The sequence below is a fragment of the Mixophyes fleayi genome, chromosome 2 (genome assembly GCF_038048845.1).
Source record: "Mixophyes fleayi isolate aMixFle1 chromosome 2, aMixFle1.hap1, whole genome shotgun sequence".
NCBI lineage: Eukaryota > Metazoa > Chordata > Amphibia > Anura > Limnodynastidae > Mixophyes > Mixophyes fleayi.
In genome coordinates this window covers 29,622,876-29,694,964 of record NC_134403.1, presented here as the reverse complement: position 1 = coordinate 29,694,964, position 72,089 = coordinate 29,622,876, and the positions used below count along the sequence as shown (strand labels likewise).

The 72,089-nt window shown below is 41.4% G+C and overlaps 1 protein-coding gene across 2 annotated transcripts; it reads right to left on the bottom strand.

The window, feature by feature from the left end:
* Positions 1-19,507: 19,507 nt before the first annotated feature.
* Positions 19,508-60,075, bottom strand: PANX1 (pannexin 1). 2 transcript variants are annotated; one of them, XR_012688571.1, is made up of 6 exons: positions 59,780-60,075; positions 29,074-29,213; positions 26,853-27,070; positions 24,019-24,677; positions 21,361-21,758; positions 19,508-20,298 (listed from the first exon to the last, which is right to left on the bottom strand). XR_012688571.1 is itself a non-coding variant. In XM_075198740.1 (5 exons), the coding sequence occupies exons 1-5, from the start codon at positions 59,958-59,960 to the stop codon at positions 21,679-21,681; spliced, it is 1,278 nt and encodes a 425-aa protein (XP_075054841.1). In that variant the 5' UTR covers positions 59,961-60,075; the 3' UTR covers positions 21,059-21,678. The 2 variants fall into 2 exon arrangements, 1 of the variants encoding a protein (XP_075054841.1); XM_075198740.1 differs by lacking the exon at positions 19,508-20,298 and having other exon boundaries at positions 21,059-21,758.
* Positions 60,076-72,089: the final 12,014 nt, after the last annotated feature.

The following is a 72,089-nucleotide window of genomic DNA, read 5'->3' as shown; positions in this document are numbered from 1 at the left end:
ATATAGAACTTTTGGATTAAGAGGAAACGGTGATTGCGGGAGATTAATCATGATTTCAGGGATCCCAGAGGTGTAAAATGCATGCATACTTCATGTTATTTAAATTATTGATTCATTATATACTGAAATAGCATTTATATTAGTTTAATATAATGTGACATACAACATTGTACACTAGTGTGGTTTTCGGATCACTCCGGAATCTTGGTAATGGCTAGGATTAGGTTCCGGCTGTGTCACCTTTAGAAGTTCTCTGTCAATCACATGGGAGGTAATGATGAGAAATTGCTGAGAATCTGCTTGTTGTGAAATTCATTTCTTGCGGCCTAAATTACATAATTTATAATTTACTATAATTGTAGGGATAACTTTCTGCAAAATTTCTCAGTATATTGATGGTAAACTTCTAACACGTTTACATGTAGTTGATGTCTTAGCATCCTTTGCAGGGAATACGTAACATTCAACTAATTATGTGGTGTTGAACAAGCAATCAGTGGGTGCCATAGACATATCTAGATGAGCAGTGCTGCATTCTCTCTCTCTCTCTCTGAAGACTCCCGTTATTTAGAAGACTGATAATACCACTTTCATACTGCCGCCCAGGCAATATCCCAGGTATATGAACCTGGACCGAGGCACTCCTGGAGTCAAAATCCCGTGTAGACCGCGTTCATACTGAACATGGGTCTGCCCGGGGTCTCCATGGCAACATCACAAGAGGAGCTCTGATTGGCTCCTCTTGTGATGTTTTGTTTTACTTTAACATTGTGTCTGTTGAGACCCGGGTTAAAAAACTCGGTCCACACCATTCATAGTGCAGGCTTCCCGGGGCAGACCCGGGAATTACCCCACCAAAAGACCCGGGTCTAATTTCCAGGTCTGATGACACGGGAATTAGATCTGGGACCATTTATACTGCACCTCTGTCAGGCATCGTCTCCGCTTCCTCCCTGCAGTGCAGGGACGGCCGCCTGATAGACTCGACCGGGGGCGTCCTGTTGCCAAGCAAAAGGCCTGCCGGGCGCTCAGGCACGCTTCCTGACGGCGGTCAGTGTGCTCTGACCGCCACCCTGTGCGCACCTATCGCCTCCTCCCTGCTCCTATTTAAAACTTGCTCTGGCTCAATTAGACTGCCAGAGTATCAGGTTTCGTGCCTCCAGCTTACCATTAGATTTACTTACCTGTTGTGACCCGGCTTGCTGACCATTCTCCTGCTGTTGTCCCATTTTGTTCCCGCGATTTTGGCCCACCTGACTACTCTTTTTGGCTGTTTACTCCTGATGGGCTTCTGACCCTGACCGTTTGACCTCTCTACTGCTACACCGGCAACTGGCTAGTGAGACAGCGACCTGTGTGCCCTGTGCAGCTAAGTCCAAACCTCCTTGTTGAATACCAGGGGCACGTTAGACACCGCACCCGCTAGTTCAGTGGCACTAATACCTGTTAGTGGATCCTGTGCTTCTGCACTTCACCCGTGCCTGACAACCTCGACCCGGGTCGTTTGGACTTGCCCTGGCAAAAACCCTGTTTTTTGGTGTAGTATGAATGTGGTATAACACAGAGTATATAATAAGTCTGCTGCCTTTTCAGATCAACTTCAAACCTCAGACCAGATATGCAGTTCCTTTTATCCTTGTTTTATGTATTATTGAGTGCAATGCTGTGTATACAGAGACTAGCTATTGGGTATCAGGGTTTACCAGCCATTGGGGTCTGATCTTGGATGTATATATTGACAGAGACCAGACACCAAGCAAAAGGATGTAGTGCTGGGCTCCCCCCCTAGGTGGATCCGGCTTTACCACCCTTTACTAGGTTGTACCACAGCTTAAAAGCACGTTTTTTTGTTTTTTCTTTTAAAATAGGCTTTTATAACTAAATATATAGCAGTATATATAATAGATAAGAGAAATTATATCTACACCATCCACCACAGTAAACTTGCACTTAAAAAAATTATTTTACTCCTCCATAAAAAACATAATTATTATCACAAGTGACATTGAGATTATTGAGAGGTCACCCCATTAGTACACAGGAATACCTCCCAAATGTCAGGATTGTGGCGGGACAGTCCCAAATCGCGGACCTCAAAAGGGGTGGGGCTCCTGCAGAAACGGGTGGATTTTTACCTAAAAGTGGACCTTTATGGAGATATGGGCAGGGTTTAGACAAATCGGCCATGGGGCTTATTGCGTCCTGATATTCAATATGTCAGTGTCACACTTCTGGTATCCTATTGTCAGGTAGTTCTAAAGTAAACAGGATTTATTTTAATATACAAATCTAAAATATCCAACAAGTCAAAGCAATAGTCCCAAGGCAGATAAAGTTCCGGTGGAAGTATCAAACAGTTGCAACCCAAATCACAAGAGGGAGCAAGGTTTTGTGGAAACATCTAGTTCACATTAAAACACAATACACAAGCAAAGGCTTCAAAACAGGACAGGCCCAAACAGGATATGAGATCCAAGATGGAATCTTCATGAGAGAGTCCCGGCCATCTTGGATGAGGGCTATTCTAAGGGCAAGTTCATAACACTCAGTGTTGAGAGGTATGTATAGGGAAAAATAATCCAGCATAATTTTTTGTGTGTCCACACGTCTAGAGTACCCAGCAGTATTAACTAGCTTTTGGCCTCATCCAGAGCGATTCAAAAGTCTTTCATTTAGTGGTTAATTTGTTTGTTAAGATGCAAAACACCCACTACAATTAGATTAATGAAATAGTAACAAGCTATCCATATTGAGCATTATCAAATTAATTAACCACTTAATTAAAAACTTCTGAATCACTATTGATGTGGGGTGACAACAACGTTACAGAGGCGCTCCGGGTATATGGAAACACAAAAAAATGCAGGATGATTTGGAATACATTTCATTCCTACTCATACATGGTATCCATATCCAGAATTTTCCAAAATGTTTTTTGCTACTAATAGAAAACTCTTTAGACTGAGCAGTTACCATTCATTCCAATGCGTCCATTCATTTTAACAGGGATAATATTGCAGATGTGGAAACAGCGCAGCTGTTTTGCACTTACCTTGATTGTTTTAAACCAATTAGAATATTTTCAAGATCGATTTACCTAATCAATATTTCACAGATTCACATGTCCTATTCTCATTACTAAGAAATCAGTGATTGTTGCAATGTCTGCCAATTTTTCTTTTTATATTTTTATTTCCGTTATGAAAACTTGTGATTTATAGCTTGATTGGCCGTTAATAGATTTGGTGGTTAGAAATTGCCAATTCAATTAATAAAACAATAGCATTATAATATATATACTAACCAGCCACAACACAACTGACCCCTGTCCACTGTTGAAAGTGCCTACAATGGGCATGTGAGCACCAGAACTGAACCATGGAGCAATGGAAGAAGGTGGCCTGGACAAATGAATCATATTCTCTTTTACATCATGGGGACGGCCGGGGGCATGTGCATCGTTTACCTGAGGAAGAGATGGCTCCAGGATGCACTATGGGAAGGCAATCCGATGGAGGAAGTATAAATCTCTTCTGCTGGGAAACCTTTGGTCCTGCCATTCATAAGGATGTTACTTAGACACGTACCACCTACATAAACATTGTTGCAGACCAAGTACATCCCTTCATGGCAATGGTATTCACTGATGGCAGTGGCCTCTTTCAGCAGGATAATGCGCTCTGACACACTGCAAAACATGTTCATTAATGGTTTGAGGAACATGACAAAGAGTTCAAGGTGTTGACTTGGTCTCCAACCTCCCCGGACCCCAATCCAATTGAGCATCTGTGGCACGTGGTGGAAAAACAAGTCCAAGCCATTGAGGCCCCACCTCGCAACCTACAGGACTTAAAGGTTCTACTGCTAACACCTTCAGAAGTCTTGTGGAGTCCATGCCTTAATGGGTCAGAGCTGTTCTGGTGGCACGAGTGGGACCTACACAATATTAGGCAGGTGGTTTTAATGATGTGACTGATCAGTGTATAATAACAGCATAATATTATTCTACAACTATAGAATAGTTCATCTTAAGCAATCCACAAATATTCAGCCTTATCGAGTGATAACAAGGTCACTTCACTCAAGAAAAAGCACTCAGGCATCATAGGATTGTTACTATCAAACTCTTCTTCTGCACAGTAGCTTTAAGGTAACTAATAGTCATTTTTATCTGCAATTACTTTTATCATTTTTATTTACTCCTGGTTCATACTGATGAATAAGGCAACCAAATTCCTTTATTGCTAATACATACTCTTAGCATTAGTGTACTCCCACGCTCTCAGATTTCCACTCTCTTAACTCAAATACAATTAAGATACTAGGGCCTGATTCATTGAAGATCTTAAATGAAGAGGATCCTTATTTCAGTCTCCTGGACAAAACCATGTTACATTGCAAGGGGTGCAAATGAGTGTTCTGTTTTTCACATAAGTTAAATATTGACTGTTTTTTCATGTAACACACACATATCAACTTTAAATTTCAGTGTACAAATAAGCTATCAAGCATTTGTGTGTTACATGAAATAACAGTCAGTATTTAACATATGTGCAAAACAGAATACTAATTTGCACCCCTTGTATTGTAACATGGTTTTGTCCAGGAGACTGAAATAAGAATCCTCTTCATTTAAGATACTTAATGAATCAGGCCCCTGGTAATTACAGCCTCTGCGTCACTTGAGAACTTTAATGCTCATTCAGAATCCTAAGGTCAACTTACTCTGCTAAACTGGACTAGTCTCTCTGCATCTATGTCTCAAACTCTGGAACCGCACTCGTTCCCTATCTCTCTCTATACTTCTCTCTTGCACTTTCATATTTTTTAGTTTGTAGCCTCCCTCACATAACTCAGAACATCAGAACATCATGCCCCCAATATCTGTCCCTTGGCATCACACCCCCTACTCACTAGTCAGCCTCATATCTCTTGACTCCCACATTGAAGGCCACACATTCTCAAGCCTCTTGGGCATAGCACTGCAGATATAAATGTTGTGTTGCAGTTGTTTAATTTTTTTCAGCAGAAACCTCTTGAGATATGTTTACCTTAACTGGAGAGCAAAATTGAGAAGTCCTAGTGCACAATCCTCTTTGGTAAAGACACATTCTTGATTTGTGCTTGGTATTCTGCCAAAGTACCTGGGCTTGCAGGGCAAGATGTTGGTGTTCGCAGAGATGAAAAGTTTTACGCAGCCAAAGGAAGAAATAAACCAAGCCCAAAGGTCTTATTTTATTATTAAAATAAGGGTAAGGATTGTAGAGGCATCATATTCTTTGCTAAAGGCGCACAGCATTTTCCATTCGTCAGAAATACTTGAATTTTGCTCCAGCTCATAGCTGAGCCAGATCGGGTTTCATCTATCCTTACAGTGGGACACATTCCTGCGGAGAACATTTCTAGGCACAGTTTGCCCAATGTAATAAAACGCTTTCAGCACCCAATTATCACATGTAATAAAGACAATCCTGATATCCCCTCAAGCGTGATTATTGCAAACCATAAATGGGTCTAAACCAAGTAGCATTTTTGCAAAAGAGAAAAATGATATTCAACATAACATTTAGTTTAATAGTAGAAGTTTGGAGTTTGATGTGGACTTTTATGGACCTGTCATTTGTAGTTGGTATTGCGACAGATCCTCACAGCACCATGCTCCCCGCTGGTCACAGGGGAAGGCCACTTGTTCCCCAGCGGAGGCAGCAGCTACCTGTCTTCCAAAGGAGGAACACCTATGGCAACAGTTGACAGTATTGAGAGTAGAACTCCCTGAGCCCGATTCATTAAGGCATGCAAGAGAAAAATAATGTGCATTTAAAAAAATAAAATAAAAATGCACATGAAATGGGTATACACAAGTCTGTATTCAATAAGGTTCTGATATGAAGGTACGTGCGGTGATAAATACAGGTCTAGGTCTGCTCTACGCTAATAAACAGGACTACGTCCAATGCATACGTGGAATATAGACTTACAGAAAAAGCTACTAAATTAATGTCACCTGTACATGAAAAACATTTGTACAGTTGCTCCTGATTGAACACACATATAATAGCATGCTCTTCTTATGTTTTTTTTGAAATTTTCTTTAAAAATATCACCTTTGCTATAATTGAATGTTTCTATCAAATCACCATTGTCCCTTCTCTCTCCAAGCTGTACGGGCTCAGCTCTTCCAGTCTTCCCAATAAGATGATATTATACAGCTCCCGCACAACCTTAGCAGCCCTTCTGATTTTTTTGTATGTGTTATTGCGGTCTCTTTGGAGATAGGGCCTCCAGAACTGTATGCAAAGTGAGGTCCTACCGGTAACCCATAAAGTGGAAATATTACTTTCTTCTTCCTGCTATGAATACCTCTTCCTAGAGAAGCAAATAAACTACTGTCTTTTTCCATTGCTTACCTATGTATCATCTGAAACTATATCTCCAAGGTCCCTTCCCTCTATTGCTTTTTACATTAGACCCCCATCCATTCTGTATTGTGATTTTGGATTTTTGTGTCCCACACTATAGCCCATTCCTCTATTTTTTTTCTAAATCGCTGTTTGCTTTACACCTCCTGGGTTATCAACGCAGTTACAAATCTTTGTATCATTTGCAAGAAAACATACCTTTGTAGACCATAAGCAGTAAAATTAATGACTACAATAAACTAAATAGGACCCAGGTCTGATCTTTGAGGTATTCCACTGGTTACTGCCGTGGTATCCAAATTGTGCGCCGCGGCTCCCTGGGGTGCCGCAGTGATCTCACAGGGGTGCCACGGCCAGGGCCGGTGGTAAGCAAGGTGGTGAACTACTAAGTGATTATTTTGAAAACACACAGCGCAGTAAAAACACACAGAATTTTTCCCAGGCGCAAAAGAAATGTATACAGAGAATTGAATGAAAGAGGTATTTAATATATACATATATCTTTCATTCAATTCTCTGTATACATTTATTTTTCGCCTGGGAAAAATTCTGTGTGTTTTTACTGCGCTGAGGTAGGGTAGGGGTTCAGCCTCTTTTTATATTTCCCTGTATTGGCTACATTTTACATCTATAGGGAAGCGCAGTATTTTCTCTTTTTCTTTTGAAGTAATTATTTTGGTTTAGGGGTGACTTGAAAAAATTATGGAGACCCGAAGAGTGCCTCGAACTGAGAAAGTTTGGGATCCATTGGGTTAATGACATTGGGCCTGATTCATTAAGGATCTTAACTTGAGAAACTTCTTATTTCAGTCTCCTGGACAAAACCATGTTACAATGCAAGGGGTGCAAATTAGTATTCTGTTTTGCACATAAGTTAAATACTGACTGTTTTTTCATGTAACACACAAATACTTGATAGCTTATTTGTACACTGAAATTTAAAGTTGATATTCGTGTGCTACATGAAATAACAGTCAGTATTTAACTTATGTGCAAAACAGAATACTAATTTGCACCCTTTGCATTGTAACATGGTTTTGTCCAGGAGACTGAAATAAGAAGTTTCTCAAGTTAAGATCCTTAATGAATCAGGGCCATTGACTACAACACTATATCCCCTTGACCTTTAGCTAATCCTTTATACATCTCACTATCTTTAAATCAAATCCAAGGATTTTCAGTTTCTGAATTAATCCATTTTGGGAAACCTAATCTAAAAATGTAATAAGCTATATACACTGTGTTCCTTTTCAAATAGACAAACCCATGCTGCCTTGGGACTTGTCATTTGACTCTAGTTAGTCAACATTTTTCTAAGCAATTCCATTAACGTCCCTATTTTTTATGTGAGACTTTATCCATAGTTCTATAGTTAACATATTCTTCTGTACTGTTTTTTTTGTAATGGAACTACATTTAACAATTACCTGGAATTATACCCATCAGCTGCGACTGACTAAAAAATTTGGTTAATGGCGCTGCTCCTTTGAATTTTCAACAGTAAATACTGAGCCGAGATAGTTTATATGTAGTCTGCAATTTCTTTGTCTTGAACATATCCACCTCCTTAAATTCTTTGGCCTTATTAATCCACAAATTAATCTAAATAATGTTTAATCACCATTTTTTTACGGACAATCTTTCCTTCTGTTTGTACTGTTTGAACTCATTGTCTTTCCTCCGTCCAGACTCCCATCTCACCATGACCTCTCTATTGTCGTCAACAACACCACCATCTCCTCTGTCACCCAACTCCGCTGCCTGGGTGTCACCCTTGACTCCTCTCTCTCTTTTGCCCCCCATATTCACTCCCTTGCCCAAGCCTGTCGCTTCCAACTACGCAACATCGCCCGCATCCATCCCTTTCTCTCTCAGGATGCTACCAAGACTATCATCCATGCACTCATTATCTCCCGCCTGGACTACTGCAACCTCCTCCTCACCGGCCTCCCCCACTCCCATCTCTCCCCCCTCCGTTCTGTACTCAATGCGGCCGCAAGACTCATCTTCCTCTCACGCCGCTCCTCCTCTGCCTCCCCTCTCTGCCTTGCCTTACACTGGCTTCCGTTCCCCTACAGAATCCTTTTCAAACTCCTCACCACCACTTACAAGGCTCTCTCCAACTCTACTGCCCCCTACATCTCTAACCTCCTCTCCATTCACACTCCCGCCCGCTCCCTGCGCTCAGCCAATGACCGACGCCTCTCCTCCACTCTTATCACCTCTTCCCACTCCAGAATCCAAGACTTTTCCCGTGCTGCCCCCCTTCACTGGAATAACCTCCCTCGTTCCATCCGTCTCTCTCCTACTCTGTGCTCCTTCAAACGTGCGCTGAAAACCCACCTCTTCCTCAAAGCCTACCAATCATCCACATAACCCCTTTCTCTATACTCCACTCGCTCTCCCCTTGCCTTATCTGGCTCCCCCGTGCTTTATCTGGCTCCCCCTGTGCCAGTATGTTTTCCCTCCCTTAGGATGTAAGCTCACATGAGCAGGGCCCTCTTCCCTCCTGTCACCTTAACGTTCTTCTGCTCCTTGTTTACTACATCGGCCAGCCTGGAGTTTCTGAAGCATTGGTATTTTTGTTTATTGGTTTGTACTGTTTTACCCTGTTTAGTCTACTGTTTGTACTGTGTATGGCGCTGCGGAAACCTTGTGGCGCCTAACAAATAAAGGATAATAATAATAATAATAATAATAATACTGTTTTATTGCGCGTTTAGTCTCTTTTTGACTAGCTTTAGATGTATTTTTTGTTATCCTCCTCTGACAAAGTACTGCAGGAGGCACTGCAACCATCTGTGAATACGTCCAGAGATAGGTGTTGATTAAACTTATATGGGTAATCTACAAATGAAGCTAACCAACAAGCAGCAAAGGTTAAACTTCTACCTGGAACGCTGATGCCACCAAGCTGAGATTAGTTGCATAGGTTTAACCCTTTACTGAATAATAGGACCACTCAAAAATCTCTTTTTTCTCCATTCCATTTACGTGTTTATTTATTTTTTAAAGCTTATTTTTCATCTTTGATTTAACTCAGCCTGAAAAAAGCTACTAATAGGACAATAGTCTGCACTCAGATGCCTAACACATGTAAGCAGAATGCATCTCAAGCTGCTCCAGATTATGGACACAAGCTCTAATCATATCCTATGTACTTCATCTGAGCGAGCATCCCTAATGTACTAACTCAGGAGTTACATGGACTCCTTAGAATGACGCAGTGTTGGGGTTCACAGCCTCTGCACCACTAGCTAGGAAGATCAGCCCCTTGTTAATAAGTCATACCCTTCCTTCCATGGCTTACCACCTACATCTCCTTACCGTCCTGTAGAGATAAATATGAAACTACACTGCATTGCAACAGACAGGAAATGTTAGAATCAGAGCTCTTATCAGTAATGATTACCGCCAGAAAGGCGGGATTATTATTATATTATCTTTTATTTATAAGGTGCCACAAGGCTTCCACAGCGCCGTAAATAGGGGGATATACAACAAAATAACAGAAACACATACAGATAAGCAGAATAATACATGCAGGGCTGCAATTAACACGACAAGTCACATGGCATACAAACACAATTCCACCAGTGACAGAGAGGATGAAGAGTGGGCAGACATAAGACATGGAGCACAGCACTGCAAGGTACTGAGGCCATGACGCAGAGAAGCCTAGGCTGGACCATGATGGTGCAGGGTCCTAGGTGGTACAGAGTCTTGAAGGGTCCAGATAGTACACTGGCCTATTTGAGCAATGTCCAGGATGGTGCAGGGGCCTGGAAGGTGTAGGGGCCATTATGTTGTCTGGGCCTATGTATTGTAGAAGCCCGGATGATAGCAAAGGAGATAACACAGTGTAGTCAAGGTGGTAAAACAACAAAAAAGCAATATTTTGGCAAGGCACTGTCATGGTAGAGCATTACAACGGCATAGACAATGCAGTGTAATAATGGTAGAGTTAAGTTCATTAAATACAAGGGCCAGGTGAAAGTAGTAGTTGTGGGGATTAGTAGCAGGAGAGAAGTGAAGAGCCCACAGGCAGGAGTGGAGTGGTGACAAAGTAGAGGTGAGAGTTTGTGGAAAGCAGACGTAGTTAGTGAATGTGGTAGAGGTAAGTGTGAGAGCAGAGATCGGGCAGCTGGATGGTGAGAGTGAGGTAGCTGACTCAAACGCTTTTTTTTTAATACAAGGTGAAAAATCAAAGTCTAAGCCAGTTTCAAAGCAAGCGCAAAAAATCCCACGGGCGATTACAAAGGTTTCAAAGAACAAGCCAAATTGACTTTACCAAAATAACTGTCCAATTGGTAGGTGTAAAATTAGGCTCTATTCAGCTCAGATGTGTCCAAGTCTAAAGTCACAGACCACCTTTGTGTTGTAAGCACAGTCATTCTGCTCCATTATAATCTACACCGCTACGTGGCACGCTAGTTATTCTGTTCTTAAATAAAAGAGAGTTTTAAAGGGCTGGGTTTAAAAAGGACAATATGGAAACGTATTTAGGTTATACAAGATTAGCGAAGACGAGTTGACAGAAGAGGTTTATTAGTTTGTAGCTGTAAATAACATATCCGTTAAAATCATTCCAGTTTATACATGATTAAGAAGAAATACAGCATAAGGGTGTAAAATATTTACAGCATAGGAATATTTACATACAATTGGTCAAGGTTATTCTAAAAACACAGACATGTACAGTATTTCACAAATAATGATGGCTGCAAGATGTTTAAAGTGAGCTGTCACCTATATACAGTGGAGGCAGCCATTTTGTTGTCTGAGCGAATAAATAAATATTCAGGGTACCAATTTACTAAAAACTAGCGACATCATTTAAGTAATTAAGTGCATCAATTTGTTAGGAACTAGTACCATTATTGCAGTATCCTCAATGATGTCAACAGCTCCCATTGAAGGGATACCATGAATATTGGTTCAGTCCACAAAATGGCTGCCTTCACTTTGTCTACAATACGGAGTACACTTTAAGTTTTGCTCTCTCATATGGTCATCTGTAAACACAATTCTACTCCTGATAACTGAACACAATAGAAAGTAGTCCATGAGGTAGATTTATCACACCTTCTGAAAAGGAAAAGTGAAGGTGTTGCCCATAGCAACCAATCAGATTCTAGCTATCATTTTGTAAAATGTACTACATAAATGATAGCTAGAATCTGATTGGTTGCTATGGGCAACACCTTCACTGTTCCTTTTTAGGTGTGATAAAATCTATTACCATAAGTTCTATTTTAGAAGCAGCAAAGTTTTGCTCTATTTCCATATAAACTTGGAAGAAAAATGCATTGAAGGCAGCTATCCAGTTCATGCTGTGTGACATTTTCCACCGCTGGTGAAAACACAAACGTAGCTACTGCTGCCCATCAGTGTTTCTCCTGAACTGGACCGGCCCCCAAACTCATGACTAGAACACACTAGGCGACTTGGCTTATGTGCATGGCTGAGCCCGATAACAGCAGTTGGCAACAAATATGATTGTCAATAGGAAATGATCATACAAATGTAAAATGCAGAACTACATCATGTTATTGAATCAATATCAAAATCACATTACATCACCTGTAGTGGAAAATTCCCCCATTGAAAAGAGCACCTTCGGTGGGCTAATATTCATGAGAACTCAGCAAATAATTTCACTAGGAACCAGCACATCGTGAATAATGCCCTATTCTCCGAAATATTTTGTAATGAGGCACCTAAGTGATGTCACTCGCCCATAGCGATTGTCAACTCTGCAGTCCCGTGAATATTGGTTTATCACACAAAATGGCTGCCGATGTGAAGGTAAACAGACATTACATTTTTGTCATGCTGTAACACAAAGGGCCATAATAAACAGGTAACGAATGTCCATACGTTTAGGTTTCTGAAGCTGTATTTTGAGCTGCATGTATTATAAAAGATACGTATAACTTTAAAGCTAGGTAAGTTACATCCTGCGCAAAAATGCGGCCATTATCGTTAATTCGGAAACTTGCACCAGATACTCCTCATGAGGGGAGTTTAATTAGCCGCGAACTGTCTCACGGGCGTTCTGGAGACACTTCGCGTTAGAGATTTTGACAGAAATGTCAGCTCATTTTTCCTCGCACCTCTATGGGGTGAGCGGAGATGTCTACACTAATTGCCGTCAATATGTGCAGCGCGATGTCCGCATACCAACTCGCCAGCAACTTAATTCCCCCCATAAAACATGCATCTTATAGATAAGTGTAAGTCAATATTCAACGCATCTCTAAGGTATCTCCACGCTCTAGTGCCAACTTATATGTCAGAGTCCCGACCAGCTACATTGCTCAATATTTTATATACACCTTTAACCGATGCACACTGTGGAGAGAACTATTTTGTGGGCTGGACTGATATTCAGGAACGCAGCCTGTATCAATAGGGACTAGAAGATTCAGCTTATAAACGCACTATGACCACTTGAAGCACTCAGCGATATCACTAGTTCCTCGAAATGTGAATTGTGAGGCTCCTTTTAGATAAATATTGGTTTGATGGACAAATGGCTGCCTCCACTTTCTAGAGGTGACAGATACACTTTAAAATAATACTTTTAAAGGTCATACAAGCGGTTTGCAGGAAATAATCTTTCTCTTCAGTTCAGTGGTAGCTCGGAGGCCTGCAGCAATTTATTTAATCAAAGGAATTGCACCATGTACCAAACATAAAGAAAACCTGAAGGACAACCATAATATAAGTGATATCTTCAAGGCAAACTTTATTAAGGCAAACGGGCTTCTCCATGCTTACACATGGCCCCTGCTTCTCACAAAATTGCATTGACATGATAAATATACCACAATAATAGATTTATTCTCCCTGATATCATAAAACTGTCAAGTGTACCTCTAAATATATAGGGTTGGTGCACCACAGGACTGACAATCTCTCGTCCAAAGGTACAATGTACTACAGGCATTAGCTATAGCTTCCGAACACCACATATCACAAACACCAAGGTGTATTTTTTACTAAACTGCGGGTTTGAAAAAGTAGAGATGTTGCCTATAGCAACCAATCAGATTCTAGTTTTCATTTATTTAGTACATTCTACAAAATGACAGCTAGAATCTGATTGGTTGCTACAGGCAACATCTCCACTTTTTCAAACCGCAGTTTAGTAAATATACCCAAGTTATGTTTCGCTGTTTGTCATTCCCATGAACACTGGCCAACGTAGAAAATAATCTGCCCAATGGTTGGCCATGATCTAAACTCCCAGTAACCTTGCCCAATTACCTGTTCATGCAATACTTGCCTATAAACAGAGGACACCAGCATAAAAATCCAAACTACCTTAAATATGAGAAACACAGAAAGATTATCTCCATAAACGTTCATTCAATTGGTAGCACAATGTTGCTGTGGTATCATCCAACCAGCGAATGCCGCAGTGTTTGTAAACAACAGGGGGAACTTCTAGGATACCATTGGAATCATGCTGGTAAAATAAGCTGCAATCAAAAAGCCTATTCTTTAATGCACATAAGTGTTATAGAATAGATTACTAGCAAGAGCCGTGCAGTGCAATTACCATTCTATGCAGAAGGAATGTGCTTTTCATTCAAGGTGAGAGAATATGAGATTCTGTTTGGTGCTATGAGTATATTCTTTCTGTACAATAGTTTTCATAAATAGCCACCAATTACACGGATATAAATAATATGTATCAAATGCACCCCTCGCTCCTGTACTAACAGCATGCACAATATATTGCATTTATGGCACATATAAAAACTACATACTCCTAATTGTTACTGACAGGATCCCTGACAGGTCAGGAATGAAGGACAGGTCACCTTAAACAGGTGAGTCACTTGCAGCTCACTACGGGTACAGACCTGTCACAGCAGCTGCATGCTATATCCATGCATTACCTATTAGTAACATCTTTGTTAATAGCAGTCTGCAGCTATACATTTATCTTACTTTTATAACAAGGTGCAGAGCACAGGTGCCATTATTCACACCTATAACAGTGAAAGCAGCTATCTAGTGGGCTGCACCAACCTTCAGCCAATCAATTCATTGGGAACTTGTGACATCACTGAGACACGAGGCATATTTTAAGTGAATAAATTGGTTGAAGCTTGGCTCAGTCCACAAAATTGCTACGATTCCACTTTGACTAGTCTAGTACAAGAATAAATCAAAGGAAGCCAGTTGATACAAGATAAACCACAATTTTGCTTTGTTAATTAAAAGCCTTTCAGCGTAAAGTATCACCCTCCTATATAAGAACAACTCCATATAGGAGAGACAAAATTACCATGGTAAAAAAAACTCTCATGGTATAACTGACTCACTAGTGCCCCCACTGGTACTGTGATGTAATGCAACCAATAGGAGGAGGGAAGACTAAACTCAAGGGGCCTGATTCATTAAGGATCTTAACTTAAGAAACTTCTTATTTCAGTCTCCTGGACAAAACCATGTTACAATGCAAGGGGTGCAAATTAGATTTCTGTTTTGCACATAAGTTAAATACTGACTGTTTCTTCATGTAGCACACAAATACTTGATAGCTTATTTGTACACTGAAATGTAAAGTTGATATTTGTGTGCTACATGAAAAAACAGTCAGTATTTAACTTGTGCAAAACAGAATACTAATTTGCACCCCTTGCGTGGTAACATGGTTTTGTCCAGCAGACTGAAATAAGAAGTTTCTTAAGTTAAGATCCTTAATGAATCAGGCCCAAGGTTTGCATGTAAAATGGCATGTCCTATAAGTCTAATCTATTAAAGTCGTTTATACAATAAGGATAAGCTATTCCTAGCAATATTTACAAAAGGCTCACATGTCTACGCAACAAGACGTTACCTGACAATCTTACAACCTTATATTACGATGATGGATTAGAGACAAACAGAATTGCTCAAGCATAAAAGAAGCAGCCAATGGGAGAGAAGAGTATGGGCACACAATAAATATAATTAGTTGGATATATGAATTTTGTTACATGTAGCGAGGTCATCACAATCATTAGTTTGACCGGAGCCTCACATTACTCTGTGCTGCTAAAGCTCGGATTGGCTACATGTTAGCCCACCCTCTCCTACGTCAACATTCCAGTGCTACTATATGGTAAAGGGGCTGTAGCTCAGCATTGAGAAGAGGTTACATATAGGTATGCAAGATGTAAAGTATGAATACAATAGATGACCAGACACCTAAAAATAATGCTAAGGGTTTCTCATTATATAAATGGTAAAATTTAATTGTACAGAGTAAACTAAAGAGGCGGAATCACTTTTGAAAACAATTTTTGATTTTTCTAATTGTGTTTCTTTTTAGCGTTGCAATCATCATCACCATTTATTTATATAGCGCCACTAATTCCACAGCGCTGTACAGAGAACTCATTCACATCAGTCCCTGTCCCATTGGGGCTTACAGTCTAAATTCTCTAACATACACACAGACAGACACACAGACTAGGGTCAGTTTGTTAGCAGCCAATTAACCTACCAGGATATTTTTGGAAGTGTGGGAGGAACCCGGAGCACCCGGAGGAAACCCACGCAAACACAGGGTGAACATACAAACTCCACAGAGATAATTGGTTGGGAATTGAACTCATGACCCTAGTGCTGTGAGGCAGAAGTGCTAACCACGGAGCCACCGTGCTGTCCAATCAGAAGTATTTAGCCTCGGTTATTAAATGGATGTGTTTCATTATACTAAAGCAGATAGTATGGATAATCTCAAACAGAAAGATAATTTGTGAACTCCTCAATATCCTGCTCTGAGCCTCTGAAATCCAGGCCAAGACACTAAGACACTAAGGGGTCTATTTATGAAACCGAGACCAGCCCTAAATCCAGCGAAAACATTTAGCCAACGACGGGGCTTCTCCATATTCAATGTTTACATATTATAATTAAATATTTAGGGTACACTTACCGCTCAGCTGCCCTGGGAAATTTTGGTGAAACCAGATTGTCTATCAACGCAATCAGCAGCCACGATAGATAATCTAAATTACTACCCTCGTATAAGAAATAGGTTGCTAAACGATTCATTCTATATCTATTGTCTGTAAAAACAAAATCAGACTATTATTCTGAAGAATACAGGGTACGCTTTCAATAGTTGCAACATCAAATTCCAAAGAGCCAAATCGAAAAATCTTTGGGATAAATCGATGTCTGATATATACAGCATGCATTGTGGGGAGAAAAAGCAGGAAGAAAAGACAATGGGCCTGAGTCATTAAGGAAAGTAAGACAAAAAAAAATTAGTAAATGTGCTCCAAGAGAAACCATGTTACAATGCAAGGGGTGCAAATTAGTTTATTATTTTGCACATAAGTTAAATACTGGCTGTTTTTTCATCTAGCACACAAATACTTAAGAGCTTTATTTTTACATTGAAATTTAGAGTTGATCTAGGACATGCCCTACCCCAAGTATAAATCTGTCCCCATATTTTAAATTTACCTCCCCCTCCAATGCAACATGGTTTTGCCCAGGTGCAAAGTTACTCCCTTTTTATGCTTTGCTCTCCTTAACGAATCAGGACCATTGTATCTGTAGGTTTTTGCTTGAAGTTTTGAATGACTATTCCTTTAATCTGCCACAGAAAAGTAACTAATGCTCGATAAAGAAATGTACAAGTAGTTTGTTAGGGCAAACCTCCCCCCGCAGCAATCTTTTCACCCGACAGATACGTAGCGGCACAGAACGGCATATGCTAGTTAGAATGTGAAATTGCCTGGTACAAGTGGGTTTCTGAAAGTGTTTGTGCCTTGAAGGGGAAGCTCAGCGGGCATTCTGCCGCTAAGAGTAAAACCTGCTGGTCCTAGACATATGACTATTAATAACTAAGCAGCTGCTACTGCAACACATTCACTTTATAATACACCTGCCAATATATTTCCACACAGGAAGGTAGAAGTCAGCACTGACTCAACTTAAATCAGCTGCAACACATATCGAAAGCACCGGAGACCAGAGATGTCGTGAAAAAAGGTGTTCAGACATCTGTCGGGTTGCAGGAAATGACCGAATATGTTGATTTTCTAGCAACGGCTGTCTAAATGATTTAAATGAATTAAAATTGCTTTATATTGAAAGGGAACACCCCACGCTTTTACTATGTTTTGCAAATTGGCATCACTGCGTCCTTCTGATAGAAAAGTAGGCACATTTTTAACCATATAATAATCACACTACCGATGAGAGTTCAGATGACACGGGGTAGCACGGTGGCTCAGTGGTTAGCACTTCTGCCTCACAGTGCTGGGGTCATGAGTTCAATTCCCAACCATGGCTGTCGGGCTTATCTGTGTGGAGTTTGTATGTTCTTCCCATGTTTGCGTGGGTTTCCTACAGGTGCTCCGGTTTCCTCCCACACTCCAAAAACATACTAATAGGTTAATTGGCTGCTATCAAAATTGACCCTAGTCTCTCTCTCACAGTCTGTATGTGTTAGGCAATTTAGACTGCAAGCTCCAATGGGGCAGGGATTGATGTGAGTTCTCTGTACAGCGCTGCGGAATTAGTGGCACTATATAAATAAATGGTGCCGGGAGTGGCACGCAGACCCCTGAGTCCTGGCACGCCGTCCGCTGTCTAAATGACAATGGCTGTCATTTCTTCCCCACACTGAACTGCTGCGCAAGTGCAGCAGTTCAGCACTTCTCCGGCTGTCATATTATGTGTTTCTGGGGCAACTGTGGCATATTATGTGTTTCTGGGGGCAACTGTGGCATATTATGTGTTTCTGGGGGTAACTGTGGCATATTATGTGTTTCTGGGGGCAACTGTGGCATATTATGTGTTTCTGGGGGCAACTGTGGCAAGGTATGAATTGGGGGCACAACTATGTGGCATAAGATGAATTGGGGGCACAATTATGAGGTATAATGTGAACTGGGGCACTACTGTGCGGCATAACTTTTTTTTTGCTGGTTCCTTACTGTTAATATGATATTAGCCTCATAAAATGAGAAATATATATATATATTTATAGCCGCAGAGAGGGGAGGGGGGGGGGGGCTACAAATTGCCTGGGCCTGCTTGGTGACCCGAGTCCCCTCTGGAGACCTAATTTTGAAGAAATTTTTTTTTTTAAAAGTACTTTTTTTTTTAAAAAAAAATGTATTGAGTGCAGGGGGATCGGTAGTGGCTAAATCCCCTTCAGCTCAGGTACCTTCAGACGCCAGGTCATGTGACTGCAGTGGTCACATGGTACTCGGCGGGCTGCTGAATATCTTCCCATGCTGTGCAGTGGAGAATAAGGTAAGAAGGTGTGCTGGAGAGGGGGCATGTGTGACGAAAGGTGATGGAGAGGGGCATGTGTCACTAAAGGTGCTGGGCAGAGGGAGGCACGTGTGATTAAAGCATGTGGGCAGAGGGGACATATGTGAGCAAAGCTGCTGAGCAAGGGGGCATGTGTGAGTAATGCATTTTTCTGTAAGAGGGTGGCCTGGTGCTTTTCACCTGCTAGACACGCCCCCAATGATGTACTGCCACACCCCCAATTGTACGACCACTTGCATGGTAAAAAAAAATGTTGTGCAGCCGCTTTGCGACGGCACAACATTTTTTTAACCATACTGAACTATAAGGGAGGACCCATGGAGTTGCTGTACTGGGGCCATGAATTTCTCTACGCAGATCTGTATGTATGTATGTATGTATGTATGTATGTATGTATGTATGTATGTGTGTTTATATATATATATATATATATATATATATATATATATATACACACACACACACACACACACAACTGGCACTCCTGGGCTTGACTAGATTTTATCCGGCGCGTTTCGATAGAAAAAGGTTGCCGACCCCTGCTCTAGACCTTTATCTTTACTTTTCTGCAACATTGTTGCTGCTTTCTGCATGCTGTAAATGTGTGTTAGTGAAAGCATAGCGTTACATAGACTTCTACACAATCATTACAATAGAATTCAACCCGATTAATGATAAAGGGAGGAACATGCTTATGGACCCTAATACCTCATTTGTGACCACAGTAAAAAGAGAAAGGCATTTCTTGAGCACCTTGTTTTATATATATATATATATATATATATATATATATATATATATACACATATAATGAATAGCTGCATACAAGTGATATCACAAGATAAATGTTTTAATTATAAACATTAAATATATATATATATATATATATATACATACATACATACATATACACACTCACACGCACATACATACGAACTTGTGTGTTGCCAAGCAATAGAGTGCCAAGTTTGTCCTAGGCATGCAGCTGTCCCCATAGGACATCATTGACAGTGACAACAGAGAAGTGCAAGACTCACAACCTATAACAAACCTCACAATTGCCCATTAAAGTACCTGTAATATGACCTTTTCCGACAGCCAGACTAAGAACTATTTTACAAAAACCATCATTGACTGACAGCGTCCCCTGTAAATTGCTCAGTAACCCAGCAATCTATTCACCGAGGAGGAGAGCCGGAGAGACTTTAACAGACACCCAGTGGACCATACTAAAAGACCGCTCAAGGCTACATACATTTAAAGGCGATAACATTTGCAATTATGAAGCCTCCTGAAGTATTGACTGCGAGCGGTAATTTCCAGCATTTACATATGTTGTTCAAAGCTCTGGAACGGGACGTCCTCCCCAATGCATATTAACGCGCGGCTCCTGAAGTAAGACGACGTAACGCTTCGGGGGCCCCGTGTCTCAGTCTCCTGTGGATTGTGATAACCGGTGTCCAGTATAATTTGTTCATAGACTCTTTACCAGCGAGGCATAGCTAATGACTTCCCAGGAGCTTGCCGTGTGCCAGCTCTGCGGTGAGCAAAGTCTATTATTTCACATATAGTAAAGAGTCTGTAAACAATATAATTAAAAGAAAACCATTCAACAGTGAATACATTCTAAAAGTATAATACACAGCGATTAAATAGGAAAAGGAACTTGAAAAGGAGAAACTTCACTAAAACCTGTAAACACTTGTGTGAAAGCTCCCTGGCCTGAGTCAACGATGATTAAAGGTTACCCCCTTCAGGTGACAAATGTATTGGCTCATACACACCCTCCTGCAGCTTTAACTAAATATATTGATATTTGTTTGACTATCTTCTGTGCTTTTCAGCCACGTGTTTATACCATCAGGCAGACTTGTTTATTGCATTGGGCTTGAGAAACAACAGACAGCTCTGTAGGCACAAGTCTATCCCAGCGACAGCAATGATGCGTTATAGCCCAGGGCACCAAAACAAACACCGCCTAATGAGATTAGTGCTTGGCTAAACAAAACACAGAAGAAAGTGATAAATATAAGTGTATATTGTGTAGTTAGTAAAAGCTGCTAGACAATAACTTTGGGCCTGATTCATTGAGGATCTTAACTTGAGAAACTTCTTATTTCAGTCTCCTGGACAAAACCATGTTACAATGCAAGGGGTGCAAATTAGTATTCTGTTTTGCACTTAAGTTAAATACTGACTGTTTTTTCATGTAGTACACAAATATCAACTTTAAAATTCAGTGTACAAATAAGCTATCAAGTATTTGTGTGCTACATGAAAAAACAGTCAGTATTTAACTTACCGGTATGTGCAAAACAGAATACTAATTTGCACCCCTTGCATTGTAACATGGTTTTGTCCAGGAGACTGAAATAAGAAGTTTCTTAAGTTAAGATCCTTAATGAATCAGGCCCTTAGTCATTTAAAGGTGAGCACATATTTATTTTAGAAATCCTGTCAAGTGATTACAATAAAGACGAAAGTAAAGTGTATAATTCAAAAAAATAAACAATGTAGACCTGTATTTTGTTCCTTTTTTTTTCTTTTTAAATCAAAATAGTTTAAGACAAATTTAAGTAACACATTCTAAAAAACAAGTTATAATAGAGTTTTACACATTACAAGGTTTTGTTTTTTTTACCATTTGCCGACAAGTTTTTTGTTTAACTGAAGACGCTCTCTGGTAACAGCATAAAAAAGGTCCTTCTGTTCTCTTGATTTAATGTTCGTATCGGCATGAAAAAAACAGTGTCCATATGTCAGAAACATTATCTCTAGTTCAGGTTTAATATTAAGCTTTAAATATCCTGGGAAGACGTCACATTCTATCGTAGGATTGGCAGCGGTAACCCAAACCTGAGTACAATATTCCACCGCTTTGTTCATCCAGTGAATACTACCAGTGGTTTTGCTTCGGATATGGCTGTCGTAAACATTATTAGGAAGTTGAAGGCACCGATCAGCAAGACGAGTCTAAGAGTCTCTGTCTGACGTTCTTCTCTACTGTGGTGGTCTTTACTCCGTCGTCTGTGGTCAGATCTGCGGAGAAACAAAGATAATGTGTGAATCCATTCACAGCAGGAACGTCCAGTTTTCTTCTAAGAGCAACAAGTCAACAACCTTTACAATGATTTTATGGCAGCATTTTAAAACCGAAGTATAATTGTATCCTTCTGGATTTAGGGGGAATAAAACGGCATCTTTTATTATCCTCGTTACCGCTTCTGCTCCACAGCATATAGACACCCAGTGAAAGGCCCAGGATGCTCTACCGACCAGATGCTGGGACTTGTAGTTCCAACACATCATCATCATTTATTTATATAGCACCACTGATTCCGCAGCGCTGTACAGAAAACTCATTCACATCAGTCCCTGCCCCGATGGAGCTTACAGGAGAGAGAGAGAGAGAGAGAGAGAGAGAGACAGAGAGACAGAGAGACAGAGAGAGACAGAGAGAGAGACAGAGAGAGACAGAGAGAGAGACAGAGAGAGAGAGAGACAGAGAGAGAGAGAGAGAGAGAGAGAGAGAGAGAGAGAGAGAGAGAGAGAGAGAGAGAGAGAGAGAGAGAGAGAGAGAGAGAGAATATGGAGACGTATGTAACAAAGGAAGGGAAAGTCTGTATAAGTTAAAGAAAATGTCCCCTTTCTGTTATCCTAATTACACTAAGAGATGACACAGTACAGTGTGAATATAGAAATGGTCATAAACAGGTGACATCATCGCTGGTCACACAGTGCATAGGAAATCTTTGTGCCGGGGGATTCCTACTATCAGGAGAATTACTTGTACCACATCCTGGGGGTAAATGTATCAAGCTGAGAGTTTTCCGGCGGGTTTGAAAAGTGTAGATGTTGCCTATAGCAACCAATCAGATTCTAGCTGTCATTTTGTAGAATGTACTAAATAAATGGCAGCTAGAATCTGATTGGTTTTTCAAACCCGCTGGAAAACCCTCAGCTTGATACATTTACCCCCTGTCCTCATGCTCAAAGGAAAGAAGACATTCCATGAGAACAAGGGATAAAATAGCAGCTGTAGCATAAACTGATTGATGAATTCCTTTATAGAATTATATCCCTAAAATCTGTGCAGTCTGTAAATTTGTAAGAGCCTTTGAGTAGATTGGCTAAGTATTATATATACAATATATTGCCAAAAATGCTGCATGTTAAAGGCAAAAATTTACATAATGTACCGTATATACTCGTGTATAAGCCGAGTTTTTCAGCATACTTTTGTATGCTGAAAAAGGCCACTCGGCTTATACACGGGTGAACTTACCTGGTGTCCGGTCCCTCGGCTTCAACTTCTGCATATGCGTTCCAACACAGGAAGTTCGGTGAAAGAATGAATCTCTCTCTCTCTCTCTCTCTCTCTCTCCTTTTTTTTAATTTACAGTGCAATTACATAATGAACAAACAATACAGCCACCATGTTCATACATTTATATCCCTACCCCTTATATACCCCTTTATTTAGGTTAGGTTGTACCCAATGCCAATGATTTTATAATCATTTATGAATGTTCCTTGTCATCTACTGTTATTTATGGTTTAGCTAAAAATGATTTCATAGATTGAACCTATCATTTTTATTTAGGGTTTTTAAATTAGCGCTCTTTTCCACCCTAGGCTTATACTCGAGTCAATAAGTTTTCCCAGTTTTATGTAGTAAAATTAGGTGCCTCGGCTTATATTCGGGTCGACTTATACTCGAGTATATACGGTATATGAAACTCGCCATCACGGCTGTGAAGGTGACGCGATTCGCATCATGCAGAGGGAGCAGGGCCAGCTAACGCATTTCACATCAAAGAGTTGTTTTCCGTATCTTGTTGCTCTGTACCTATATCCGGGCTCTGTATGATGAAATAAAATCTCACGGTAGTGAGAGTTGACGGACAACATCATGTGAATTGGGCCGTTTGCAAGTAGGGTGTAGAGCAGCGTAGGGCGAGTAGCACATTTAAAAAGAGAATAAAAGTTGAAATAATTAAAAAAAAAAACACATTGCCTAAGGAAGACTTTGAATTCTGAGATCTGGCAACTTTTATAGTAGGCCTGGACAACCTATGGCACTCCAGGTGCTGTGGAACTATGAGTCCCAGCATGCTTTGCCAGCCAATAGCCAGCAGATAGCTGCCAAACACACACACACACACACACAGGGGGCAGCCGATTTGTGGACAGAACCATGTAGTTGACGATGGACTTTAAACATGATGGACAGTGCTTAAAATAAACTCAGAAACTAATAATTTGGGCAAAAACGTAGCGAGCAGCATAATGCATTTACCTTTAAGCTCAGCGCAATTCTCCTTCGCTGGGGGCAGCGCCCCAGTTTTAAAGGCCGATTGTTTCCCATCCACTACGTCGGTCTTCACGGTTCCTAAGGACGTTAAAAGCTGCATGGTGTCGAAATCTTCCCCCGTGCCTTTAAGGTTCTCTAGCACCTTGAGAAATTTGTAGGACTTCAGCTCGCTGACGTTCTCTTCCAAGAACAGGAGAAAGAGGCTCAGGTCATCGTAGGACTTTGAGGGACACTGGTAGACGCTGAAGGTGGGAAGCAGTTCATAGACCTTCAGGACGTTGGACCTTTTTCTAAAAGGAACCAGCATGGTGTAGAGGACAAAGGGCATCACCATGGTATAGACAATCAGGTTGATGTAACTGAGCAGCTGAAACACCCCCACTGCTATCAATTTGCACTGTATTGAAGAAGGGAGGGTGGTGTCGTTCTTTAAAATCCCGGTGCGGATGTTGCAGCTAAACTCATCTGTGAGAGAAAAGAGGCTGATGTAATAACCGAGGTAGATACACGTCAAGAACATAATCACGAATGTCAGGGATCGGCAAATGAGGTACTTGATGATCAGGTTTAAAGAGCTCCTCTTTGTCTTGAGATACTGTTCCACGAATGGGTACTTGAAGTAGTTTTCCGAAATCTCCCACGTGCTGGAAAATGGAACACGTGTTAGTATTAAACTCTGAAACGTTGCCTATATCAGTCCGTAGGCACGGACTCTTTAATAAAAGGATTCATTGGAAAATCCGCCAACCTCTCTCTTATATTTCCCAAGTGGTTGTAGATTAAACAGTTTATGTTCATTATAAATTAAGAGCATACCAAATCTAAGCCTGAGAGCACTTTTTTGAATTGCTGATATGGAAAATATACTTCTCTTACTAAATCTCTGACCAATCCTCCAATTTACAATCAGCTTTTACTTAATTATCCAGCACTTCAAGTAGTTTATGCCAATTAATCAACCTGTGGCTTGCAATACAATGTAAATACTGTACTTAACCCTCTCATCTGCCCACTACCTGAGTTTTTCCTGCATGGTAGAATCCACATTACAAATAATACGCTGTAACTATAATGGGGATAAATTTAGCAGGCCCAGGGGGTAGTAACGCTTGCTTAGCGCAGATTTAGGATAAATAAGTGTTTCATAAATACACGTGAAGTTGAACGGTTTGACGTGTACATACGTATATTTTTGTGGCCAAAAACTACTTTTATTAGGATGCCATGTAACACACCCGCATTTACATATACATAATATTACAGATGCTCATGTAAGAACTTTTACCCACTATAACAAATGCGCATGTTATACAATGCGCACATTTCAAAAATGTGTTTTATGCACATGTCAAAGGGCTCTAGACGGGTAAATGACCAGAATATACAAGATTATCAGATATGAATATGTATCGTGTAGTATTTATAAATATATATGTATACATCTAGCAGGTTGGGACACACTTTTATGTTTAAGTATCAGACCGGATGCAAAGGGATGAAGTAGGAAATGCCGTAAAACAAAGGTTTATGATCTTGCAGTCATTTAATATACTTACATAAAGAAAACCTTGTGTGTAATGGAAATACAGGGCTTCCCTATCAGTATTTGAAAATCCCTACACTGGATCCCTGTGTCCTCCAGAGTCAAATTCAAATTACTCCCCCTTACCTACAAAGTCCTCAACAACACCATCCCTGCATACATCTCAAATCTCATATCAAAATACTCTCCCTCCCGCCCTCTTAGACCTACCTCTGACCTGCGCCTTGTCTCGTCTCTGGTAACCACCTCTCACTCCCGTCTACAAGACTTCTCCCGTGCTGCTCCCCACTTATGGAATTCCCTACCACGCTCAATCAGACTTTCCACGGCCTAACAAATCTTTAGACGATCTCTGAAAACCCATCTCTTTATTATTAGAGCTTACCTTATACCTGATGATACTATTTACACTAATGCACCCTCACAACTGTCCCAATCTCCACTCTGAACCACACTCGCTCCTCTTATTCCAGCTGTGTCCTCCTCCACTTAGAATGTAAGCTCTAATGAGCAGGGTCCTCCATACCCTGTTTTCATGTCTGCATCTATTTTGTCAGCCTTGTACGTCCCTGTTTTATGTATCTCCTGTTTTCCCTGCTGTACGGCGCTGTGGAGCACTGTGGCGCCTTACAAATCAACAACAACAATAATAATAATAATAATAATAATAATATGTCTTACTGCAAATATCTTTAGTTTAGAAAAAATGCCCACGACTTATCTGTTTGTTAATATTACAATTAGCCCTTTTATATCAATCATTTTACATTTTAAACTTAGTGGGAATTTAAAGATACAGTATTAATATATAATTGCTATACTGTATATATTCAACGTAATCAATATTTTGGTTTATCCCATTTAAAAAAATAAATAAAAAAGTATAGGTAGCGTGTATTTGTTCTGTAATAGTGCCTGCGTCCGCTAAGAACATTGACCTGTCGCTTAAGCACAGTGGTGGAGGTCATTCTGTGGGCTGTACCATTATTCCTGGGGATGCAGCCTAGTTCTTAGGAACACTGGACGTCTCTGGCTTGGAAGGCTGCATTTCTATGAATACCGGCCCAGCGTTATGGCTGCACGGACCGCGAGATGACGCACTCTTGTGAATATTATTAAAGACTAAGAAACAGCGGCCCCCCTGTGTGATTTCAATGGGTGCCCTTTAAATTCTACAGACCTCTGAAACACTTATCAACTCAAGTCATCGAATCAATTATTGGAATGGATGGAACTGTATGGTGTTTTCTTGCCCAAATCACAATGACCTTGTTACCTCTGCGCCGGGTTGTCTTTTATTGTCGGGGAGCTGGTGCCGTCTTTTCTGTTGCCGTTCAAACTGTTGGCAGCTTTGATGGCTCTGTTGTAAGATTTATCCAGTTCTTCCATTATAAATTTCAAGTCTGAGCAGAGGTGCGGCGCCGCGGTGAATCTCCAGAACAAGGACGGCAAGTAGAGTAATATTGCCACCAGGAGAAGTATGTACGGGAAAAACTGCAAGGAGACAAACAGTGTCCGTTATCATCAGGCCGGTCTTATATGTTACGTTAGAGATACCGGCGCACATTCCATCATGAAATACATTCTTCCCACAACTGGGATTATTTACAGTGGCCTGTTCAAGAGAAAATATTTAGCATTGTGTGAAGTTCACTTAGTTAACATTAAATTATCAGTTTTATTGCTCCCTTGAACTGTTTTAGAGCTTTAATAAGATCACTAATTTTAAACTTGATATTAAATAGAATTTACTGGAGTCTACGCAGTACACAGAGATAAAGAAAGAGGTATCACGCTCTGTGTGGCCCTTTAATACACCTTCTTGTATCCAATTGTAAAGCGCTACGGAATTTGCTGGCGTTATATAAATAAATGTTGATGATGATGATGTTGATGGTGATTGTATCAGTGTGTAAACATCTCTCTCTCTAACCTATAGCATAGTTTCTGGAAAATAAGGTAGTCAGACACTGCCATCTAGTGTAAGGAAGATGCATAAACACTTCCCCAAATACAGAAAAAAGGAATTTATTGCCGTGAAGGTTTATTTAAAGGATACGTCCACTCAAAAGTTTAGTCAATTACTCCATCCCTCTCACTCCTGAACCTACAGAAAATCCCATACCTGGAACCCCCCAGAGTTTGAGACACCAGTGCTGCAGGGGGGGATTCTCTTTGCTTTCAGCATCCAGGAGATTTCATATGTCTCTCTGTCTAACACAGGCGCTGATTGGACAGAACAACGGCTCTGCAGCCAGCATCTGTGTCAGACACAAGCACAGCGCTATTTTCACCTCCCCTCCCCTCGGCTGTCGGCGCAGAGGGAAGGATCCAGAGCAGCGCTCATGGGGCTCAGCTCTCTCGGACTGTGGCATTCCCAGGCATGGATCCCCCACAATTGTGCCAGTCGTGGGAAGCGCGTTATTGACTACAAATTTGCTTTCAATGGACATATCCTTTAATAATAGCTAAATGTGTAATGTGGGTCTGTCTAATGGTTAAGTCCTAACAACACAGTGCTACATATTAAAGAACTGTACGTATTTAATAGTCAAAAGCAATTTTGCTGGGGTATCTAACATTTTATCTGAGGAAAATAAATATTCCTTGGGAGCAACAAAATTTCTTTCTAGTTGTTGCTACTGGGCAAAAAGCCATTATTATATTGGTGGCTAAAACAAATTATTAGTAATTAGTTTGACTAACTTCTAGCTCTTATTGTTACCTTAATGAACACACAAACATACACTTGTCATTCACATAAAGGTCAAACACATGGGAACCTGGGTACAGGAGGGAAATGTTGGGAGTTGGGTAGGAATTGTGTGGCTAATTGTTGACTTTTTCGCCTAATTGCGGTGTGTGTGTCCTGTGCACTTCAGGACAGTCTACTAAATAAAGTGAAAAACAAAAACCACTTACGCCTACTTGCATGGCAGGCTGGCTCCCCCAAACAATTTAACTTTTTTTTTCCTAGTGCCAATATGTGAATGAGTACATCTGGGATCCACAAACATGTGACGTGTTAACCCCTCCCACTGTTCCAGAGGGCTGTCTGTAAAACACTTCAAAACCCTACCCTACACTGATGAGACCCAAAACAGGGTAAATATTCAGTATGCAAGTGGGATTCTGACTCAGAACCTTTTAGGTTTCTCATATCCAGTCGGTAAGAACCATTGACTTAAAGATTTATGTAAACGCTATTCCCAGAAGTGAAAACTTACTTGCCCAATTTTTTTCCTGAAAGAAGAGAGAACTCAGTACCGTGACTGATGAAGGGGGTTGCAGATCAGGACTAAATGAGCAAAATAAGTCTGTCTGCTCTGACTTAAGAGGTTTTTACTCTAAGTGTGCTGCAGCCAATACTTTAATCAAAAATAAAATATTAAAATTAAACTTTATCCGATTTTAATGAGCCCCTGCGGTGGCACAGCCATGCAGTTAGCGCTGCTGGTCCCTGTTGGCCCAGAGCGTCGTCTCTAGGAGGTCCTTACCTTGTGAAGCCACAGGGGGATATTCCCGGAGTCACTCTGAGATAAGTGCTTCTGCTGGACGGCGGCCCAGCAGAAAGAGTCCACGTAGGCAGCCTGTCTCCAGGAGAAGCTGGAGGGGGCAAAGCAGCTAATTTGTGCACCTGTGAGAACGCAGAGACGGAATATCCGTTAGTACCAACCATCCGCAGCGGAACATCAATGCTACTTGTTCTTATTAATAAAAATAATACACCTGCATGTTTGCAACTAAGTGAACAGCCAGATATGGAGAGAAGTTAAAGTAAGAGAAAAATGTGCTTCCTTAAAACAGCATAAATATATAATTGATATCAAATGTCACCTTGTTACCCATCATGCAGCAATGATACTATGATTGTAATCAGTTGGATTAAACCCCCTTTAAATGTTGCATATAATCTACAATCATCTTTTTCCTCAACTCCAGTACTGGAAATTTAGATGGCTGAAAATCACAGGGGACGTTCACAGTACAGCTAATGAAGTAGGATTGTCTTGTCTTATACAGACACGGGCACCCTCTTGTGGCCACTGTTAGTTCATGTCTGTATATTCGGATGCTTGCTCGTGGCTGAGGCGGTGATTGGACTTTTTGCCGGCAATCATATTGGATGCAGTTCAGTAGTATAGCACGTGGCTAAAAGTTAGCCAGCAGTCATTTCTCTTCCCAGTGGATCTTACATCAGAGAGGTGAGGTTTTGTGATTACCCAGTGACCCAGTGACAAGCGTCATCAGACAGCCAATAATGAATCCTTGTACTATGACCAGGTGCTAAGAGAGAATTCTGGGCATACAGTACATATTTATCAAGTGCAATAAGACTTTGCAATACCATTTGTATGTGTTATTACAAGAAGAAGGCGCCTTAATAACACAAGGACCACATGTAACTCTTTTAAACAAAAATACAAAACAAGACAGCTCCTTTGTCGGCATTGGTATGAAATATTTCTTACATTTATGAAATATCTGTAATGTTATGAAATATCTCCTGTATTTGTTGGAGGTCCCAGCTTTGTTATATTTTGGTCCATTCCATTTCCCGTTTAATATTACTATATTTTTAGCCTTGCCTGCATTGTTTGACATCTTTGCTGCAAAAATTTCCTTTTGGATTAAAGTATACCTAAGAAAGCAAGTGTAAATTACAATACATACATACATACATACATATAATACACGTAGCAAATTCCAAAAACACTTTTGCTGTAACTCTCCTGTCATTCTGGATGAATTGGGCCAGTAATGAATGTCCTGATGTGTGACCCCCCCACCCCACAGTGCTTATATAGCCCAGCCTTCCTTGTCTGAGGGGGGCGATCTACAAACGGTGCAGGGGTTTGATAATGTTCTTTAAAATGTCTGATGGAACAACTATATAATTATATATTTAGTTTTCAGATGCTTTTTATTCATTATAAAAGTATTACAAAGCTCAAGAAGGTGGGGTGAGGGGTTTCCAGGTGCCCGTAATCCCTTCATATCAGACTTAAGTAAAATATAAAGAGAAACTGTTGTGCTGCCATATGTAACTCAGCATAAGCACTTGCACTGACTCCTATCCGCTATGTTGTTAGTAAAAACTGTGTACATAAATAGAATATTGATATATGGGTGAAATTCATATTTCCCACTAGCCAAAACCCTGTTCTTGCCCTTAAGTCATTCCCTATGTCGTCCAGACCAGGCGATTTACTGCCTGTTTAATGTGGAGTATTGATTTAGCTGTAAAAAAAAGTTATAGGGGGGTAAATATACATAAAGTGTATTGTATAAAATTAAGTTTTACTATTATAAATATTATTTACTCATTAACAGAAGAGACGAAACAATTGTGACATCACAGATTATAGAGTACAACAATTGTAAAAGACAAAGTAAGATATTATTTCCATGCCTCCTCTTTTATGGAATAAACCCCAATATGCTGCAATTACCGACGTGAGTTATCAGTACAGTTTGGATCTGGCCAGAAGGACCGCTGTAGAAGGGTACATGGAGATCACTACCTGATGCTGGTACTCAGGGTCCAGGAATTGACTAGGCTATTTAAAAATGCAAAGTTTACTCTCCCTCAGACTGCCAATTGCAGGTTTATCTGTATGTATAATATAGTTCTTGTGCTGCCTAAACCTTATTATGTTCACATTCAGCTTCAGACATATCACAACAATCTCCCTTAGAACTTGCTAGCACAAACCACAATTCATGGCTTCCTCCAGGATTGCCCTGAGGATGCCCGGTATCACCTATTATAGTGCTTTCACTGCCAATGTATCTCGGGTGAATAAATGTTCATTTCCTGGATGGCAATGTCTTGATCGTTTCTTATTTTAAGCCATAGGGGGGATTTCACTTGTCAGCAGAGTGCCCCCGGGTTGGTCCATGGAGCACTCCGCAGCCATGTAACATCACAGGCTGCTCCTTGGACCCAACAGAGGTGCCCAGGAAAATTACTGATGTTGGGGTACTGTAGTACAAGTGCACAGCTGAAGGATGGGCACATCGCAGACAACTGACTTGCCCCCTCCCCCCCACCCCCCAAAGTTTTACTGTGTTCCATTTATTTACAGAACATTCTGTCTTCTGTCACCATCCGGATCAATCATCAGCTCATTTAACCATTTCAAACTCCCTGAATTAGATAGTAAGTCCTATGGGACAGACACTTAGTAACATAGTTGATGAGGTTGAAAAAAAGACACCAGTCCATCAAGTTTAACCTATTTTGGATCTCCTGTGATCCCTTTTATATTTGAAATTGATCCAGATGAAGCAGCCGCCAATCTGTTTCAATTGGGAAAAATCCCTCCTGACTCAATATTCTAGTTCTTTTCTCCCTGAATTCATCACTATCCTTCATCTTAATTAACGGTCGTATCCCTGGATACCCTTTTCCCCTAAAAATTTGTCCAACCCTTTCTTGAACATATCTATTGAATCTGCCATCACAACCTTCCCTGGCAGTGAATTCCATATCTTGACTGCCCTTACTGTAAAGAACCCCTTCCTTTGCTGGTTGTGAAACTTCCTCTCCTCTAACCTTAGGGGGTGACCGCGTGTCCTGTGTAAATTCCTTGTAGTAAAAAGTTCCCATGAAATTTCTTGGTATTGACCCTTAATGTATTTGTACATAATAATCATAACCCCTTAAAGGTTATATTCTTTATTTTGGTTTAATATGAAAGTTGTTGTTGTCAACAATGTGTCATATCAGATAATGCATAAAGGCAGATATTTTAGTTTAAGCAAACTAAGCAGCAGCTAACTAAAGGAATTGTACAAATGTAAATCGTGGCAATAAGACTATAGAGAGATACACGATAGAGGACAAGGAAACAAAAGTTGTTTACTGTAACGAGACTGGCTGAAATCTGCACAACAGAAGATGATTGTAACTCTTATGACTGGAGCACAAGACAGTTTTCATTACAGTAATGGATTAGCCCAGCTCTGACGCATATTATACTGTGCGTTCTGTGTAAGGAGATTAGCTTTGTATGACCCCACAATACCTTCATAAACAAGACAGAGCAGACAGTAGAGACTCAATTAAAGGCTAATTCAACAACCAAACTAAATTGTAGTTTTGGTGGAATTAAGGGAGACAGACTTAAATAAGAAGTGTCATTTACACACAATCCGTGGGTCTGGCTGGTTCCCTGATGTATCCGAGCTGGAGATCCTATAGGCAGACCTAATTCTAAGCTGTCAAAGACCCGGCCAAGTGATCTTCTCCATTAGTGGGAAGTTCACAAGTGAGCAGGAGAGGGGAAATCCTGCATAGGACCATTAGCCGAATTGGGAGTAACCAGCACTCTTGCTGGGTCCTATATATTCTACATTTTAGGCCATCTCCCTTAATTGCACCGACACAAAGCAAATCTTTTGGGTGAAATTATCCTTTAACTTACCCAACTTTTCAAAAGTCGTTTGCTGATAATCATCATCATCACCATTTATTTATATAGCGCCACTGATTTCGCAGCGCTGTACAGAGAACTCACTCACATCAGTCCCTGCCCCATTGGAGCTTACAGAGTTGGAGTGTGGGAGGAAACCGGAGCACCTGGAGGAAACCCACACAAACACGTGGAGAACATATAAACTCCACACAGATAAGGCCATGGTCAGGAATTTAACTCATGACCCCAGCATTGTGAGGCAGAAGTGCTAACCACTACGCCACCGTGCTGCCCCATGTAATCAGTCTATCGACAAACCCTTTTAGACTGTCTTACACTTTCATGTACTGCAAAACGATTGTAGCGGCATTCCATTATATATACTTAAGTAATCCCCAATCTGTAGCAGGAATTTCCCATAGGAAGAGGGGAAACTGAGGGACAAGGTCAGCGATGACTGGAGATCTCAGTCTTTGAAATATTTAGCTATTTCCATTACTAAAACCTGCATCGCACCTTCCAACTTAATTATGTCCCTTTATCGTAACATTTCACGGATGGGGACTTAAGTGGTGCACACTGCATGTACGTATCTTGGCCTGGTCGGATTCAAATAATCAAAACAGTCTAAAGTCTCCTGCAGTGAACTGTACACAGCCTAAGTAAAGAGATGGGCATTCTATTCACTTGTCTTTCTCTATGGATAAAGCTTACGACAAAATGAGAAGACGACACGGCACTGGAACCAATCCTAATAAATATTAGATGAAGTCATAGGTCAGACAATGGCTACTTATCATTTAGCATTTGTAGCAGATGGCGTGTTTGAGAAGCAGAATGCAATGTGACCGACGTTCCAGCAAGTTATATCCACTTAAAAAAAAACAACCAACACAACATATGTTGTTTGTTGCTATTTATAAGCATTAGGCAATTTGAGTTAAGTGGTCGCCAATCACAAGCAGAAAATTAGTTCCAACGTTTAATGTGGAACAAGCAGATTTTTCGATCGGTAGAACAGACCGGCTCTGAGCAAATAATCAGATTGCATCCTGTACAACACGCACAAGGACTGCTGCTGAGAGTAAGCAATTAAGTCTATTTACTGTCTAAATTATACTGAACCGAGACATAGGGATTGAAGAAATCAAACTAAAGGAAGTCTGTTATATGTCTGTAATTGCCAGCCATCCAGATATGAGCGGACATTCTGAAGGAAAAGACTTTACATAAGTCCAGATATTCTGAAAGACCTCTATATTGGACAGCTGTCAATGTAGATAGTAGAGTTGGGTTGGATACTGACTGGCGTTACAAAAAAGTGCTAGGAGTGTCCTGGCCACAGGTGCAAGGGGTATGGGGGTCCGTGACGGGATGGTCTTACTCAGCTACCCTATTTCACTGGTACCAGTGATTTTACAGATTAGTCTTGGGGTAACCGGACATTACTGATCTACTGGTGTGACTCAGCCACTGGACGCTCACAGTGCCAAATGTGCAAGAGTAATCGCTGCGAGTGTCCAGCTTCTTTACCGTGCCTGGCGGAGCTTACGTCTGGGTGTTTTATACAGCCGCTTAGTTTAGATCAAGACTGCAAGATAGCGGGCAGAGCATTGACTCAGGGCACTGGCTTCAACACAGGGCAGCCCGGGAACAGATTAGCGGGTTATATCTTACCTACAGGTCACAGAATTACAGCAGATAATAGGCACTGTGCAGGTTCTTATGGGAAGACTGGAGTTTATTGCTCAAAGTTTAACCAATCCAGGTCGATTCACATATCTTAACCCTGGAAAATAATTAACGTGCTTTTAAAATTAGTTACATAACAGACAAAGCAGCTAAGGTCTCAGATAGTACATTGTATGAATTCTCTAGGTCTAACTGAGGACAGTAGGACTTGAAACAATGCTCAACCACAAACCGGGATAGATACGTGAGCCCAGGTACCAATTTAGCTGAAATAAATGCAAGGTTGTGGGCATCACGGTGGCTCAGTGGTTAGCACTTCTGCCTCACAGCACCAGGATCATGAGTTCAATTCCCAACCATGGCCTTATCTGTATGGAGTTTGTATGTTCTCCCCGTGTTTGTGGGGGTTTCCTCCGGTTTCATCCCACACTCCAAAAACATACTAGTAGGTTAATTGGCAGCTATCAAAATTGACCCTAGTGTCTCTCTCTCTCTCTGTCTGTGTGTATGTTAGAGAATTTAGACTGTAAGCTCCAATGGGGCAGGGACTGATGTGAGTGAGTTCTCTGTACAGCGCTGCAGAATTAGTGGCGCTATATAAATAAATGGCGATGATGATGATGATGAAGGTTCCTGACTATGGTATAGCATTGGATGAGGTAACAATTGTAATGTGCACCACTACAACAAGCAGCACACAAAGGCACAATCTGCGTAGACATTATGTACCATAAGTAGTGTTCTCCCTGGCACCTATTTCCTGGGCGCTCCACGCGGCTGTTTTTACTTGCCACGCGGCACTTGGAACCCAACAGAGTCCATAATCAGGGCCAGATTAACAATGGGGAGGACACAGCTCCAGCTCCAGGCCATTTCTCACATATAGGCCCAAGAACAGATCTGGGCCAGTCACTAAGAGGTAAAAAAAAAAACGCACGTCCATCAGGCATACGCATGTCCATATTCAACAAGGAGGGGATAGAAAGATACGTTGATGAATACGGGTTTAGGTCCGTTCTGCTCTAACTGACAGTACACCGGAGGATACATCCAATACATATGTGGAATATAAAGCCCCAAAAGAACACACAGGAAAAAAAAAAATTTCAATGATTGTCACCTGTTAACAAAATAGTTATTAATGACAAAACATTAAAAACAAAAACGTATTAACATAAACACATTAGGAAGTTATGAATGTCTACTGTACTTAAAAAGCATTTTTACAGTTGCGTCTGAAGGCAAACCCATGTTGTAGCATGCATAGGTCACCGTCATCACTACTAACCAGCACTTACACCAGATACATCAAGTGACCAAAAGCAACTGAGCCGAGACAGAGTGTAGAACACTTGTGTGTCTAGAAACTGAAAGTGATTTAAACAACAGAAGCCTGAACATCACAGAAGGCAGAATTGTGGTTTAATCATTAGCAGCAATTATTTCAAGAGCAAATGACCAGACACATTGGAAGAGCAAGCAGCAGAGGTTAATGACTACCTAAAGAAAATATACACACACACAAGTGGCTTCAGACAGGTCCAAGTGGAATGTGGGGGAGTTTTGAAGGACAAGTGGGATCGGAGGACTTGTAGGGGTCTGAGGGCATGTTGGGAAATTTATGGCACGTAGGGGGTCCTAGTGGGATGTGGAGAAAGAAAGCGGCAAGTGGGGCATTTTGGGATGAGTGAGGTTAGGTACACACTGAAGAATGTTCCGACCGACCTGTTATCTCAAACGATTGTACCTACAACTAAGGTCCGATCAGTCTCGACGAGTCATACTACACGCTGACATTATTTACCTTCAGATCTGTGCGCTCCATCTGGTCCTTCATCTGGTCCTCTAGTCTTCAGAGAATGACAGCACAACCTTCATTCATTCATTCTTGTCACATTGTCAAACTGATTAAAACGCCTTGTTATAGCTATTCACATGTCCTAACGAATTTCGTTAGCTTCTGTGACTCTGAAACAAAACATTCTGTCTCACAATGAACAAATTAATTATTCCTTCTACAGCACTCTCTACATTTATTCACCGGGACATTTATTGCTACCATCGGCTGAAAAGAGCCCGACTCTGTAAACTCAATGGAGATCGTGAGTATGAGTGTATACAAACTACATGATTGGTTGTTAAATTATTAAACAGTACGACCAAACAAATGAGCCGATAATCAACACTTTGGAACAACTTTCGACCATCATGTCACTATACACACTAACGAGACTTCTGACCGAATGGTCGTATGTTGGCTGATTTGCCCGATTATTGGACGAAAACGCTCCAGTGTGTACCTAGCCTCATGTGTGGGTATTTGTTTGTATTACTATAATTAAGTATAACACACAGGACTTTTGAAGGTCGGATGATCGCACATGCAGCCCTTGAAGTATATCATGTAGCCCATCACTGTAGTAGACTAAACTGGAGTTGAACATTTAAATGAGAATATGCCTTATGGATAGAACTTGTAGATCATTTTCAAAGGAATCCAATGCAAATAATAACAATTGTAATTGATTATTTTATAATTGTTCGAAATTATTAATTTAATAGTTAAAGAAGGAGAAACAACAGTAATTATGTCAGATCATGACCTTATCTGTGTGGAGTTTGTATGTTCTCCCCGTGTTTGCCTGGGTTTCCTCCGGGTGCTCCGGTTTCCTCCCACACTCCAAAAATATACTAGTAGGCTAATTGGCTGCTATCAAAATTGACCCTAGTCTCCCTCTCTCTGTCTGTGTGTGTGTATGTTAGAGAATTTAGACTGTAAGCTCCAATGGGGCAGGGACTGATGTGAATGAAATCTCTGTACAGCGCTGCGGAATCAGTGGCTCTACATAAATAAATGGTGATGATGATGATAGTTACTGAATTAACCAAATTAAGATATAATTCTAAAATTTTGGACACTTATTGTCTTGTTCTTAATTGCTAATTTATTATTGAGCCTATTTATTACTTATTTATAATCTTTGCACCTTAATAATCGCTTCTGACTGCTGCCTTCATCAATTTCTGTACGCTCTCTCCTTGCACCCATAATAAAGTTGTTCCCTTAAGAGTCGTCTTCACTGGGGCCTCATTCCAATCTCTTTCAGTCTCAGCGGCATTCCCTCTCTGAAAACACAAATTAGGCGACAACTACGGGACACTATCCGACTAGAGCTCTTGGGGATTATACTTGTGAGCTCAGGTAATATAGCACGCAATAGAAATACACATGTAAACATGTGTGTCTATATATAGTAACATACACCCCACCCATAGTAAAAATGGATGTTGTGCAACCATAAATTAAAACAAGCAGGGTAACGATAATCACATGAATGTAATAATATTCATACAGAACACACTGCGTACGTGCCAGGTGTGTTACATGTGGTTCTCTTGTGTGCTATGTATGATATAAGCATCAACTCGCACCATCGAGAATAGAGAGTAATGAGATATATGATGGGCATACAGTGCTCAGGATCCCGTATAGTCATATACAGCAGTCACTTATACGGCTTCTGATGTCAACTTGTACGCAGAAATACATAATTTTTAGAGGTCAGACATTGCCCCCATATGAGAGGCATTCTGATATGTGTGTATCCACAGCCACAAAATTGCACGCAGTCATGCATAGCTGTCGTATTGGAGACACATACAGACACACTATACATCACCTGGATTATATGTAAATGATTTTTTAGAAATATATACACAAATGAGCACGATGAAGATTCTATGGCAGAGAAGTTGCAGCTAACAAGCCTGAAGAATAAGTCACAAGTGACTTAATATAATAGAGCACCCATGAGGATTCCAAATTCTCAGATGTGCAATTAGCTTGATAACCATCAACACAGCTCGTTAAGTGCGGCTGGAAACTAAACTAGCTTTTATCCTGTACAGAATATACGGCTCAGGGATAACGAGACCTCGTAGCCAAATTAAAACAACTGCATAAACAAAACCTCAGAGATCTTTGAGCGTTAGATCTGTTTGTAAAGCTGGGTACACACTACAGAAATTTCAACCAACTTTTTATGCCAAGCGATTTTACATATGATCGATGGTCCATGGACTGCATACACACTAGCCTTGTTTAGGCTGATAAAGGGTTAGAGCGGACGTCCCTTTAGCGACTTTTTACAGCCATGTTGTCGTGAGCAATGATTGCAATTTCGTACTCACTGTTGTGGATCGGTCGGAAGTTTATTCACACTACACAACGGAAACGAGATTGGAACGAAAATATTAAACGGTACGACCAACCAAATGAGGCGACAATCGTCCATTTGGGCAGACTTTCGACCATCGTGTCACTACACACACTGACCCGACTTTTGAACGAGCGGTCGTATGTGGGCTGATTGAGCCGATTATTGGACGAAAACCATGTAGTGTGTACCCAGCTTAAGACACGACCAGGGGCAATGACCAGACATGGGGGATCCCGAAGACGTTACACTGATCTAGCTGGGGGGTGTCCGTCTACCTTATAACGTTCTCTGCACAGTCACCAATGCTCTGCCATTCCCAGGGCTCAAGACATAGGCCAAATGACCTCTACAAAAACACCATTGATTTATACATTCTCAAAGCCTCTCACAGGTAAACAAACCAAAACAAGGTACACATAGGTATCTAGCAACAGCCCCACAGGGCACGGTCTGACCCTTACTAGCTAGGACATTAATTGGACTGAGGTGTACACAGGGGCCTCTTACAGGTACTCCTTAAATCAAATCGGTTTGACTGAGAGTTTGTTTGTTTTTTTAAATGTTTGCTTTATTTGAGAGGGATTTTTTTATGCTATAACTCTAAGAATTGTGTCTTGTAAGTTTCGATGGTTTGTGGCCTTTCAATTCCTCTTCTACAGAAATGTAGGTGGTTTCTATGAAACAAAACTAGGCCTAGAATTAGATTAATTTTAGATTTACTTTATAATCTATACATGGAAAGTCTTTAGTAGAAAAGATTACTTTTTACATAACACTCTCCAGCTGGGAGAACCAGTATGTGCTCACAAGCTTGTACCTTAATCTGTGGTCACTGTATTTAAACAACAAACGGGAGTACTGCTAACCTAAACTCCAACCCCCCAGCAAAAAATCTTTGCCACGCCCATAAATCACTGTAGTACCTGCAAATTCATAAATTCCTCTACAGGGCGGAAAACCTGTTCAGACTCGACTCTCCTATGCTCGGCTTTGAATGGCAGTAATATTTTGCTGAACAGAACAACATATCTTACAACATAAAAAGTAAATAAATGTAGTGAACTTATTGAAGCGCTTCTACAAATTGCTGCCCTAATATACTAATGAGGAGACCACTCTTCCTCTACAATAATAACAATCTAACAATTTGTACATTCTGGACGCAAGTAGAATAAAGATCCCCCTTAAATAATCTGTATGATTGAATATGTCCAATTTGAAGTAGATCTTATGGATTATCTAAGGGGGAGATTTATTCTACTTGCTCCCAGAATATACAAATTGTTAGATTGATATTTTACAACATCTCGGGAACAATTTTACCAACCACTAACAAAAAAAAAAAAGCCTTGATCAGCAACAAGATTTACCGTCAGATCTGTTTTCCTGATCTGTCATAACCATCGGCTGAAAAGATGGTGACTCTGCACACTGCATAGAGATCTATGGACACTGCCGATCCTGAGTGCATACACACTGCAGAATTGGAACGACATTGTTCCATCATTGAACGAGACTTTTAGTCCAGTTTAAAAATGAAATGAAACAATACGATGTGCTTTGGAGTGATAATCGCTCATCGTTGCAGCAAACACAGTAATGTAATATCGGGTCTAATGGTTGTTCATCGTATGAAAGGCCCGATAATTGGCTGAAAACCCTGTAGTGTGTACCCAGCCTTAGGCCTAACTCCTGAATGCCAATGGCAACAAACCCATTTTAGCCAGGACAAGTCATCCCTGATGGAAAGCACGGTAATAGTAACAGAATGGATTTATCATGCAGGTAGAGAGGAGACACCTAAACATCAATGCTTCCCAAGCACCTATACATGGATACTGTCTGCTGCTAATAAAAACGGTGGAACTTTTCAGTATTCAAATCACATTATTTGAGATAATCTGCCATTGGACACACGCTGCAACAGTGTAGCCTATATCGAGCACTCGGCCTATCAAGTGACCCCTATAGGACTGGTAGAGTCATTAGCTCCAGCACAGTGGTCAGCATTGGTGCATCACAGCGCTGGGGTCATGGGTTAGATCCCGGCCAGGGCCCTATCTGTGTGGAGTCTGTACGCTCTGTTTTCATTCAATAATCCTGGTTTCCTCCCACAATCCAAAAACATACTGGTAGATTAATTGTCTTCTGCCAAAATTAGTATATATGTTTGTGTATAGTAGGGAATTTAGAACAGAGCTCCAATGGTGCAGAGACTGATCAGAATGATTCATCATCATCATCATTTATTTATATAGCGCCACTGATTCCGCAGCGCTGTACAGAGAACTCACACACATCTGTCCCTGCCCCATTGGAGCTTACAGTCTAAATTCCCTAATATAGACACACACTCACACAGACAGAGAGGGAGACAGACAGAGACTAGGGTCAATTTTGATAGCAACCAATTAACCTACTAGTATGTTTTTTGAGTGTGGGAGGAAACCGGAGCACCCGGAGGAAACCCACGCAATCACAGGGAGAACATACAAACTCAGCACAGATAAGGCCGTGGTCGGGAATTGAACTCATGACCCCAGCGCTGTGAGGCAGAAGTGCTACCACTTCGCCACTGTGCTGATTATGTATTCTCTGTACAGTGCTGCATAATATGATTGGTACTATATTAATAAACTATAAAAATAAACAATAATAATAATAATTAAAAGGATGAAGAAAAAGCCGATCACACAAAGGGGGATTCAGATTTGAAGTGCCTCGCTCCCCCTGGATTCAGAGCGTATAATAGACTACTTTTGGCCTGACTGGCTCATTCATCTTTTGACAGCACCAAAAGGTCTCAATGACGTTGTAAGCGATTCAGCCGCTCATCAGAGAAATAAAAGGTCAGATCTTATCCAACTACATGTGTGGCCACCGTTAGGCATAGGTATAGGATAAAAATGATATAAAATAGCATGCGGCTTCCACATCTTCTATGTCCTTTGTATACCTCTTCTTCTACCTAATAAGTCCGATGTGCTCCGATAAAAGCATGGTACGAAAACTTACTAAAACTGCATTGGAGTAAACTATTCCATTTATATACATCAGACATATTTTTCATGTGAATAACAATACAGCAACATGTTGCTTTGCCATAATACCACTGTCTCAATGTCTTTTTAAAAAATGCTGGCAATACACTCCCAAACATTAGCTTGATTAGGTGAAAATACCTGGGATTTATACAGTACAAATGTACAACACAAAGGCTTCCCAGGCCTTGTCAAGCATGCTGCCTGTTTTCTCTAACTAAATGCAAGATGTATAACTAAAAATGTGTCTTCACTAAAACTGAATATTACTATTTACTATCCTTTATATGGCGCCAACATTACACAGTGCTTTACAGTGAATGTTCCAATATTCATTATTATTATTATACCAGTTTTTGCCCCAGTGGAGCTTACAGTCTACATTTTCTACCACACGCACTAGGGTTAGTTTTAGAAGCCAGGTAATCTACCAGTATGTTTTTGGTTGGTGGGAGGAAACCGGAGCACAAGCAGTAGAACAGCGAGTCGGGAAGATCCATGGTCACTATCCGTGACTAAGAAACCGCTGAGACAGGCAGACATGAAAATAGACAGGGCATCAGGGCTGTGGGTTACACCATCATGTACCGCCTACGGCTATCAGTTCCTCTTATCTAACATCTACTGTCATACACTAGGAACAGTCACAGGCAAAGCAACATGTATTCATAGTTAGTCTAGTGCAACTTTCTCTGCCATAATTAATTCCTTTTTCAAATATTTGCTTTGCAACTCCAATCTGAAATACAGGTGTAAACATTTGCATTAATCACATCCCAATAACATTAGGACCAGGTGTTTTTAATTTTGTAAAGAAATCTCCAACTATGTTAGCGTTCTTGTTATATTCAAAGGGGGGGGGAGACGGAGAGAAGTTCCTATTAAGGGTCTGCACACAAAAGTCTTCCCTCCATCTAGGCTGTGTTGACCATAAGTAGATTGCTATGTTCAGGTAGGATTACTAAGATCGCAATATCCACATAACACAAAATACACACAGCATGTCTAAATTGTATCCGTCATCCACATGAAAAAGAAGACATTCATAGGCAAACCGAGGTATGTAAATCCTAGTACATAGAAACCCCCCTCCAAGCCTGGGGCACTGTATAATTGAGGTGGCTGGACCCTGCTCCCGCTTCACACAGCACCTGACAGTAGTGCACGCAGCATTGACCATTTAAATTATGGGGATAGGAAGAGTTGGAGAGCAGCCAAACACTGTCTAAAATTATAGCCACGCCCCCATGCATGCTGGTCACATCCATTGGGGGCGTGGTGTGGAAACCCCCCTCTACAAATCCTGCGTTTGCCCCTGACATTAAGGGGGAAGGAATGCGCACTTACCCTCAGGGCATGACGCACAGCTAGCACTACAATCAGATACACAGTTTTTAAAGGTCAGAAAGCCGCAATGTTTTTGTGCATAAAAGTAAACTATCTAGTTGTGTATTTGCACACTTTTGAGGTCATGATTTGCACAACTGTCGCAGGGGGCAATAACAGGGATGGATTATATTGCACTCTCTCTGGCAATGGCTCTTGTATTCTTAAGGATTATCAATGATTATGGTCCAAAGATTGAAAACAGGAGTAGAACACTTTCACACCACAAGAGGAAAGACAACACTCGTGAACCCTGGTGCAGACAGATACAATAGGGATCCAAGAAGTAACCATCCTTAATGCTATACATTTCTTTTGATCAAGAAACAAAGGTCGGTAAAGAACATTGAAGTGATTTAAACAACAGAAAACAGAAATGTTCAAAAGGAAGAATTGTGGTTTATTAATTAGCAGCGATGATCACAAAGAAAACCACAGACACACCTCAGGAGCGTGCAATATAGATGGTCACGATTACATAACAGGCAGTTATGCAAATTACACGTGCAACAACTACCCAAAGAAAACACACACACATACACGTGGCTTTAGACTGTCAAATCTGTACATGTATTGGAAGACATACACAGTGGCTTACAGCGTCCAGTGTAATAATACATAGACACGTGTAGTACAGAATTGTGCTCATCTGAGTGGAGGAAAGCAGATGGCAGTGATAAAAAGAGGAATTATGGGTGTGGAAATACTTTCCCCTATTACATGGTCAGGGAGCTAATATGCCTACAACTCACTTTTACTAATAATTTCAATTCAATTCAGATAAACATTTATCCTGGCTTCTAGATGCGACAGGCTGGCTCCTGAATTGTGATATTTTGCACTTGTTAATTATACGGATGCCACTTCTAGGGGGTGCAAAAGAGCAATGCTATCTTGGTGTATATATTGCCGGTATTTTGCGATGGTGGTGGGGGATACTTGCATTTACCTGCAGATTCTCATAGTCCACCTGCTCCTTTCAGAGAAGAGGGTTGAGATGGGAGGGTAGATATGTGCCCAGTACTGCAAACACTCTGAGCAACATTCTGCAAGGACTGTACCCCACTAGCGACCCATAACTCGTTACAGGAGCCAGAAAATGAATCATCAATGAAGACCACCTATGTACAGTATGTTACTCCACCCACCTGTCACTCCAATCATCACAAACCCCTCACCCATGTGCAAGATAACCGAATCCACCCTGGAATGACAGGTGGGCATGGTGCCCGAATAATTAACAAGTACCTTTTATTCACCACTGCCCTGCTGTTTTTGCTTTGTTTTTTTTTTAGTCCATTCATGGAGGAAGAAAGTGATGTTCCCTCCTTCGGGACCCTCACCATTACCATAATATCATCTCTAGGACCACTACTCTTAATATTGTCCAGGCATTGCTTCCCACACAATAGACAGATAGAACTTTGGAAACAGAAGAATGTATCCCAACAACCCCTCATTCTATACATAACTTTACAATATACAAGACACGACAATTAAGGCATACTTGCCAACTCTGTCAGAGACTCCCGAAATTCGGGTAGATCTCCCAGACTCCCGGAAGAGCAGGCAAATATCCCGCAAACGGCCTCTTGCTGTAAAAATGACGCGATTCGCGGTGAATCGTGTCATTTTGGCCCCGCCACCCGCAAAAAAAACGGCATTTTGTCGCGGGGGCGGGGCCAAAATTATGCAATTCTCCGCGCCCCACCCCTCCCACCCTCCAACCACACCCCCCTGCCTGGGATCTCCCGGAAAGAACTTAAAAAAGGTTGGCAAGTATGAATTAAGGTCTGCAGTACAATAATACTGCCATAAAAATAAAAAATAAATGCATATTTTATGTTTTTACACCTCACTTAGTCATATTTCCTTTCAAACACCTAAAAAGTAAGTCTTGAATAATAAATATCACTTAGGCAGCTACGTATACTCATTGTAAAGTAGTGCAGAATATGCTGTTGCATGATAAATAAATACATCTTTTAGTTTTACATTTTAAATCCATCAGAAAGGTGTCTCATCTGTACACCTGTAGAAGCTGCTTGTAGGACTACAATGCCCAGCATGCTCAATCCGATGCTAAGTTTCACTGCCAGTACTAACAAATATTAGTTATTCTCAATAATGTGGACTAAAATAAAGAATTCCCATAGGTGAGAGGTTTGTTCAAAATGTTATTGCATGGTAAAAAAAAAACAACAAGACTACAATATTAAGTGGTGATTTGGCTGTTTGATGCATTGCAGTGATACTTTATTTTACCTCAGCAGAATGATGGTGCCTAATTAAGTTAATTAAAATAAAAGACCTTTGGCAGAATGAAGTTGGCCCTTGAACTCTACCAAGAGGACTGTTTTCACCAATCATCTGGCAAAGAAAAGATTTGTTTTTGAAAATCCTGATTACAAACACATGAATGGCAATCACTTCTCTTTACAGCTTGTGATGAGCACTTAAAAAGCAGATATGATGGCTCCACTCAGATACAATGGATTTCCATTGAAGAGCACTTTGGATAGTTATCCAAAAAGTTGTTGGAGGAGTTTTAAAAACCTCTCGAGCGATTAAAGTGCTTGTATAACATCCTCTTCATATTACTCACAGAAATGAATTATTTCAATTTAGAGCTATTACACGCTCCACTTTAAACGTGGCATCCAGGGCGCCCATGTGATAGCACCCTAAGTCGGTATGCAACTACCCCCAATAAGCAGGTGGTAAATGTGGCCATCGTCGTAACAAACCTGCAGTGAGCTGCCAACAGAACAGAACAGTGATCTCCGGTACTAAAGTTCATGACAAAGCCCTAAATTGTAAAAGCATAATGAGTATTGGAACAACAAAATAAAATACCCCAATACCTCAAGCTGCTTAAACATGTACAATGCAAGATCAATCAGTTAATTTGGAGACCCATTGTGTGGTCTGTGGGTAAGGATGCCCCATGCCTAGAATGTAAGGTGCTTGGCGTGGTGCCTGAACAAGTGGATCTGTGAAATGTCTCCACACACATCTAATGACAGCTATGTGGTGTACACGGTCAGTAGTTACTGTACCCCCCCCCAAAAAAAAACCCGCCTGGTGGACCCTAAACAAAGCTTGTTCTATTCTCAGTACAATCTCTTCACGTATTCAGCCGTTTATAACAATTTTAGGTCAGTTTGGAACCGCATATATCTAATTAAAACGCTAGCTGACGGCTGTTTCACTTGACCAGCAGCACAAAGCTTCTATGGACGTAAAAGATTGAAGCAAAGAGGGCCCAATGCCATGGGGCTGATGGAGAGCTGGTCGTGCAATGGGCATAAATGACTCTAAAAATGTATTTTTAAATAATGTAGGAAAAGCAATGGAATTTCTGTCCATATGCAGAACAGTACACATCTCGAGATGTGATCGCCTCCCTATCAGCAGCACATGCATCTGATGTACAACAAATCATCATCATCATCAGTGTGAATTTCACAAGTCTGCATAGGTGCATATGTGTGCGCCCACTTTCAGGGCATGCAAAGAGTGATTACATGCAAGATACGCCCCACAAACTGGCGTACATCCCCCTCTGCATCAGCCACAATATGCTTGATTTCTGAACAAACGTTGTTCTGCACATGTACAATTAAGGCACAAACCAACCATTAATCCTTAACCCTTTTCTTCCTAGAACCTAGATCAGGTCTGCAAGTCAACTGTAGCTCCTGCTGTAACCTCAGACGTAACTTGCGATAAAACACTGGTCCGGTCTTGTGGACAGCAGGGACAGGATGAGTTTTTAGCACAGCTTAATGCAGTTTAATTTTCCCACAAAGTCAGTGTTTAGTGCATGTGGATCTTGATTGGACACAAGCTACAACCAATCCATAATACATACCCCCCACGCAAGACCCACCCTGGCTGCTTGAGTAGCTACCACAGGTTTAAATCATTAGGACTGACAGATCTCTCCTTTGACTGTGGTCAGACCACATGTGGCACAAATTGTGTGCAAGGAATATCCCACAGAAGAGGTACCTAACTAGGAATGGTTGGCTAAAACTGGACAGTCCCTTCAAGCTAGCCACACACTGTAATATGTCCAGTCTGTATGGTTACCTTTTTTTTGTTTGAAATAAAAGCCACCCTCACCCTTTATAATCGCAGAGATACCTTGTATACCTGACAACCTCCAGAAACTTTTCCTCCTTTGTGTACCTATTCCCTACTTCTGCTAAAATCGTGCTTTATTACACTGTGGATTTACTGTTCTGTGATTGTAGCACCCCCAGAGTTCAACAGCAGTGTGCAGAAATAATATATCAGGAGTTATTAGTGGACTACAGGGACACAGAGCACAACGTTAGTGGTGAGCGAGGAGCAGAAGGTCAAAGACTAGGGTAAAAGGACATCTGATTGGCAAAACTTTATAGTCATATTAATTCTATTAGAAATGACTGATGCATTGCTATTTATTATACTGCCTAGATGGTGCAGTCTGTTTAAAAAGCAAGCACTTCTGAAAACAGGATAAATAAGGTTTTTACGGACTACAAACAGAAAATGAGGCGCGTCTCCACTTTTCAATCTTAATTTAAATGTTTGCGTATTTAGTTTACTATATCTTAGCATAAATTAGCAGAAAAGAAGGAAACATGTGATAAACAAATTGGACATCTTGAAAAGCCTCTTAGAATAATTGCAGTGATGAATCAACATAAGCCAAGGTCACTTAATGTCAGACAATAGGCACATTACATCTGACTGTGGCTTTGATTTCGAAAAGACCCATTCATTTCATTGATGCTGTAATGTTTCTGTATTTTTCCGTCTGTCTTCCTGAACATTAGAGTTATTCATGCGGTCATAGAAAACCTGCGTCAAGAAGGGAAGGGCAACAGATACAATAGGTGCAGATGACCGTAAATAAGAATTAATATATATATATAATAATTGCACTGGGGTTTAACTACTTTAAATTGTAAATTTGGAACTGGATGTGTAGATTCCACCTACTTATGCTGCATGCACTAATTGCAATTAGACAAAAGAACACATTCTATAAATATTTTGTCAATGATGATTACATAAGTGTAGAACGCAAGCAAGTGAGGTTTAACTTAATGTAACAATACAAAAACAACAAATGGGAAATACCCGACTTCCAATGAATTAATATGGGAGATTACAACCTAAAGCTGGGTACACACTACACTGCTTTCGTCCAATAATCGGCTCAAACAGCTGACATACGACCGCTCGTTCAAAAGTTGGATCAGTTTGTGTATTGACACGATGGTCGAAAGTCTGCACAAATGGACGATTATCGCTTATGTGGTTGGTTGTACCGTTTAATATTTTCGTTCCAATCTCGTTTCCGCTGTGTAGTGTGTATAAACTTCCGACCGATCCACAACAGCGAGTACGAAATTACAGTCATTGCTCACGACAACATGGCTGTAAAAAGTCGCTAAAGGGACGTCCGCTCTTCCCTTTATCGTCCTAAACAAGGCTAGTGTGTATGCAGTCCATGGACCGAGCGACCGGACCATCGATCGCATGTAAAATCGCTCGGCATAAAAAGTTGGTCGAAATTTCTGTAGTGTGTTACCCAGCTTTAGTGAGGATCATTACAGTGGACAAGCTACTCATTCTGACCAGTTTCCTCCATGTAGGAAATAGCCCAAATCTCCATCCCCTTTGCTAAAATTGGAGTCGTTTCAAGCAATGGTCCTGATTTTGACTAGGCCACAATTTTACTGTTCAAACACAAGTGTCTCTCAAGACACATGCAGCTCACAATTCGGGCGTATCTTGATGTGGTGGAAATAACCATCAATATGAATTAATAAAATGGTTTTACAAAAGCGTGGCCTCCCACTAAATTGATTATTCAGCACAAGAGCTATAGTCTGGGCTAGTCACTGCTAATGCAGGCGGATAAAGAGTGTGGTTGTCCTCCCCAAAATGGGGCAACCATCACCAGGCAATCTGAGGCTCGGCACAATAAGAAAGGGAGAACCACAGCAGAATGTGTAGCCAACCCCAACCTGGTCAGTATAGGGCGGGATGACTAGGAGAATCGGAAACACAAAAAGTGTGCGCTAACTGTGGACGGTAGATGCCCGTTTAACGTGTTATAGTGCTTAAAGGGGTCTATTTATCATACGGAGAAAAGTCTTACATCTGATGAAAACAGAAGAGCTATCGCCAGGACTGCCCTCCTATTGATATCGCCATCTCAGGATGGCAATATCCTTTTTTTATTTAAATAAAGTTGTTTTTTTCTCTATTTTTGTACAATTTATTATTTTTTACTTTATTGTTCTGTTTTTAAACAAACAGGCCTCCAGTTCCAGTGTGCATGCGCTAGCCGACTCGTGCATGTGCAGAAAGACTCTTGCCAGGCATTGGCCTGGCAAGTGGTAAGAATCCGCTCATCGCTGCCAGTCAGTATCGCCAGGGAGTTGAGCGTTGCTCAGCTGTGCCTGGCGACCTTTTAATGGTAAACTGGGTGTTAGAAGATATTCTGTGATAAGTACACCGTTAAGTACAGTTTGGGCATACTGCCGGTACTTACTGAAGTAACTTGTAGCAATCGTAAAAAAAACAAACTCTACAATCCTATGCAAATGTATGTACCATTAGACACACAGGGCCTGAGTCAATAAGGAAAGTAAACCACAAAAAATGAGTAACTTTGAACCTTGGCAAAACCATGTTGCATTGGAGGGAGGAGGCGGTAAATTTAAAATGCGAGGACAGATTTATAGTCGGGATAGGGCATGTCCTAGATCAACTTTTAATGTCAGTGTAAAAATAAAGCTATCAGGTATTTGTGTGCTACATGAAAAAACAGTCAGTATTTAACTTATGTGCAAAATAAAAAACGAATTTGCACCCCTTGCATTGTAACATGGTTTTGTCCAGGAGAAAACGTACTCTTTTTTTTGCCTTACTTGGCTTAATGAATCAGGCCCACAGAGTTTATATAAACAGGAATGCTAGTAAGGTAGGTTTATTATATCTAATTCAGAAGAATATGTCCACAAAGAGGCTTTCTCATGGTATAATCTGCACCTACATTTGAACTTACAAGATAGGATCAGACTTTCGTTATATTTTATTATGCTGTATGTCTGCGCTGTCAACGTCTCTGAATCCTTCAGTGTGAGGTTCAGGGTCACAAACCACGTGCTACAGAACAGCAGCTGTTATTCAGTAAACAAACAGTAACGGGAGCGAGATTGGAGAGTGCTGAGGAGTGTCAGAGCTGTACAATGCAAGGAGTTACTTAGTCATCAAATACCCCACTGTAGCATTGTATTACCGTCACTTGGCTGCAATTGTGTGGTGCTCACTGAGACAAGAATCAGTTACAGCAAATCTGACAACTGAGCTCACAGGAGAGCAAGAGTCATTCAGGGGACCTAACGAAGACCCCCAAGGCCCCCCTGCCATAAATAAATTTCCCATTCAGTCATCTTCCAATCCAGTCTGGCATCAGAAGTGTCAGCATAAAGCTCTGACTCAGCCAAAGCAGCAGGAAAATTCATCACTGCATTGTAATGGCTTCGGACCATCAGCCGGTCAGAGACATATTTTATAAAGCTGCTTAGTGTGAATATGCAAAGTTGGTGCTATGACAGGGGTGAGAAATGGAATCAGGAAAGTCAGGCAAATCTAGAAGCCAGCAGGATATTTTAAAAGGGTTGGTCTGCCCCTCAGGCGATCACAGCACTTAACACCATTAGCCAGGGGAACACTAATAGAGCAGGAGATGTCCGAGAGATGTCCGAGGGGATTGCATATGATTGGTTGTGAGCATCAAGTGATCATCCAATTAGGTTACGTCCTCCTTAGCCAGTATGACTTGCGGCTTTCAGTCTCTCCAAACCGAAAGCATTATTATTATTATTATTATTATCATTTATTTGTTAGGCGCCACAAGGTTTCCGCAGCGCCGTACATAATACAAACAGGAGACCATACAGGGTGACATAGTACACAGCAATAAACACAAAGTACCAATACTTCAGAACTCCGGGCAGACATATGAGTGAAGATGGAGTAGAAGAACAGGTATGGAGACAGGAGGGGAGAGGGGCCCTGCTCATACGAGCTCACATCCTAAGGGAGGGTGGACAAACAGGTACAGGAGGGAGCCATTAAAGTAAGGGAGAGAAGGGTGGGGCTGGTGGAGAGAGGGGAGAACAAGAGAAGGATGTTTGCGAAGGTGCAACGAGGTAAGGGTTAAGTGGATTGTTGGTAGGCTTTGAGGAACAGGTGAGTTTTGAGTGCCCGTTTGAAGGAGCACAGACTGGGTGAGAGACGGATGGAGCGAGGGAGGTCGTTCCAGTGGAGGGGAGCAGCTCGGGAGAAGTCTTGGATTCTGGAGTGGGAAGATGTGATCAGAGTAGAGGAGAGGCGACGGTCGTTGGCCGAGCGCAGGGAGCGGGCAGGGGTGTGAATGGTGAGGAGGTTGGAGATGTAGGGGGCAGTAGACTGGGAGAGGGCTTTGTAAGTGGTGGTGAGGAGCTTGAAAAGGATCCTGTAGGGGAAGGGGAGCCAGTGTAAGGCACGGTAGAGAGGGGAGGCGGAGGAGGAGCGGCGTGAGAGAAAGATGAGTCGGGCGGCCGCATTAAGAACAGAGCGAAGGGGGGCGAGGTGGGAGAGGGGGAGGCCAGTAAGGAGAAGGTTGCAGTAGTCAAGGCGGGAGATGATGAGAGCATGTATGATGGTTTTGGTGGCTAATTATATTAACAGAGGTTCTCAAACTGTCCGCCTAGGCTCCCTGGGGTGCCTTGGAGATCTCAAGCGGGGTACTACTTGGTAATTATTTTGGCTTAGGGGTGCCTTGTAAAACTTTGAGACCTTAAGGGTGCCTTGAACTGAAAAAGTTTGGAATCCACTAAGGAACCAGGGAAGATCACACTTGCTCACTCTCCAAGAATGTCCAGGAGACTCACGAATTCCGGGTAGGTCTCCCGGACTCGCAGGAGAGTCTTCCTCATCCAAGTGAAGCGAGTGAGATGGGGGCCTCCTCCATGATGTGATTCGCCACGAATCGCTGCATATTGTCCCCATCAACAGAAGCATTGCATCATGGACTTAAAATAACACAATTCGGGACGCCCCACCACCCCCTGAAGTTGAGTTTTACTATCCCTCTGGGTTCCCTCAGAGGGCAAAATAGAAAAGTTGCTAAATATGGAAAGATTAGCATAAATTGGCATCTACAGAAACACTAGTTAGTCACCAACAGTAATTTTTTTTAAGGTACATTAGCTCCCTGCTCTCCTGGGTTTTATTCAGCCACATAGTATGATGTTATAATGCTGGGTGGAATATATATACACGTAGAATGTCCAATTACATTGTGCCCTTCACAATCCAATGCTACTCTGCAAACATGTGGTCTGCTTGGAGAGCTGTGTATCATATACGTGGCTTATGAATGTATGATCTACCACAATACCTTTGGTTATAGCAAAAAATAATTATGGTATGATGCAAACCAGATGCCAAACTGACACGCGGCTAATTGAATCTACCCGACTATGTCAGACTTTATGATCTTGAAAAATGATTTCCTTGTACAGCAGCATTAAAGAAGCAAAATAATATGGATAATAATGGGACGAATTTCAGTCTACAATGCAATAGGTATACTGTAGTATATAAAGGTCCATCCTGACAAGTGTTTAGTGCAGGCTTTAAAAATTGTGAAATGTCACAGATTCTGTAGCACCTGACAATTATCGATATACCATACATGAATCATATAAACATGATAATAGACACATGAATATAATTAAGCATCATAATACACACATGGATAGTAATGAGCTAACAGTTACAGGTAACAAGGACAGCAGTTTGAATTCCATGCGTGTCAGTAAATAAACAGCATAAAATTCAGCATCAGGGACATATGAAGTAGACAGACATGAGACATAGGGTAGAGAGGACCCTGCCAATGAGAGCTCACAGTCTAGGAGGGGGGGGGGGGAGGGGGCGGCACATTCTAGGGAAATGGGGGGGCTCACAGTCTAGGGAGAGGGGGGGCCCACAGTCTAGGGAGAGGCCCACAGTCTAGGGAGAGGTGGGGGCCACAGTCTAGGGAGAGGCCCACAGTCTAGGGAGAGGTGGGGGGCCACAGTCTAGGGAGAGGCGGGGCCCACGGTCTAGGAAGAGGCGGGGCCCATGGTCTAGTGAGTGGTGGGGCCCACAAGAGTGGGGGGGGTGCGACAATCAAATCATTGGTGGTCAGTGGCAGCAACAGGCAGCCAATCGTGAGGCTGTCTGTTGCTGATTGGCCTCAGACAGGAAGTGCTCACTTCACTTCCTGTTTCAGCAGTGAGGAGCGATGCAGCAGAAGTGCACCTACAGGTAAGTGAGAGGTGCTGATGTGTGTGTGGGTTTTGATGTCAGTGTGTGTCTGTGTGTTGACAAGGGGGCTTGTGGCAGTGTAGTGTGTGTGTGATGGCACAGGGGGCTTGTGGCAATGTAGTGTGTGTGTGTGATGGCACAGGGGGCTTGTGGCAATGTAATGTGTGTGATGGCACAGGGGGCTTGTGGCAATGTAGTGTGTGTGTGATGGCACAAGAGGTTTGTGACAATGTAATGTGTGTGTGTGATGGCACAGGGGGCTTGTGGCAATGTAGTGTGTGTGTGATGGCACAAGAGGTTTGTGGCAATGTAATGTGTGTGTGATGGCACAAGAGGTTTGTGGCAATGTAGTGTGTGTGTGATGGCACAAGAAGTTTGTGGCAATGTAATGTGTGATGTAGGTGGTGTCTAATTAATGGGTGTTATTTTGTTTGTGGGGTGATGGTGGGGCAATTTAATTTAATAGTGGGGTTGGTGCAGACTTATTAATGTAGGGTGGGATGATTCATTTAATGTTGGGGTGGTTTGGGCGCTATTAATTAAATGTGTGGCAGAGTTTGGGAAAAAGGATTGCTATTTCTTAAAAGTGAATGCAAGTTATTTAACGTATGGTAGGAAATAGGTTTATTTAATAAATGTGATTACAATTAATGTTGAAGTTGTTTGGAGGAAATAGGTCTTTTTATTAAAGGAGAATAAAATTATTTTACAGTCGGGCTGGTTACAAAAAAGGGGCACTAATAATAAAACATGAGTTGTTTTGATTTAATATCGGACTGCATAGAGGCAGGGAGGCCTACTGTGTTCACTCATTGCTGGTATTTCTATATCTCATGTACCTATTCTATTTCCAAACAGGGACCCAACGTTCCAGGATCCAGACAAGCACAACTGAGCTTAGGACACGAGCAGCAGCAACAAGTATTGAAAGCAGGAAGAACAGGTAGGAGAGAGCAGGACATTCTGCCAACTGTCCTGATTCTGGTGGGGCAGTCCTGAGTTTGGGGACTGACCCACTCAGTCAGGACTTTGTCCCGACTACAGGAAGAGTTGGGAGGTATGCCCCATTTCACACTGCTCTGCTCATGAAGGGGGAGCTGCATGCACCTAACAGTAGTGCACGCAGCATTACTCATGTATTTAAATCCTTGCGATTGGCTCACAGTAAACCATATTAACAGCCCTAAAAGTGGATATATTAACGTATATTTGGATATCACTAAGTTTAACTGCTGAACCGGTAGACCGCACTGAACTAATCCTGTGCAAACCAAGTTGGAGTCCTCACATAATGGTCTAATAACTGCACATGAGGCATTAGAGGCTTCTAGGTCTGTCAGGTATTGTATCGTACCTGACAGACCTAGAAGACAGGTCATGCTGAAGCAACCACAGACTGTGGGTCGTTCCTGACATATCGTCAAACTCTACATTGGAAGCACATGTCACAGCCCTACTCAAAAGACTCATTCCCCAAATGTCAGATCATGAATTAGTTACAGAAAGAATACACAGGCTGCCAAGACACAAACACCTCAAAGGATTAAATCCTGTGAAGAACCTGGGAAGATTTGAACATCCTTTAGCGCAATGATAGACGACACGACCTATCGAGTCTTCACCCCCAGCTCCTTAATGCTTTGTCAGATTTGTTTGTTATAGCTTGTAACGCTTGTTTAAAATACCTGCTGATATGTTATTACAGATAGGAGTCTCTTTCTTTGATTAAATGTATTATTGAGATTAAGGGCAAGGTACAACCCTTTTGAATAAGGGTTGATTATTGCAGACATATATATGTTTTAAATTTTGTCCCACTAATTTCCCAGATTAAAGATGTATTTAAGGCATGGCATAATTATGATGTATCATGGTTGGGTCGCATAAAGGCGATTGAAATGATAATTCTGCCAATATTGCACCTGTTCAGTACTGCGACTTATCCGCTAATGCTGTTTTTCCCAAAACTTACTCAAATTTCTCTTCCTTTATTTGGAAGAACTAACCCCTTTGTATGACCAGAGGCCTCCTATATTTACCAAAGATGCTTGAGGGATTAGCACTTCCCAATTTAGAAAACTACCATATGGCATGAGCTCTACAAATTGTTTATTTTGCAGCCTAGTAAAAAACCTTGGGTAGACTTCACTGTCTCAAATCCCTGCAACAGACCTTATTTGGATTCATCATCATCATTTATTTATATAGCGCCACTAATTCCACAGCGCTGTACAGAGAACTCACTCACATCAGTCCCTGCCCCAATAGAGCTTACAGTCTAAATTCCCTAACATACACACAGACTAGGGTCAATTTTATAGCAGCCAATTAACCTACCAGTATGTTTTTGGATTGTGGGAAGAAACCGGAGCACCCGGAGGAAACCCACGCAAACACAGAGAGAACATACAAACTCAACACAAATTAAGCCATGGTTGAGAATCGAACTCATGACCCCAGTGCTGTGAGGCAGAAGTGCTAACCACTAGGCCACCGTGCTGATTCCTACCAAGTTCATCCCTTTCAACCTAACCCTTCTCCTGTTCATAGAATCATCCCTACAGAGCCAATAAGAATATGGCACCCACAAACCCCCAACTTTCATTATTGTGACTGGCCTGGCTGATCCTGGACCTAAATTTGGGAAACTGACATGATAGTGGTCTCTGTAATTTATTTCATGAATCCTCTTACATTTTCCCAACGCCAAATATCTGCCCATTTATTTTTTTTAATTATTTGGGTACACATGTTCCCCAAAGATCTGGCCTTTGTTTCTCTTACCACCACGCAGATGCCCTCCATATATACTAACCAGGCTAAAATCGCTTCGAAATAAAGCACATCTGCTCAATAATCACACTCATATGGAGCAAGGTGTTTGCACTGATTAAGCAAATCACAAACTTGGCATTGCCATTAAATCCAGACACGGCTGTTCACCAACATTTTCCTCCTTGTATATCGAAACCATGACATTTAATAGGATATATCTTCATAGCGTCTAGAACAGCTATCGCTCAGGCATGGAAAGCCCCTAATATTCCACAAATTAAAATTAAAGATCTGAATGATATAAAATATGATATGTGGGCAGCACGGTGGCTAAGTGGTTAGCACTTCTGCCTTACAGCACTGGGGTCATGAGTTCAATTCCCAACCATGGCCTTATCCATGTGGAGTTTGTATGTTCTCCCCGTGTTTGCGTGGGTTTCCGCCGGGTGCTCAGGTTTCCTGCCACACTCCAAAAACATACTTGCAGGATAATTTGCTGCTAACAAATTGACCCTAGTCTGTGTGTCTCTGTGTGTGTGTCTGCGTCTGTTTGTGTATTAGGGAATTTAGACTGTGAGCCCCAATGGGGCAGGGACTGATGTGAGTGAGTTCCCTGTACAACACTGCAGAATTAGTGGCGCTATATAAATAAATGGTAATAATTATAATATAAAAGATACAGACCACAGGACTGAAATATAGGACACATTCTTCTCACCCCCCCTTTATCGAAATGGATCAAATAGTAGTACTATATTTCTCAACAGAAACCATTCATTGTAGGGACTCTTGTATTAGTACAGTCATATTTTAAATGTTACCTCATGACAAAGATTTTAATGTTACTATTTTAGGTAGTGTTTGTATACACCCCCATGTTATTATGGGTTTGATCTGTACCCTATCGCTATTCCTGTCCCGTGTCTGTTTTGTGCACCCATTTTGCCTGGCATAAATCCATGGAAATGTAAGGGAAAAATAAAATGTACAGTTAACTTGTACAGTATTCCACATATAAGAAGTCATAGAACTTTCAGGTGATCATCATTTATAGGAGTGAAATCAGAATACTAAATAATGCAGAAGTGGTCATTATATTATATTCAGTCAATAACTACATTATCATCAATGACATTCCTCTAACTTCTTTATGTCTGACATTTCTGCATTTTTACCTGTAATTGTCCAATAAATATCCCTATTTTATTGAAATCACATTAAAATTACAATCTGTCTGAGGTGCCTGTGAGTGTACATATATAGTGACTACAACAGGTATTTCTCATGTGGACGCAATGTGTTCACTCACTAGCATTGTCAATCTACAATACATACAGTAAATAAAATGTCTACTTATCAGTAATAAACAAATAATGGGGGGGGGAACGCAAATTACAGTAACTTGTACAATATTCCACATATAAGAAGTCATCATGGCATTCAATAGTGATATGCCTACCGGTCATAGAAACTTTAGGTGATCAGCCCTCCTTAACAGAGGTGAAGGAAGAATCATAAAGAATGAACTGCTGTAATGTCAAAAATTATATTCAGTCAATAATGACATTATCAACATTAGGGCAATGCCATTCCAACTTTATCACATTATTCACACTACATCACATTTATAATAAAGCCAATATTGGAAGAATTGCCCCTACAGTCCAGATATGAAGTAGACTTATGCTTTATACTTACATTTGTAAATATATTTACATTTCATATTTGCATATCACTACACTGTATTGCCTATTACTCCCTGTGATGTATACTGATAAATGTTAAAGGGCTGTGAAACCAATGTAACTACTAGCTACATACACACACACCTGTACACAATTGCGAAAGCTGCCCATGTATTTAAAATATAAAGTAAACCTGTTTGCACTTTCCACCTGTGATTACATAATGATCTGTCAATCCTTTATTATACACACATCATTTCTTGGAAAGAGGCTACGGTACTGGCTGGCAGGCAGACATTGGCTCATTAGCTGCTGTGGAACTACAAGTCCCATATAGAATCCTGGGATTTGTAGTTCTGCAAGAGTTGGAACAGCACTGTTTGGCTAAATCTGGTCTAGTCAATTACACACTGAGAATACTGCCATGCTCCCTGCCATTGTTCATAGTCACTGCAGGTGGGCAGACAGGGAGGAGCCCAGACCATCCTTTGTTTCTGCTGGGCAGAGTGGCCCCACTGGCACCATTCATAGTACAGGTGGGCAAACCCTCCTATGTGCCTGATGGGCAAAGTGCCCCCCTGGCACCGTTCATAGCACAGAAAAGCAGACCCTCTTTTGTGTCTGCTGGGCAGAGTATCCCCACTGGCACCGTTTATAGTACTGGTGGGCAGACCTCTTTTGTGTCTGCTGGGCAGAATATCCCCACTGGCACCGTTTATAGTGCTGGTGGGCAGACCCTCTTTTGTGTCTGCAGAGTATCCCCACTGGCACCGTTAATAGTGCAGGTGGGCAGACCCTCCTTTGTGTCTGCAGAGTATCCCCACTGGCACCGTTCATAGTGCAGGTGGGCAGACCCTCCTTTGTGTCTGCAGAGTATCCCCACTTGCACCATTCATAGTGCTGTTAGGCAGACCCTCCTTTGTGTCTGCAGAGTATCCCCACTGGCACCGTTCATAGTGCACCTGGGCAGACCCTCCTTTGTGTCTGCAGAGTATCCCCACTGGCACCGTTCATAGTGCTGGTGGGTAGAACCTCCTTTGTGTCTGCAAAGTATCCCCACTGGCACCGTTCATAGTGCAGGTGGGCAGACCCTCCTTTGTGCCTGCAGAGTATCCCCACTGGCACCGTTCATAGTGCACCTGGGCAGACCCTCCTTTGTGTCTGCAGAGTATCCCCACTGGCACCGTTCATAGTGCACCTGGGCAGACCCTCCTTTGTGTCTGCAGAGTATCCCCACTGGCACCTGGGCAGACAGACCCTCCTTTGTGCCTGCAGCGTATCCCCACTGGCACCTGGGCAGACCCTCCTTTGTGCCTGCAGAGTATCCCCACTGGCACCTGGGCAGACCCTCCTTTGTGCCTGCAGAGCATCCCCACTGGCACCTGGGCAGACCCTCCTTTGTGCCTGCAGACTATCCCCACTGGCACCTGGGCAGACCCTCCTTTGTGTCTGCAGAGTATCCCCACTGGCACCTGGGCAGACCCTCCTTTGTGCCTGCAGACTATCCCCACTTGCACCTGGGCAGACCCTCCTTTGTGCCTGCAGAGTATCCCCACTGGCACCTGGCTAGACAGACCCTCTTTTGTGCCTGCTGGGCACAGCTGATGTCACTCACCCATGCTGATCTCCTGGGCGAAGGCCAGCGATATGAGCAGCAGGGGCAGCCCCACCGCGATACAGGACACGATCTTGTCCACCGCCAGCTCCAGCCGCAGCCCTTTGTATTTGGATTCGGGCGGATCTTTGAGCAGGAAGTCCGAGAAGACATACTCGGTGGCGATGTGAGCAATGGCCATGGCTGCTGCTGCTGTGAGTCTCCGGTGTCACCCCCTCATTCTTACCCCTCGTGTGTCTGAGCTCAGGCTCCGGGCCGGAGGGAGGCGGTGCCCTGTCACACTGAGGTGTGTGAGGAGGAGGAGGGCACACAACGGTCTCACACCCTGCTGTGCACTATACACAGTGCGGGTGTGTGAGGAGGAGGGCACACAATGGTGTAGTCTCACACACTGCTTTGCACTATACACAGTGCTGGTGTATGAGGAGGAGGGCACACAATGGTCTCACACCCTGCTGTACACTATACACAGTGCGGGTGTGTGAGGAGGAGGGCACACAATGGTCTCACACCCTGCTGTACACTATACACAGTGCTGGTGTATGAGGAGGAGGGCACACAATGGTGTAGTCTCACACACTGCTGTGCACTATACACAGTGCTGGTGTATGAAGGAGGGAGGGGGGCAGTAATGGGGAGGGTGCACTGAGCTGTCTGACTGGCTCAGGTTACTACATGGCACAGTGTATCAGCTCCCTGTATTGACAACAAGACAAGCAGTGATTTATACTTCTTACTACTGCAGTGATAGACTCATTAGTACTATATTACTTACTTTATTTTTTCCCAAGTTACCCCTTATCTCTGATATCCAGTATCTTTGTAAGAAAGGCCCCCTCTTTTTTATTTACCAGTATCCCTAATGTCTCTTATTTCTGCAGTTTTACCAAGTAACTCATTTTGTCTGTAATAGTTCAATAAATATTTCTGCTATTCTAATTTAATCTGAGTTACCCTTGAGTGTACATGTATAGTGACTATAGTAGGTATTTACCAAGTATTCTCATATGGTTGCAGCTTCTTAACTACCTAGCAGTGGCACTTTTGGGTATAGGTAAAATTTGGATCCCTACTAAATGCACAGAAAAAGCTGCGTCCACACAAAAAACTGGATATACTATATAGCTTCAAATGCTACCACATACCCTATATTTCTTAATATAGCCTAACATGTCACCATAGCCTCATATTCCTCAGTATTGCAGCACATGTAATCTTATAACCTCCACTATATAGTCAATATAACTCTTTACAACTCCACTTGCTATCATATAGCCTCTTTACATATAGCCTATATGACATAAAATAACCTCATATGCTGTACGTATATCATATGCATATGCAAGTGTGAGGACAGAGAGGGGCGGGGAGCGGCGAATTGCGTCATGGAGGCCTCCATCCTTCACTAGGAAGTGGGTAGGATGCGGGAGAATTTCCCTGCTCTCTCAGGAGTCTGGGAGACCTACCCGGAGTTCTGGAGTCTCCCGAACTTGTCGATATATCTTTTCCCAGTTACACATGCCATACCTCCCAACCATCCCGATTTATTTGGCACAATGCCGATTTGAGGGCTCTGTTCCACCATACCGATCGGGACAGCATTGTCCCGATCAGCGGGAAAGTCAGTAAGTATTGTCTGTTCACTGCTGTTCTGCTGCGCACGGCAATGAAGATGTTTGGAGGGGAGAACGGGGCAGCCTAGTGCTTCAAAACCTCTAGGCACCTCCCTGGGGATGTGACCATGCCCCCATTGTCACGTCGTCACTACACATGTCCAGATGCCGCATTGAAAATGTTGCGAGGTATGCATGCTATCATATATATAGGCTTATATGTTCCCATATAGTCTATATTTGAGCAAATAAGCACCCCATGTCCAAATGCGTCATTGTCATCCATTTTCCCTCTAATAAATTACTTCCACATATTTCCAAATCAATAAACAGAGGGGAACATGTCAGCCTGCATTATTAATTCAGTTGGAGAACAGAGCCTATTAATGCGCTATAGACTGCTGTCATTACTTCTGAGATCACACTAGAAGAGAACATATTTGTTAGTTATTAGTCTGCATTCTTTTGAATTCTGTTTCAGCCATAAAATAACTTTCTCCATTGTGTACACCAATAATGATGATTTACAAAAGTCCAAAACATGAGGGTACAGATGTGCCTATCTGCAAATGTATGCAACTAACACATCTGCTTTTATTACTGTTTTATAGGCAGATCCAAAATTGGTGAGTCTCTTTTACATTCCAGGAGAGACGACAAGTATGTTTCATTTAGATATCAAGAGGTCTATTTATTATAAGGAGAAAAGTCCTAGATCCAGTGAAAACTTCCTGTTTAGAGCTTCGCCCTATTTACCAAAGCCCATGGGCTGGCTCCTGCATGTGCGGATGTTCCTAGCGGTAACAGTCCTCTAACCAGCCATTATTGCCGGGGAGCTGAACATCGCACAGCTGCCTCAGCGACCTTTTATTGTTATATTGGGTGGTAGGAAATCCCCCATGTCATCCAATATTGCTAAATAGACCCCTAAATAACTTTTCTGGCTGGCAGTCAAATTATCATCATCATCATCAGTTATTTATATAGCGCCACTAACTCCGCAGCGCTGTACAGAGAACTCACTCACATCAGTTCCTGCCCCATTGGAGCTTACAGTCTAAATTCCATAACATATACACAGACAGAGAGAGAGAGAGAGAGACTAAGGTCAATTTTGATAGCAGCCAATTAACCTACTAGTATGTTTTTGGAGTGTGGGTGGAAACCGGAGCACCCGGAGGAAACCCACACAAACACAGGGAGAACATACAAACTCCTCACAGATAAGGCCATGGTCAGGAATTGAACACATGAACCCAGTGCTGTCAGGCAGAAGTGCTAACCACTAGTCGAATGCAGGAGAATCCTTTTGTCTGTGAACGTGTTGTCACTTGCTTTACCCTTATTTGGATATTTTGCTAAATATAAATTAAGCAACTTGCTGTTCTCTTAAACATGAGAATGAGTTCATATTGGGACTGTCTTTATGACTTTTGTCACTTTTGTGCATTTGAAAGATCTTTTTACATAGGCCTAATAATGCACTTTCCCTTCTAAAAGTGTGTCAGGAAGGTACAATAAAAGTGTAGACTGAAACCTGTTCCATTATGGCCCCCATGAAATATGGATAGTTGCCAGCTTTTGAGATCTCTCCTGCGGGATCGGAGATCTCTCTGCCGATTCCTGGGGGCGTAGCCATATGGGTTGTTTCATTAGGCCCCACCCCTCAGCTGTCCATCGCCATTTTCAGCCTATTGCAGCAGGGGGCGGGGTCACAATGATGCATTCCATGTGGCCACGCCCCCAGGACCCTGTGAATCGCTAGGGTAAGCCCTGATCCAATTCACTTCTCTAATGAAGTGGGTAGAATGCGCAAGGTTGCCCTGCTCTCCCGGGAGTCCAGGAGGTCTCCCAGAAATTTGAGAGTAGGTAACTATGGAAATATGTAATATTCCTGTTATTGCACTTCTCTTCACTTAAATAATCTTATCCTGCAAAACAAGATCATATGGTTACATATCGGTGTATAACTATACACATTCCAGGAAGAAACAGCCCAATCTGCCCAGCTCCTCCTTTAAGAAAATGCTAAATCTGTAATTTTTTTGTGAAAATCTTTTTCATCTGGAAATCGGCAAACTTATTTATATTGAACACCAAAAGAAAAAGGTTAATATCTCCCTCTTCTTAGATTCTATACTTTTTAGTTATGTCACTTCATTCATTTTTTTCTTTTTTTTTTATCATCGCAGATAATCACACATCATCTAGCCATTTAGAAGGTTGTCCACAATTGTGTACTGGCAAGATCTCAATTTCTAATTTTACATTACCGGAGGCTGGGGGATTTCCAGGGTTGAAAGTGTGCGGTTTGGGATAATGTTGTCTAAGAGATCAGGCTTTACACTAAGAGGAAGGAGAGAGAGTTGACAAGCAAGACACTAAGGGGCACATTTATCAATATTCACATAAAGTGAAAAGTAGTTTTCAATCCTTATCGCAATGATAAGGATTGAACTATTTCTCACATTTATGTACAGCCCTGCACAGAAACAGCAGTTCCGAAAAACTGCTGTTTCAGTGATAAAAAAAATCATACTTACCCCCCTCTTCGGAAGCGCTGTCTTCGGGTCTTCTCTTCACTCTTCAATTGCGCATGTCCAGTTCCAAGAACTGGACATGCGCACACAGATCCCCTCTCTGTCTCTGCAACGATAGTTGCAGAGAGAGCGCGCTGAGTGACAGGGAGGGATCATGTGATCCCTCCACACATGCGCTGTCCAGCTCTGCTCTTCGGAGTAGAGCTGACAGCATTAGATTTCCTCAATTAGGATGATGTACGCCAGCTTCAGCTGGTACATTAACATGACAAGTTCCCGAAAAAAATGTTTTTTCGGGACTTGTTAGATTGCGACCAGGAGCAGTCACCATTCTGTTGAATGGTGACTGCTCCCAAAAACGAAGAGGAATGCAAAGCAGCAGATATCCATGATATCTGCTGCGATGCACCCTTAATAAATTTGCGGAGGACACTGTGGGACCTTAATGACCCGTTAAAAGCACTATCGTGCTTTATTAAATATGCCCCTATGTGACTTCAGTATTAAAATCTGTTTATAGGAACATATTTCCTTCTTCCATATTATAATATTTTGATGTTTTCTTGTATTATTTGTGTTTGATAGTCATGATTTGCATTTAGAAGTCTGCTGGGATTTGTGTGGTCGTCACAGGGTGCTATTTACAAGCCAGGGAAAAATGCAGATAATTAGGGGGACATTCAATTCTCCGCCACGAGCCGCCATGGCTGGCTGCGCTTATTTCCCAGTATTACGGTAACCGAATATCACGGAATTTCCTGTGCACCAGCATCAAATGTCCATCACACACATACACTTGATTCTCCTCATCTTGCTTGTTTGAAGTGCTTCCGTGCAGAAACGTTGTGCAATAATTGCGCTCCGTTGTATTTCCTTTATTTCCACTGTATATTTATATATTTGTTTTTTGTCAGCTTTTCTGTCTGCCTGTTTACTTGACCTATGACTTATTTGTCTTGTGTATCCTGTTTATGCTTCCCTTTATTCTTTATCTGTGTGTGAATGTACTAGCTATGTGTCCTGTCTGACTAACCCAATGTGGCTGTATTATCTACCTATATGTACGTCCTTTTTATTAGTAACCCCAAAAATTGAGAGCACTAAAACCAATTGCTACCTTTATTAAAACAAAGTATAAAAAACATTGGTCAGACAGCCGTAGTGAAGTTGCTTATTGTAATAAAGATCTAATACATCACTTTAATAAGAAATGTAAAGAAATCCCTAAGTTTCTTCTCTCTATAACATTATTGGCAAAATCCAATCGTCCTGAATTAGAACAATTGCTATAGCAATCAGATATTTTTTTAAATGTTTGGGAGTTGAAACAATGGTTTTCAAAGGATCCTGGATTTAGGTGGACATCCTAAACATTTGTTTGAAGCATGCGTGTTATTTGAATAATTCTCAAATCAAATTAGTGAGTCAGCTGATAAAAAAAAAAATCAGTTAGGCTGGGTACACACTACAGAAAATTTCTCCCAATGCGATATTGTTAATAATTTTATTAAAGACTAGGGGAAAAAATCAGCATGCCGATTCATGTCCACATTCTATACACGTTTTACACAATTTACCATCAGATCTGTGCTTTTCATCTATCATGACCATTGGCTGAAAAGACCATGACCCTGTATGTAAACTCCATAGAGATCTATGGACATTGCTGGTCCTGCAAACAAGCTGCAGAATTGTAACGCCATTGTTCCATCTTTGACCGAGATTTTTAGTCCATTTATAAAATAAAATTAAACAATACATTGTGCTTTGGAACAATAATCGTTCATCGTTAAACACATTAATGCAATATCAGGCCGAACGGTCGTTTATCGTGTGATTGGCCCGACAGTCAGGTGAAAACCCTGTAGTGTGTACCCAGCCTTAGGGGTATATTTACTAAACGGCGGGTTTGAAAAAGTGGAGATGTTGTCTATAGCAACCAATCAGATTCTAACTTTCATTTTGTAGAGTGCACTAAATAAATGATAACTAGAATCTGATTGGTTGCTATAGGCAACATCTCCACTTTCTCAAACCCGCAGTTTAGTAAATCTAGCCCTTAGTATCTATAAAGCGTATTAAGAGTTCCAAATTACCTTAACAGAAGTTAAATCGGCAGGTTTCAGCATGGTACTTAGCCGCAATGATTCCTCAATTGCAAGAGGCAGCAGATCCCAGACGCATTTAGAATTTTAATCCGCAGCCAGACGACTCCATCGGTGTGTTCAGTTATTGACGTTTCAACCTGCTTTAGGTAAACACATACGTTCCTTTTTGAGATTTCAGCATAGATCCATTTTAGATGAACACCTGTCTCCAGGTAGTTAGCAAGTTCTCACAGGTTATCCGTCCACCAAGTGTTGACGCATTTCTCTGCCCAAAACTCCCGTGGTTTCATCAGTGCAAGTGGCTCACATTCAGCTATATACCGTTACAGTTACTCTGGCCAATCAGATAGCTGTTTTAATGGCAGCAGGCGTAATTAACGTTCGCATTATTATTTATGTCCAGCAACAGCATACTAGGCCACTCCTTCTTTTAAATAAATATAAATATAAAAAAAATATAGAAAATCCAATAAGCGCTTAAGACATTCAATCTCATTTATATTAACACATTAGTTGTTAATTTTCTCCACTAGTGGAGTGCCAGGGTGATGGTGCTGGGAAAAGGACAGTATGGTCATACTGATTCATAATAATGTAATAATTTCTACCTTGTGAGCCGCTCCTTTAGTGTCTCTACCTCAGACACATCCTCCCCTCCACTTTCTGTCTCTTGGGATCCCTCAAGGCTCTGTTCTTGGCCCTCTGCTTTTCTCACTGTACGTACATTTCTTGTGCTATTACCCTACGGAACGTGGCCAAATTAGGTAAGGGTCCAATCGTTGTCAATTTGGCTAATAGACTGTATCTCGACAAGCCATCACTTATGTGGGTCTTTCTAAACATATGTATTGTTTTTGATTGTACAGTCTCTACTAAATCTATTTTACTAACTAGCTATTATTATTATTGTAGATTTGTAAGGCGCCACAGTGCTCTGCAGCGTCATACTGTAGGGAAAACGGTACGTACATAAAACAGGAACATACAAGGTAGACAAAATAAATGCAGACATAAAAACATAGGGTATGAAGGACCCTGCTCCTTAGAGAGCTTACATTCTAAGTGGAAGAGGACACAGCTGGAACAAGAGGAGCTAGTGTGGCTCAGAGTGGAGATTGGGACAGTTGTTAGGGTGCATTAGTGTGAATAGTGTTATCGAGGATAAGATCACCTCTAAAAAATAGATGGGTTTTCAAAGAGCATCTAAAGATTTGAAGGCTGTGGGAAAGTCTGATTGAGCGTGGTAGGGAATTCCATAAGTGGGGAGCAGCACGGGAGAAGTCTTGTAGATGGGAGTGAGAGGTGGTTACCAGAGACGAGAGAAGGCGCAGGTCAGAGGTAGGTCTAAGAGGGTGGGAGGGAGAGTATTTGGATATGAGATATGAGATGTATGCAGGGGTGTTGTTGTTGAGGGCTTTGTAGGTAAGGATGAGTAATTATGCAATAAATAAATAGGCACTTCAACCCCAAAATTGTCTTTTGCTCAGTTTTGCCTAGTATGCATATTCTAGACATATTTTTATGTTATCCTTTTATGAACTTCTATTTTTCACTGTCTTATTTGGACTCCTCTTGCCACTAATTTAAATAGGAAGCTGTTTGGGGTAATTCATAAGGAAAAGGTAAATACATACTGAAAATATAAAGTTGTGACCCTTGAATAAAGTTAGCTTTGATGTTCCCTTATTGTCATGAGTCATCTATGCCATAATCCGGGAGAGAATCGATCCCACTTCATTAGTGAAGTGGGTGGGGGTGGGGCTTAGTGGCACGATTATCGCGTCATCATGGCCCTGCCCCCTGTTGTTATTGGCCAAAATGACACAAATTGTCGAGCCCCACCCCCACACGCCCACCTAGCCCTGGATCTCCCGGAGGCCAACGAGTAAAAGTTGGCAAGTATGATCAATGCCATAAAAGTAAACTTATTGCAAAGTAAATCCAAACAAGCATTCTGTCATTTTTGTGAGGAGCTGTTTAATTGTAGCTGATAATTCATTCTACCTCACCTGAAAAGCCACCTAACAACTATTGCTATAAATAGAACTATTTAGATAAATGAGGAGCTCTACGCAGAATGACATATCCTAATTCTATGTTTAACAGTTATAGAAAAATAAAGACAGCTCCTTAAAAAAGGGCATTTTGCTTTAATTACACTATTTATATAAATATCTATATCTATATATATATTCCTTCCTCTTCATTCTCTCCGAACAGTCTGGCTTTATGTTTCTGTACCTCTCTGTCACTGACACTTGTCCACCCCTCCTTTCTCCTGCCTTCCTCCCTCTCCTCCCATCTCCTCTCACCACTCTCTGCTCCGGGCCCTTTTCTGAGTCAGCTGTTTATCCGGATATGGAGCAAGTGTGACCTGTCCATCAATATCTGTGGGACCTCGTTATTTACAGGCTGCAAAGTTCTGACCTCTGGTACGCATATACCTGCACAAGTGTGTTTTGGGTGATCCTCGTTATATTCTATGAGGGACTTGTCATTCATTTAGTGTGACTGACCTGAGATAAGCTATTGAGTTCATATATCTGGTACACGCACTATTTTGTTTGGGTGACGCAATTTGTGGTTGTTTCTCCACTGGTGAGTTGATTTCACCTTTGTGTGATTTCATTTGCATTACTGTACTACGCTATTGTGCGCCTCCTCCTCCATTCTTTTATAGGTATTTCCACGTCACATCGCCTGGCTTAAAGAGGATTGGCAGCCACCCGCACATGGGAAGTGTGTCTATTGAGAAGAATATGGACTTTTATCTGGACTAATTATATTTACTGGTGAACTGCTATAAGCGCCATTTTTTGTATCTTGTTTTTATATATATATATATATATATATATATATATATATATATATATATATATATATTTCCAGCAGTTTTCTAAAAGCTGCTGCTGTTTTTAACATGCGCAGATCTTGCAAGCTAATTTTCCACCAAATTGTGACCATGTGGGGGAACCAGGTACCATCTGCTGGGGAAGACGGTAATAAACAGCAGTAATGGTGTCACACAACTCCAGGGTTGTTGGTACAACTGGCCTCAGACAGTTTTATTAAACAGCAGAATAAAAACATAACTTCAGAATAAACACCTTGCCGTCTGGCTCTAACTAAACATTTGTCAATACTGACTAATAAACTAAAATAAACCAAACGGTTCAATTCACAGGCAAATAGCAAGGTTACCTCCCACTGAGACTCACCAGCCTCAGTCCCCAGGCAGAGAGAGAGAGACTCTGCTGAGAAGCAGCCTTTTACCTGCACTGTTCAGGTGCACCTGTTATTAGCAGCAGGTTAACAGGTAACCTGGAACACCTGGCCACAGGCCTAATGGATGGAGCCCACCCTACTCTCTCCATCCATAAACCCCAGGTCCCTTATCCGGCCTATTGTACAATCCTTTAGTATCACAGTAGCTCACAGCTACTATTAACAGACATTCTCCTGGGGTTTTAAAAGCAGTATCTTAGAAATATAGGTGCAATGTACCTGTTATCAAACACCTCACCCTTGTCACAAAATAAATAAATATATATATATATATATATATCATACTTGATAACTCTCCCAGAATGTCCGGGAGACTCCCGAAATTCGGGTCGGTCTCACGGACTCCCGGGAGAGCTGGCAAATCTCCCGCATCCCGCAATTGCGGGGCTAAAATGACGTGATTCGCGGTGAATCGCGTCATTTTGGCCCCACCCCCCACAACAAAATAGCATAATTGACGCTGGGAGTGGGGCCAAAATGACGCGACTCACCGTGCCCCGCCCCCTCCCGCTCTCTAGACACGCCCCTCTCCCAGATACAACTTGCCAAAGGTAGGCAAGTATGATATATATTATATATATCTATATATATATATATACATATATATATATATATATATATATATATATAGATATATATATATATATATATATATATATATATATAGATATATATATATATATATATCTATATATATATATATATATATATATATATATATATAGATAGATAGATAGATAGATATATATACAGTATAATTACAATTGTAAAGTGTAAGAAATAGACGCTATTTGCAATTGACCTATATCTGTGAATTACAGAGCTAAATAATATACCTGTTTAAACTTTACTACGGATCCTGTGATTTCTATAAGGGTCCACAATCCTCACTGCTACTATAGAATACTGTAGTACAACCAAAGAAAGGGTTAAATAACTATTACTCGGTTCAATGTTGATTTTCCTGAGTCTATATCTATCTCACTAATAGCTATGACCTTTCTACTGTGTTCCGCTCACTTTTAATTTTTTACTGGAATTCTAATAAATCAATACAGCCCTGGAAAATGTGTCAGCACTCTGCTACAGTGCTCAGGACATAATGATAAAATAAGAGAGCTTTGCATCCACCCTGCTGTCTACATGCGGTAGTGCTTTTATTTTTAATTATCCTTTTCAAGACCGAAATCTGTATTTCTTGTTTCTGGAGAGCCTTAGATCCCCGTCCCCTTCTAGTAAAAACAATAGATATATGTGATTGTATTGAATTTTGTAGTCAGACACTATCACATATTTCAAACCATATATAGTGAAGAGGGAAAGAGAAAAAGAAGCATTGCGTTTAATAGAGGGTCAAGAAAATAATGTTATATCCCAGTGCAGTTATCCGGTTTCAGAGACTTGTAGTGTATGTGTAGTCGTCCCTGAGGTCTCAAATTAATCTCAAGAATTAAACTGTACGTGTTTAAAGTGTTAGAATTAAAATTGCCTAATTAATTCAGGGAAAACTCTGAAAGGAAAACAGAACTGAATGTAGTTGTCTCATTGCTACCAAGTTCCGCTTTCTGCTACCAGAGTTTGCTGTGGCCGCATGAGCAAGAGAACCATCAGGATTGAAACAGCGCCTACAATTAAATGAATAACTTAATTTGAGATAGTGATTAGTTCTACATTGTGATAACGGGAATGATAGCCTGGGCATACAAACTATTGAGTAATTATGAGTCTAATTTACTTGATGTGGGAGGTGGGAGAACTATCTGGGTATTTAAATATCAGAGAGAGAATGAGTAAAGAATTTTTTAAAATGTTGTCCACTAAAAGTCCTGGATTTTTATAGAGTCAGGCCTAGAGTGGTTAAGGTGTAAGAGCAGCTCTTTACTCTCTGCACATCGTTAAAATGAAAGTTGGGACACTGGAGACAGTACAGGAGTTTTATAGAACTGTCACAGGTTACTGACCTTATGCAAATGTATGAGTACCAACTATTTCCCTGCAATAAGGCGGTTGTTCATTTGAACTCCAGACATGGTTCTCTACTTACTCAGATCAAGAGACCTGTTTGCAGCTGTATTCACCCAGTTGTGTCTTGGATTTCCCACTCTGCACAGAACCGCTGCTTTCTGCTCTAGCAGCATCTATAAAACCTCAGTAGTGACACCTCCAGCACTTCACACGTCTGCAGGTCTGCTCTTTTTCCATCCTGCTGTTAAACTGATGCAAACACTATTGCCCTTTCTCATTTGGAACTCGGGCATTTCCTTTGCTGGCTAGTTTCTTAAATTTCACTTCTCCTAGCGGCATGATGGAAAAAATTGCCTTGTTAAGTCATGCCAATACAACAAAAGCGGTTTTCTCCATAACAGTCATGCAACAACCATTCTGGAAAGGACAGCCCTTTTTATAGCAGTTGCGGTCATTGGAAACACAGGGGCTGATGCTGGACCTGTGCCCGGTTGTTCAGCAGAAAATCACTATTTCTGTACAGTTCATGTGCCCAAAAGAAATTGTACGCTTATGTGTGCATGTCAATTTGTGTGTATTTTTTTGCCTCCTTACCACTGGAGAAGCAGAATGGGGAACGGAAGGACAGTCTAATATATGGTGAGTTCAATAAGAGTGTATCTGCAGGGGGCGTGGCTTGCAAACCAATATGGCCGGAGACCTGACTAGAGAAAGAGAGGGAGTAGGGGCATTCCAACGCTGGACAATAATTCCGCAACTCCCCAAATCTGAAATCTGCGATCACAGACTTCCCGCTGTC

What these genes read in the sequence shown, in the direction of transcription:
- PANX1 (XM_075198740.1), bottom strand. Translation starts at nt 59,960, where the DNA reads ATGGCCATTGCTCACATCGCCACCGAGTATGTCTTCTCGGACTTCCTG. An exon ending in TCCCCCTGTGGCTTCACAAG is followed by an intron (nt 27,071 to 29,073) that starts GTAAGGACCTCC and finishes GTCTCCTTGCAG; the next exon opens with TTTTTCCCGTACATACTTCT. An exon ending in GAATTGCGCTGAGCTTAAAG is followed by an intron (nt 21,759 to 24,018) that starts GTAAATGCATTA and finishes GTTTCTCCGCAG; the next exon opens with ATCTGACCACAGACGACGGA.